At 37.8% G+C, this 72089-nt stretch overlaps 3 protein-coding genes across 3 annotated transcripts; all 3 read right to left on the bottom strand.

The window, feature by feature from the left end:
* Positions 1–1624: 1624 nt before the first annotated feature.
* LOC127137791 (uncharacterized) lies at positions 1625–3196 on the bottom strand. The gene has a single exon (XM_051064212.1). The coding sequence runs from the start codon at positions 3194–3196 to the stop codon at positions 1625–1627; it is 1572 nt and encodes a 523-aa protein (XP_050920169.1).
* Positions 3197–3691: 495 nt separating this feature from the next.
* Positions 3692–4183, bottom strand: LOC127137790 (secreted RxLR effector protein 161-like). Its single transcript, XM_051064211.1, has one exon. It carries the CDS (start codon positions 4181–4183, stop codon positions 3692–3694), a length of 492 nt encoding a protein of 163 aa, XP_050920168.1.
* A 20846-nt stretch (positions 4184–25029) lies between these two features.
* On the bottom strand, positions 25030–27378 carry LOC127075815 (receptor-like serine/threonine-protein kinase At2g45590). The gene has a single exon (XM_051017303.1). It carries the CDS (start codon positions 27223–27225, stop codon positions 25183–25185), a length of 2043 nt encoding a protein of 680 aa, XP_050873260.1. The 5' UTR covers positions 27226–27378; the 3' UTR covers positions 25030–25182.
* Positions 27379–72089: the final 44711 nt, after the last annotated feature.

Genomic DNA, 72089 nt, shown 5'->3' with positions numbered 1-72089 from the left:
CAACCTCTGGTTTTATAGACTTCTCACATAATCTCTACCAGTGGATGTTTCTATTTTGGACACTCCTATATATGATACCCCTCTCACTTTCCTTCAACCTCACAACAACTTACAACTAAGGAAGTCAATCCACTCTTGCTTAAAAGCTTCGGAGGGATTGTTAGTTACAACTCAATACACCAGGTCCAATTCAAGTATCAAGGAGATACTCGAGTGGCTCACAAAAAGCACACACACAAAACCCTAATTTGAACAACATATTACACTATTTTGATGCCTTCTTAGGTTTAGAACCTCTCTATAAGTAGACATGGGCTTCGGTCTTGATTCGCAGCAGATCCAAGATCTCGGCACAATCTCCTAAAGATATAATCTCAATCAAATCAGATGTTTCCTAAAATGTCTTGACATTGTTACTTCGTAAATAAATCATGACACAAACGTCTTTGCTTTATGGAAAATGCTCAACAATATACGTGAACTAAATCTTTAGAGAATCTTCAGATAAAAAAATTAAATAAACCAAACCTCACAAGATACATAAGCTAGGTCATAATGCAATGTTGAAACAACATGTCAGTACATCTTGCTCCCCATTTGGAAATTTTTGGCTAAAACAATCTTTGCAAAGACCAACAGGCATGATGGTTATAAACATAAGCACCCAAAATCCTTTTCACAAGAATAGTATAGACAAGCACAGCGAAAAACAAGCCTCATACTTTCTTACACGAAGACCATACCTAAGAGGAAAAAATAAATTCCCTTTTAGAAAGGATGTCAGGACATTGTTCCTGACATCATTAACATTAGTAACCCCTTCGTAACAACACAAGAAAAACAAACGCTCTCCCCTTGAGTAGCAGATCCAGAGACAGAGTTACCCCAAGGGTTACTCCCCTTCCATACATGCACATGCTCCCCCACAACAGCACCACATAACTACAAAACTACCACATACTCCCCCTTTTTAGCCATGAAGTTGACAAAAGCTTACCAAAGTAGAAAAGTTAGCATAACACAACCAAGAGAGTTTACAATACAAACATAACAAAGAGCATTTTTAAAGTGCACAAATAAATATTCAGGGCTTAGCCAACAAAAAAACATAAGCTTATCCATCACACAAATGAACTAGAGACCTTCAATCCTCATCACTGCTGGTAGCATCTTCATCATCACTCGTATCAGACCCATCTTCATTTTCCTCTTATTTATCTGTTTCATCACCTTTCAAACCTCCTTTTTCTTCAGACAAATCCTTTATCAACAGTTAAATCTTGCATTTGCTTTCATTATAACTTTTGAGAGTTTCATTCAAAATCTTGCATGTATCTTTTAGCTTAGCAAGGAAGCATGTTCTATTTGTAGGCTTGAAAGGTGTCTATCCAGATGTCATGACAATATCTGGGACATGTTTCCCAGTTAATAGCCTATAATGTAATGAGAGAGGAGGGTCCCTTTTGCAAGTACTGTCAGAGCTGATTAAGATACTTGGGTGTTAACTCAAGATAACACCACAAATCAAGGATGGAAAAGTTATTGGCATCTTTAGCGCATAAGAAGAAACATGCATCATAGTTTAATCAAAGACATGGGATCCAAAGTTAAAACTTGACTTGGTTCAAACAATGTAAATAAACTTACCTAGACCTGTAGCAATGTTGGAAGTGTGATTGGTTGGAACCCAATTAATAGCTCCAATTCTGTGGAGAACAACATACTTGACACTCAAGGCACTAGAAGACAATCTCCCTTTCCTTGGCCATTCCTTCACTTGCTTAGCAGTAATCTCTCTACAGATGACATTGTTTGAGACTTCTATTTTAACTTGTTCTTCTCCATTTCTGCCCAAAAACCTATTGATAATTTCAGGAGAAAAATCCACACATCTTCCTCTAACATACACTTTTCTAAACTCTTTGCTCCTCTTGTTGTCACATTCCTTGGAGATGTTCACAATAAATTCTTTGACAAGCATTTCATAGCACTTGCCGAAACCAGTTACATTTTTCATTAATCCATCCTCTTGAATCAGACTCATCACCTCTTTACATTCAAAATAATCTTTCTCTAGTTCCCTTTCCAGAGCTAACCTTGTTTGATAAACAAATTTCCACTTTTCAACATTCTCCACAAAGTGAAAAGAAATGTTGTCAATTAGAACTTCAGGGATATTAGCTGGAATCTTCTTCCTAGAGGCTTGCTTTCTGGAAGTAGAGATGATATCATGAACATTGTGTTTGACATCATGGTTAGATTCACTAGACTCATAAGGAGATTCCTTTCTCTTCAAGGATTTATTCTTAGACACAGGAGTAACCATCTTACTCCATCTTTTTGTAGGACCAACACTAGCTCTTTTCCTGATAGATTTTGAGGGTGTGCTGGATGATTCAATAGCTTGACCTTTTTTATTCTTCAATCTTTTAGCTATACCAGGATCTAGTCTTTGACCGATGGGAACATCATCAGAGCCCAGTTCCTCAATATTTACTATGTCAGTGGGTTGATCATTTTTCTCAATAGGGTTTTTATCTTTGTCACCCAGATCACCAGTCATTTCTTCAGACCTTTCTTTGTCTTTTGATTGCTCAGGAGACGGAGTAGGTACATTCACATCAAATTTCTCCATGGGGTTCTCAGTATTGTTATCTAGTTGGGCCAAGGATGTGGAAACACTCGGCACGACATTTGTCTTGGGGTCAATACCCAACACTTGAGAGATCAACACACGAATATTCTTATCTACGTCGTCTATGTTCGCAACAATCATGCTGGATTTACTCAAGGTAGTTACTGACCTAGGTCTTTTACTGGTTTCAAAGGCTTCAACATCTTCCATAACATTTGTCGCAACAGTACAATCTTTAGACATGTCAACATTAGGTTCAATGTTGATGGAATCGAGATACAGACTAGTCATAGACTGGGGTTTCTTTACTACAATAGGGGGTTCAGGTGCATTCACATTTCTAGCAGTCATGGAAGGAGAGGAAAATGTACTTACTTTAGAGGGCTTGCCTTTCCTTGAAGAAGTTCTAACCTTTCTCATAGGATTTGCATGGACAGGTATGATCGAGAGGGGAACAACATCAGTAATGACATCAGAGAGATCCTTCTCAGCACCAATACTTTTAAGGTTTGATTGCTCTTTGGAGTGTTTGCTCATAGTGGAGACGTAAGGTTGAGACATTTTGGAGGTTTTCAGTATGAACTGTAGAGAGAAAATGGAGAGATGGGAGTGTATGAGAGCAAGGTTGAGAGAGAGAATGCAGGAGGTGGCGTAAGAGTGGCTAGGGTGCAGCATTGGAAAAATAAGGAAAAATTGTAATGATAGTCCTTGAGTTTTGTGCATCATTAAGTGGAGGGAAGAGAAAATTTGATTTCTATATCTCCACTTCAGTAATTTCTATAAATCTTCAAGCATGCAAATGCCCAATTCTCCCCTTAATTTTTCAAACTGATTTGCATCTAAAGCTTTAGTAAAAATATCTGCTAGTTTCTTTTTAGTAGTTGCATGCTCAAGAGTAATAATTTTGTCTTCCACCAGATCCCTAATGAAGTGATGATGGATATTAATATGCTTAGTTATGCTGTGTTGAATGGGGTTCTTGGAAATGTTAATAGCACTTAGGTTGTCACAGTACAATGTCATGACATCTTGTTGGACAATGTATTCTTCTAACATTTATTTCATCCAAATTAATTGAGAGCAACTACTTCCTGCTGCAATATATTCATCCTCAGTTGTAGATAAGGACACACTATTTTGCTTCTTACTGAACCAAGATATAAGATCATTTCCCAAGAAGAAACATCCTCCAAATTTTCTTTTTCTATCATCAGCACTGTCTTCCCAATCTGCATCACAGTATCCTGTAAGCAAGGAGTTTCCATTATGAGAATACAACATTCCATAGTCATTAGTTCCATTGATGTACTTCATAATCCTTTTCACTTGAGTAATATGACTCATTTTGGGTTCAGACGGATATCTAGCACAAACTCCTACAACAAATGTAATGTCAGGTCTGTTAGCTGTAAGATACAGCAGACTACCAATCATACTCATGTATAGAATTTGATCCACATTTACACTTTTTTCATCTTTAGTCAATTTCAAGTGAGTTGGCGCAGTTGTCCTTTTATGACTAGCATTTTCCATGCCAAACTTCTCCATTATATTCTTGGCATTTTGTTAGATGCCCAAAAGTGCTTATTTGAGCTATCAAATGTGGGCATCTTTCACTCCTTTTTGTTGCTAAAATGTTCGAAACCGCCTTTGCTTTAGATGAATGGCAATATAATGATAAACAATCTTGGTACCTTTAATTTGTGCGTTATTGTGCAGGAATTAGGCATGAAATAATAGAAAATGAAGGCACAAGAAAGTTGGCAAAGGGGCCAAGAAAAGGAAGCATTCATCAGCATGCTCGCTAGGCGAGTGCTATGGCGAAGTGCTCGCTAGGCGAGCACCCAGCGAGCTTCCAGCGAACATCCCCAAAATTTTACAGTAGCAAAGTCAGCCAACTCGCTAGGCGAGCAGCCAGCGAAGGTAGTAGCGAACACGCCCAGACTTGGTCAAAAGCACAGCCAGCACTTGCTCGTTAGGCGAGCCATTAGCGAGCTCCCAGCGAACAATTCCAGTAGCAAAACCACCTAAACTCGCTGGAGCGAAGGTGGAAGCGTGGGCTTCGCCTAGCGAAGGTTTCTTTTCCTAGCGAACAGGTGAAATCTGGCCAAGATATTTTCTCTGGGCGCATGTGCCTCTGGTGCCTATTTTGGGGCTCGCTAGGTGAACCATTATGCTCGCCTAGCGAGCATGACAGCTCAGACAGTAGTACTATAAGTAGCAGGGGCTACTTTTTGGAAGCCATACTTTGTACTTAGCATTTTTTTAGATATTTTCAGATTGTCTGGGGATCATATTTTGTAACCTAGAAACACTTTTTCTTCATTTTTCTTCATCTCTTAACAATATGCTACAAAAAGAAGGTGGATTCCCATCCAATCTCGATTCTTCGACTTGGATGTTGATCAACCTTCAACCGAGACTTGTTGTACAAGCCACCATGAAAATGAGTGGCTAAGTCCTTCATTTTGTCAAGGTTAGATGTAGATGATCATAAGCTTTGTGTGTATATGAGATGATCTTCATTTGTAAACTCTTTAATGATGAATATATGGTGAAAACTTTGTTTTATCGATAACTCTTTGTGTTGGTTTATGATCGAGAGATGTTTACCAACTCTTTACCTAGGTTTTCATCCAATCTTGTTTGTTAGCTAGAGACAGTAATGAATGATTTTGTTCACCATAAAGTTGAACCAAAAAGTTGTCATTTTGATAGATTGTGTTAGAGATAAACAATGGATCAAAATGGGAAAACCCATAATGTGTGTTAGAGATAAACACATTGGGAGGACTTTGTGAAATAGTTTATCATCTAAAGGAGTTTATGAGTTTTGTTGATCGAACATATACATGCAAAGTGATTGTCGAACCCTAAATTTGACAATATTTCTCAAATAGAAAAACCAAAACTTTTACCGCATTTTCTTACACTTTTATGCAAACTACCGTGACTAAAAGCAAAACCCCCTTGTTACTTTGAGTTAAGAATTAAAACAACTGTCGAAAGGCGGCGATATCTCACAATCCCTGTGGAGACGATAACAAAAACCCCACACTCAAAACCAATACCAACAAAATGGCGCCGTTGCCGGGGATTGTGAATTGATATTGCGAGCATCACAATAGTTGCTTAATTTTTAACTTTTGAATTTTTGACTTGTGCTTGTAATTTGTTTGGTTTTGTGTGCAGCTTTCGTTTTATGCGAGGGCAGGTTCCTGAGGACGAACTTCTTTTTGATCCTGAGATCGAAAGAACCGCCAGGAGACTGAATAGCAGAACGAGACGAAGGAGGCAACAAGCTAGACAACGACAAGAACAAGGAGAAAGTTCTTCTACAACACATCCACCACCTTTCATACCTATCATGGATCAACCACCACAACCACCGCCCATGTCGACACCTTGTGTCAACAGTCCAAGGAATACTGCTTAGTTTACCAACCACACGGGAAGGCAAGCCGAGATGAAAACGAGAACTCTTAACCTACTATATGGAAGTCCATTCACCGGAATGGACCATGAAGACCCATTTGCTTTTCTCACCAAATTTTATGAGATAGCATTGGCGGCCGGAGTTGATCAAGCTCAAGAGCTACCGTTGTTCAAAAGATTATTTCCCCACGCTTTGCTCGGTAAAGCAAAAGATTGGTACTTTGATCAAACACCTGCAGTCATGACGGATTGGAACGTGTTGGAAGAGAAGTTCATTGAAAGATTTTTCTCCCACAACCGTTTCATGGAATCCAAAACGGAAATCTCCGTGTTTTCACAAGGGACCAACGAATCATTGAATGAGGCGTGGGAAAGATTCAAATCCATGCTTCGGAAGTGCAAAGGGCACGGTTTTGATGAGTTGACTCAAATCCACATTTTCAAGAATGGCCTCCAACCGAATTGCAAGACTTTGTTGGATGCTACCTCAGGTGGTTCTTTGTTGTCTAAAAGCGCCGAAGAAGCTACAGATATCATTAACCGAATAGATCTAAATGACCTTCAAAGTCAAAGTAGAGACAACTCTTTGAAGAAACCGGGAGTGCTTGAACTTGGGACGAACAATGTTATTCTTGCCCAAAACAAACTCATTTCACAACAAGTGGAACTCTTAACTCAACAAATAAAAGAGTTGAGAGAACCTTCAAAATCTAAACAAATAGCTTGTTGTGAGCTTTGCAAAGGTGAGAATGACACCGGATTTTGTCCACCTCCCAGGTTCGAAGAAGTGAATTACATGGCAAACCAACGAGACTACCAACCGAGGCAACAACCACAACAACCGTATCAACAACAACACTTTCAAGGGAATCAAGGGTTCCAACCAAGGGGTAACTATTACCATAACCAAGGTTATAGGGGTGGTTCTTCTAGCCGTCAAAACCCTCCCCAAAATCCTTACCAACCTCAACAACCGTCGGTCGTGACTTCAAAGTTGGAAGAGACATTGACACAATTTATGCAAATGTCAATGGCTAATCAAAAAAGTAACGATGCGGCAATCAAAAATCTCGAGACTCAAGTCGGATAACTTGCTAAACAACTAGCGGAACAACAACCCGGTCCATCTTTTTTGGCGAACACGCAAACGAATCCTAAAGAGCATTGTAAAGCGATAACGACGAGAAGTGGAAGGGAGTTGGTTAGTGAGAATAAAAAAGAGATGAGAGTGAAAAAAGAGAGGAAGAAAAAAATGATAAGGAGAAAATAATAGAGGATAGTATTGATGGTGAAGTTGGGGAGTGGAGCGAGGAAGAAGTTGAAAAGGAAGAAAAAATGGTGAAATTGAAAATAAAGAAAGTGTGGAAGTCGAAAAGAATAAGAGTGATGAAGTGATGGTGGAGGGAGTGAAAAAGAAAAGAGCGAGGAGTTCTAGAGTTGCTAAAGGAAAGGAGGTAGTGAGCGCTACTCCAATCCAAAACCTGCTTTATCCACATGCTCCATCTAAAAGGGAGAATGAATGGCATTACGCCCAGTTCATGGATATTTTCAAACAACTTCAAGTGAAGATTCCGTTTGCCGAAGCATTGGAGCAAATGCCTAAGTATGCCAAATTCATGAAAGACATACTTACTAAAAAGCGGAGGTACACGGAACCGGAGACCATTGTCCTAGATGCGAGCTGTAGTGCAATCATTCAAAGGACGCTTCCTAAAAAAGAGGTTGACCCAGGCCGAGTCACTTTTCCGGTTAAAATTGGTGATGTCTATGTCGGAAAAGGAATAATTGATTTGGGGTCAAGCATTAATCTTATACCATTGTCTATTGTGAAGAGGCTTGGCAACATTGAAATTAAGGCCATCCGAATGACTTTGCAATTGGCCGATAAGTCGACTACCTATCCTCATGGCGTAGCCCAAGATGTTTTGGTTAAAGTCGACAAATTATTTTTCCCGGTCGATTTCATTGTGATTGATATGGAAGAGGATGACGATGCTCCGCTCATTCTTGGCCGACCGTTCATGAAAACCGCACGCATGATGATTGATGTTGACGACGGTTTGATGAAGGTAAGGGTCCAAAATGAAGAAGTTACATTTGATTTATTCGAAGCCATGAAGCATTCAAATGATAGACGTGATAGTTTTCGCATTGATGCGATTGAAGAGGCAACCGTTGAAGTTTCTAAGCATATTCATGAGATATCTCCTATGGAGTTAGCTCTTGATGACTCCTATGAAGTTTTCACAGTTGAAGAAGAGCATGCTCTTGATGAATGCTTAAGGGAACTTGATAGCTTAAACGAACTACAACCGTGGGAAGTTGAGGAGGAAGACTTGAAGAAGGAGGTTAATGAAGAAAAATCGCCAATTGAATTGAAAATGTTACCTTCTACTTTGAAGTATGCATTCCTCGACGATACCGAAGCCAAGCCGGTTATCATAAGCAATCTTTTGACAAAGAATGAAGAAGCCCGTTTGATCAATGTGTTGAAAAAGAATCAAGAAGCCATGGGTTGGACTCTTTCCGATCTCAAAGGAATTAGTCCTTCCTATTGCATGCACAAGATCTTAATGGAAGAGGATTTTAAGCCGGTAGCTCAACCACAACGCCGCTTAAATCCTATGAAGGAAGTTCTTAGGAAGGAAGTTGTTAAGTTGTTGGATGCGGGAATGATCTACCCGATTTCGGATAGCCCATGGGTTAGTCTTGTGCATGTGGTTCCGAAGAAAGGTGGCATTACCGTGATTCGAAATGAAAAGGATGAATTGATCTCGACCAAAGTTGCAACGGGGTGGCGTATGTGCATTGATTATAGGCGGTTGAATACCGCAACTCGAAAAGATCATTTTCCACTCCCGTTCATGGATCAAATGCTAGAAAGACTCTCGGGGCAACAATACTATTGTTTCTTAGATGGCTATTCCGGGTATAACCAAATTGCGGTTGACCCGGACGATCATGAAAAGACGACTTTCACATGTCCCTTTGGAATTTTCGCATATCGTAAAATGCCCTTTGGGTTGTGCAATGCACCGGCGACTTTCCAAAGATGTGTGCAAGCTATTTTTGCCGACCTTATCGAGAAGACAATGGAAGTCTTAATGGATGACTCCTCAGTATTTGGCGGTTCCTTTAGTCTATGCTTGGCAAACTTGGAAACGGTTCTTGAAAGATGTGTGAAGACCAATCTTGTACTTAATTGGGAGAAGTGCCACTTCATGGTGACCGAGGGGATTGTGCTTGGCCATAAAGTCTCTTCAAGAGGGCTTGAAGTTGATCGTGCTAAAGTTGAAGTGATTGAAAAGTTACCTCCTCCGGTGAATGTGAAGGGAATCCAAAGCTTTTTGGGGTATGCCGGTTTCTATCGGCGCTTTATCAAAGACTTCTCAAAGGTGGCTAAGCCTTTGAGTAATTTGCTAGCTAAGGACCAGGTATTTCTTTTAATTGATGAGTGTTTACAAGCTTTCGAAATTTTAAAGGAAAAATTGGTTACCGCTCCAATTATAGTCGCTCCAAATTGGAATTTAAATTTTGAACTCATGTGTGATGCGAGCGACTATGCAATCGGAGCGGTATTAGGCCAAAGAAAAGAGAAAAAATTCCATGCGATACATTACGCAAGTAAATTCTTAATGAGGCTCAAATTAACTATGCCACCACTGAAAAAGAATTACTTGCGATAGTGTATGCGCTTGAAAATTTTAGGTCTTATCTTATAGGGTCCAAAGTCGTAGTGTATACCGACCACTCGGCGATTAAATATTTGCTCACCAAACCGGATTCGAAGCAAAGGCTCATCCGTTGGATCCCCTTGTTGCAAGAATTTGATGTTGAAATCAAAGACAAGAAAGGATCAGAAAATTTGGTGGCGGATCATTTATCTCGCTTAGTTAATGTGGAGGTTACTGCTTCAGAGAAGGAAATCCGGGAAGAGTTTCCTGATGAAAAACTTTTCAAAATTCAAGTTAGGCCGTGGTTTGCAGACTTTGCGAACCACAAGGCTAGTGGTTTGGTGCCTCCCGACCTAACTTCAAACCAAAAGAGGAAATTTCTCTCGGATGCCAAGTACTACGTATGGGATGACCCATATTTGTTTAAGTTGGGTGGTGACAACCTTTTGAGAAGGTGTGTTACCGGTGATGAGGCGCAGGGCATCCTTTGGCATTGTCACAACTCGCCTTACGGCGGAAACTATAATGGGGTAAGAACGGCCACTAAAGTCCTTCAGTCAGGATTTTATTGGCCCACTATTTTCAAAGACGCACATGCCCATGCGCAAAGTTGTGATAGTTTCCAGAGAAGCGGTGGGATTGGTAAGAGAGACGAGATGCCTCTCCAAAACACCCAAGAGGTTGAAGTATTTGATTGTTGGGGTGTCGATTTTGTAGGACCATTCCCACCCTCTTATGGTAACGAGTATATGCTTGTGGCGGTTGACTACGTTTCTAAGTGGGTTGAGGCGATTGCCTCACCTCGGGCGGATGCGAAAACGGTAATAAATTTTTTGAAGAAAAACATATTTTCCCGTTTCGGAACCCCCCAAGTGTTGATTAGTGACGGAGGGTCACACTTTTGTAATGCACCGTTAGAAAACGTTTTAAAATATTACGGTGTATCACATAGAGTGACGACTCCGTATCACCCACAAGCTAATGGTCAAGCCGAAGTCTCTAATCGTGAGATTAAGAGAATTCTTGAGAAAACTGTGTCAAATTCAAAAAAAGAGTGGTCACAAAATTTGGATGAAGCGTTATGGGCATACCGTGCCGCTTTTAAAGCTCCAATTGGGCTCACTCCTTTTCAATTGGTGTTTGGTAAAACTTGTCATTTGTCGGTCGAATTGGAGCACAAAGCCTTGTGGGCTCTGAAATTTTTAAACTTTGATAAGGATTTGGCCGGTGAGAAAAGGAAAGTGCAACTGCTTGAATTGGAAGAGATGCGCAATGCCGCATATCACTCAAGTTGGTTGTATAAAGAAAAGGTAAAAAAATATCATGACAAAAAGCTTCGAAAGAAGGAATTTGTGCCCGGACAGTTGGTCCTATTGTTCAATTCCAGGTTGAAGCTATTCCCCGAAAAATTGAAATCAAAATGGTCCGGGCCATTTCGGGTCAAAGAAGTCAAGGAATATGGAGCTATTGTCATTGAGGACATGGAAAAGAAAGAGAGTTGGACGGTAAATGGCCAACGTTTGAAGGTTTATCTCGGAGGTCATGTGGATCGCGGGAGCTGTGTATTTCCTTGGATGCTCCTCTGTGAGCATCGAACCGTCGAGCTTATCCGACGTTAAACAAGCGCTTGTTGGGAGGCACCCCAACATTGTAAGTATTTAAAAGCTTTCTGTTGTGTGGTATTGGGGTTCCAATTGATAACCTTGCTGATATGTGCATCGCATGCTGTTTTGAAAAAGCAAAATATTGTCATGCTCGCTAGCTGCTCGCTAGGCGAAGGTAGTAGCGAGCTGATTCGCTAGCTGCTCTCTAGGCGAAGCAGTAGCGAGCGCTGGGTGGCAGAACCCATTTAATTTTCAGCAGGCCACTCTTTTGGGCCCAAAAACCATTTTTAAAGTGTTGCACTCACGAACTCTGAACTCCACAACTCACACACACGCTTTCACATTCATTCTCACACAAACCCTAACTGTGCTTTGCAAACCCAACCGTGCATTTCAATTTCAATCGATCTCTCCACTAAGGTTTGTCCTATCTCATTACTTTATGCTTTCACGTTGTAAATTTCTGAAGTATGAGACATTTAGGGTGAATTTGGTAGTGTGGGTATCATTAGGTTTTGCATGTGGGTTTAGAATTGGATGTATCTTAGAACGATTCTTTGCATGATGAATTATTTTGTTTCTGAAAGGGATACCATGAGACTTAGGTTTTTCTGGAATGTGGTTGTTAAACATTGCAGAACCCTAAACCCGTAAGATTCACTAGCATCTCGCTAGGCGAATCAGTGGCGAGCATTCGCTGCCACTTCGCTAGGCGAACCTGTAGCGAGCATTTGCTAGGTCCTCGCTAGGCGAAGCAGCAACGACCATGACAGTAGTTGGAATTCTGTTTTGCTTTCTAATCTGTTTTGTGTTTGTGTTGTTTCTTCTCTATGTCTTTGCAGATGGCATCCAAGTCCAGCATTTCGAAAAAAAGAAAGGTCGGGAGCACTTCCCGTACCGTGCCCATACAGTTCGACACCGACAAATTTGTCGGGGCAAAGCAAGCGGCTAGATATGTGGCTTTGGAGAAGAGAAAGATTTTGCCGGAGAAAAGATTTATAATCAACCCCGAAGGCACCTACCGTACATTTGCCGGGTTGATTCATAGTAAGAGGTGGGACCAGTTGATTTCTCCCCTTGAGCATTATGACATCGAAACAGTGCGCGAGTTCTACGCGAACGCACTGCCTAACGATGATGAGCCATTCACATGGACGACTAGAGTCTTCGGCCGTATTGTTGCTTTCGATCGGGACATAATTAATCGTGTCTTGGGTGAACCGCTCCATCTAGGAGTGAATGAGAGAGACACATACCATAAGGATTTGAGGCTTCACCGGGATACCGAATCAATTTTTGCTGCCCTGCTTTTTGAAGGGAAATCAGTTGAGCTGAACCCATCTGGGGTTCCGATGAGATACCATAGGGAAGACATGATTCCCTTGGCTCAACTGATCCTTATGTTGGTTCTGACAAATATAAAACCCAAGTCTCACACCTCAACCGTGCCGATCCCAGTGGCACACTTGGTTCATTGCATTCTCACGGATATCCAGATTGATGTGGCGAGGATAATTGCTTTAGAGTTGAAGTCCGTGATTGAGAGCGGGCTAAAGTCGGGGGCACGAGTTAACAGTCCCCTTGCTTTCCCGTGTCTCATCATGGCTTTATGCCAACATGCGAGGGTGAAGCTACCCTCCCAGAGTCAAGTGAGGATCCCGCCAGCCATCGATGACAAATATGTGGCCAACTATTGCAAACCGAAGAACTTAAGGAGTAGTTCAGCTGCTGAGGTTACCGGGGCTTCTGATGGCCCTGGTACTTTTGCTCAGGGATCCGATCCTTTCCAGCAGGCTGTCTGCAACTATAATTGGGATTGGATGGCGGCAACTCAGCGTGCCATGCTAGATATTCATGATTCTATGCAGCTGTTACAGTTGCAGGTGGGTGACTCCTCCGGTGAGCACTCGATGATGACGCGTGAGCAGTTTCTGCAGCACGCTAGCTGGCCTGTGGACAGGCCTATTTTTGGAGAAGGGGCGGGTGCCGGTGCATCTGGTGCTGGTGCTTCTGGTGGTGCTGAGGATGATGGTGATGACGATGATGATGATAGGGATGATGCTACCGGTTCTGAAGTCGGTAGTGATGAGGGTTCTGAGTCCTTTGAGGGCTAAGTTTGTTTTATTTTCATGATTTGTTTTATTTCATTGTATTTTCAGATATGTAATATTTTGGTATTGGTTATGTACTTTTGGGGTGTTTTGTCCCCCATGCACATTTTTTAAAATTTTAAGTAATAGTTATTGTTTATGTTTTTAATTTGTGTGTTTGGTTTAAATTTCTTTTGTTTTAATAAATTTTTGGTTGATTGAGTGTCAAACCTTCTAGATTGGTTGCTCCTCAAAAGAAGTATCCAATGAAGATGCATCCGAGCTTGGATGGCAATGATAAAAATAAACAAGTGAATAATGCTAAGGTACATGGTTACCTCCGGTTAGAATTTTAGAATGCATTGAGAACTTTACTCTTTTTTGTAATTGAATATTGTTCTTTTTGCAACATAATTGAATGAATGTTTCATCTAGGACTTAAAACCACAAATTGTGAGGAAACCTCCATTGTTCACTTAAATGTTGGATTCTAACAAACTTTGTTGATTCATTTGATTCATGCTTGGTCTTTTATTATTGTGAATTTGTGGAAGCAATTAGAAATGATCAAGGCATTTGTTTTCTTATGAGTACAACCAGTTCCAAATACAACTTACCCGTGAGCTGAGAGAGTATTCGTTAACCCCTTTGAGCTTAAACAGTTGAATCTCAGCTTGAAATAAAGCGAGATGTCAAAAATCTTTTTTCTTAAAACCCGGAAATTTTTTATAATTGTTCTTTTGCCGTAAAAAGTCAAGAGCATTCACTTAGGGTGAGTAAGAAATAAGTTGGGGAGAACGAAAAAGAGAATCGGTAAGTGCCACAACTCTTGAAAAACCGAGCAAGCATTGAAAAAAATAAAAAAATTAGAAAAGAGAAACATCTGTTTTGTGAATACGATGTGAAAAGAAAAGAAAAAAATAGAGAAAATGAAAATGAATGCTTGCTTGGAAGAAAAATAGTGAAAAACAAAAATTGAGTTGTGAAATAAGAGTTGTGAAGGTTTCAAATGAGAAACAAAGGGAACGAAGTTGAGATGTGTGAATAGTGTATAGTGAATGTCTCTTTTGCATCGGCAATTTCGTTTTCAATGGTCTTAGAAATGACCCTTGTTTGTTAACCTAACCAAGCTACAACCGGAAAAGTCCTTAGTGATCTTCGTGCTTCCGCATTTTTATTTATAATTGTTACACATTGTATGAATTGAATTGATTTCTTCATTGTTTGTTGGAGAGAGAGATTGTCCCCGCGGTTGCAAACGCATAATTTCTTCAATCCTTATTCGAAGAGGAGAGATAGGGTGATTCATTCAAGATAATATTGTTGTGGATAGATACATATTTCGCATTGCTATTAAGTTTTAGTTCTTGTGCATTATGTTATTCTAACCATTGGGAATTTGTATCTGGTTGATTCGCTTGTGTTTGAGCCGTTTTATCCGACTTCGGAGAAACCTTTTTCTTTAAGTAAATCCTCTTGTCCTTCAAGAGGCATACTTTGCTTGAGGACAAGCAAGAATCTAGTTGGGGAGAGTTGTTAGATGCCCAAAAGTGCTTATTTGAGCTATCAAATATGGGCATCTTTCACTCCTTTTTGTTGCTAAAGTGTTCGAAACCGCCTTTGCTTTAGATGAATTGCAATATAATGATAAACGATCTTGGTACCTTTAATTTGTGCATTATTATGCATGAATTAGGCATGAAATAATAGAAAATGAAGGCACAAGAAAGTTGGCAAAGGGACCAAGAAAAGGAAGCATTCATCAGCATGCTCGCTAGGCGAGTGTTGTGGCGAAGTGCTCGCTAGGCGAGCACCCAGCGAGCTTCCAGCGAACATCCCCAGAATTTTACAGTAGCAAAGTCAGCCAACTCGCTAGGCGAGCAGCCAACGAAGGTAGTAGCGAACACGCCCAGACTTGGTCAAAAGCACAGCCAGCACTTGCTCGCTAGGCGAGCCACTAGCGAGCTCCCAGCGAACAATTCCAGTAGCAAAACCACCTAAACTCGCTGGAGCGAAGGTGGAAGTGTGGGCTTCGCCTAGAGAAGGTTTCTTCGCCTAGCGAACAGGTGAAATCTGGCCAAGATATTTTCTCTGGGCGCAGGTGCCTCTGGTGCCTATTTTGGGGCTCGCTAGGCGAACCATTCTGCTCGCCTAGCGAGCATGACAGCTCAGACAGCAGTACTATAAGTAGCAAGGGCTACTTTTTGGAAGCCATACTTTGTACTTAGCATTTTTTTAGATATTTTCAGATTGTCTGGGGATCATATTTTGTAACCTAGAAACACTTTTTCTTCATTTTTCTTCATCTCTTAACAATATTCTACAAAAAGAAGGTGGATTCCCATCTGATCTCGATTCTTCGACTTGGATGTTGATCAACCTTCAACCGAGACTTGTTGTACAAGCCACCATGAAAATGAGTGGCTAAGTCCTTCATTTTGTCAAGGTTAGATGTAGATGATCATCAGCTTTGTGTGTATATGAGATGATCTTCATTTGTAAACTCTTTAATGATGAATATATGGTGAAAACTTTATTTTATCAATAACTCTTTGTGTTGGTTTATGATCGAGAGATGTTTACCAACTCTTTACCTAGGTTTTCATCCAATCTTGTTTGTTAGCTAGAGATAGTAATGAATGATTTTGTTCACCATAAAGTTGAACCAAAAAGTTGTCATTTTGATAGATTGTGTTAGAGATAAACAATGGATCAAAATGGGAAAACCCACAATGTGTGTTAGAGATAAACACATTGGGAGGACTTTGTGAAATAGTTTATCATCTAAAGAAGTTTATGAGTTTTGTTGATCGAACATATACATGCAAAGTGATCGTCGAACCCTAACTTTGACAATATTTCTCAAATAGAAAAACCAAAACTTTTACCGCATTTTCTTACACTTTTATGCAAGCTACCGTGACTAAAACCAAAACCCCCTTGTTACTTTGAGTTAAGAATTAAAACAACTGTCGAAAGGCGGCGATATCTCACAATCCCTGTGGAGACGATAACAAAAACCCGACACTCAAAACCAATACCAACACATACTTGCTTTGAAAGATGAAGATAGTGGCATCCATTTGTTTGACTTGGAGCCCAAGAAAGTATGTCAGTTCTCCAACAAGACTCATTTCAATTTCAAATTACATCTGTCTGACAAAATGTTGTACCATCTGGTTCGACATCCCTCCAAACACAATGTCATCAACATATATTTGAGTTATCATGAATTTACCATACTCTTCTTTAACAAATAGTTTCTTGTCTATTCCTCATTTCCTATATCCATTGTTAACAAGGTACTCGGTGAGCCTTTCATACCAAGCCCTAGGTGCTTGCTTTAATCCGTAGAGAGCTTTCCTTAGTTTGTAAACATGATTTGGAAAGTTGGGATCTATGAACCCTTTGAGTTGTTCAACATATACTTCTTTGTTCAAGTATCCGTTTAAGAAGTCCTAGGAACTAAGTCCCATACTTTATTTCTTACAAAGTGACCTAGTTCTTCTTGCATAACATTGATCCAAAATTCATCAGTCAAGGCTTCCTTCACATTTTTTGGTTTAAACTTTGAAACAAAGCAAGCATTTGAGATCACATATCAAGATCTAGTGGTGACCCCTTCTTAAGGTTTCCAATAATGAGATCTATTGGATGATCTTTCTGAATTCATATGGAGGGACCTTTGTTAACTTGATGGTTGTATGGTTCAATGCCTCCTGATTCACTGCCTAACTCAATAACTTCCTCATTTTCAGATGTGTTAATCTGCTGAGATGATGTTCCAACATCTTCCTCAACATCAGTCCCTTTTTCTGATATATTGTCATCCACTACCACATTAATGGATTCCATCATGACTTTGGTTCTGGAATTAAAAACTCTATAGGCTCTACTGTTTGTAGAGTATCCCAAAAATATTCCTTCATCACTCTTGGGATCCATCTTTCTTGTTTCTTCACGGTCATCCAGGATGTATCATTTGCTTCCGAAAACATGAAAGTATTTTACAGTGGGCTTCCTTACTTTCCATAGTTCATAAAGATTATTTGAGGTATCAATTCTTAAAGTGACTCTATTATGAATATAGCAAGTCGTATTCATTGCTTCATCCCAAAAGTGGTAGGGTAGATGCTTGGCATGAAGCATAACTCTAGATGATTCTTGTAGAGTTATGTTCTTGCATTCAACAATGCCGTTTTGCTGAGGGGTGATAGGAGAGGAGAACTCATGACCAATACCTTCATAGGAGTAAAATTCAGAAAATCTGCTATTTTCAAATTCCTTCCCATAGTCACTTCGAATCCTGACAATTCCATTTTCCTTATCTATTTGAATCCTTTGACATAGATCTTTGAACACCTCAAAGAAATCTATTTTTTCTTTGATGAAGTTCACCCAAGTGAATCTTGAAAAATAGTCAACAACTACATAGGCGTATATTTTCCCTTCAAGACTCTCAACCTGCATATGCCCCATTAAGTCCATATGAAGAAGTTCCATAACTTTTGAAGTAGTCTGATGGTGTAACTTTGGATGTGACGTCTTAGTTTGCTTCCCAATTTGACACTCACCGCATATTTTACCTTCTTCAATCTTGAGTCTTGGAATATCTTTGATGGCTTCTTTTGACATAATCTTTTTCATTTCTTTCAGATGTAGATGTCCAAGTTTCTGGTGCCACGGGTTAACTTCATCTTCTTTGGATATCAGACATGTGGAAGTGTAGTTAGTTTCTTTAGATGACCATAAGTAACATGTGTCCTTAGACCTAACTCCCCTCATTAGAACTTCATTTTTCTCATTAGTGACTAGACATTCTGGTTTTGTGAAGTTAACATTAAGACCCTCATCACATAGTTGACTGGTACTAATCAAATTAGCAGTAAGACCTTTTACCAATAGGACATTGTCAAGACTTGGGAGTCATGTACAGGCTAGTCTTTCAATCCCTTTAATTTCACCTTTATCCCTATCTCCAAATGTCACATAGCCAGTTGAGTATGACTTGATGTTTTCTAGGAATTTGTTGACACTTGTCATGTGTCTGGAACATCCACTATCAAAATACCAGTCTTCTCAAGCTAATGCTCTAAGAGAGGTGTGAGATATAAGACTAGTGTTGACAGATTTAGGTATCCACTCTTTCTTCTTATTAGCCCTGGACTATGTTGGATACCTGGGATAGCCATACAATTTGAAGCAGAAAGGCTTTATATGACCATGTTTTCCACAGTAATGACATTTCTAGCGTAATAACTTACCTTTAATTTAAGAGTTATGATGATTGGCATGATATTGAGCCAGAGGTTTCGACATTACATGCTTAGATTCCCTCTTTGGAAGAACAAAGTCGTTCATAGAACTTTCTCCTTGTTTGTCCAGAGATTGATGTTTAAAAATAATCCCCCTCGGATCTCTAGCTGCTTTTCCAATTTGCAAAACTTCATCTAACACATTAGATCCCTTGTTCAACATTCTCACATTCTTTTTCATTTTGTCAAGTTTGGAAGTTAGCAGTGGTGCCTCCTTTGGAGATCAAAGATGGTGAATTGAAATCCTTCCTTTTCAGCCTGCAGTTGAGATATAATTTTCTTCTGTTTTCTCCCAGCTGACACACTTTTTCACTTCTGATGCAAAGTTCTTTGTAGGATGCAGTCAGTTCCTCATAGGATAATTCTTCATCACATGAGTCTTCATCAGATTCATATCTTCCAGTTAAAGCAGTAACATGTTTAGCAGCTTCATCCTCAGGTTCACTTCCAGAGTTGTCATCATCAGACCAAGAGATAGAAAACCCTTTTTTTTGTTTCTTGAGATAGATAGGACACTCTGTTGTAATGTGTCCAAATCCTTCACACCCATGACACTGAATCCCTTTACCTTGATTGAATCTTTCTTTAGTTCTTGCTCTTTTATGGAAATAATTATTATTCCTGGTGTCAAAAGGGATGTTCTTGACATTTGATCTTGACTTCCTGACAATTCTCTTTAGTACCTTGATGAATTGTTTTCCTATGAGAATAATAGCATTATTCATTCCCTCATCAGTATCCAAGTCACATTGGTTTTATTCATCTTCAATGTTGGATACAAATGTTATGCTTTTGGTTTTCTTTTCAGATATGTCACTAATACCCAATTTAAAGATTTTGAGGGACCCAATAAGTTCATCTACTCTCATGGGGCTGATGTCTTGAGCTTCTTCAATGGTTGTGACCTTCATGTCAAATTTCTTAGGTAAAGACCTGAGAATTTTTCTCACCAGCTTTTCTTCTAACATCTTTTCTCCCAAAGCACTAGATGAATTAGCTATTTCAAGAATACTCATGTGAAAATCATGAATATTCTCATCATCTTTCATCTTTAGATTCTCAAATCTGGTAGTGAGAAGCTGAAGTCTAAACATCTTACTTTGGATGTGCCTTCATGAGTAGTTTTGAGGATCTCCCAAGCTTATTTAGCTATAAGGTATTTATCAACCTGAATATATTTTTGCCAACCCCATTGAATAGGGCATTCAAAACTTTGGAGTTTCCAAGAGCCAAATCATCTTCTTCTTTTGACTAGTCGTCTTCGGGCTTCAGATCAGTAGTAGCCTTCATTTTATCGAAAACATGTTATCTATTTAATGTTTGTAATAAGAATTTTGTGAGGCATGTGAGAATTGTGATCATTTTGCTTTTTTCTCTCTCAACTCTTATATGAACTTTGGTTAAATTGTTATTCAATACATATTTCCCTTATTTATTTTCATTGTTATACTTCATTGTTTCAGATCCATAAATTTTATTGGTGGATAATTTCATCGAGGAAGAGTTCTTTAGAAATAGATTGGGCTTACCTAATTATCGATTTGCTTCATCTTATAATTGTGGTCTGGGGATGGACTTTCACGCGGTTAGGTAATTGATCACAATTCACAAGTATAGATTGCTTGTATGTTTGTCTCTTAGTTTTATTTTTAGTTTGTTGGTTCTCTTTAGATCAGGTATAGCCCGTGATAGGATGTACATATTTTGTTTATATATTTTAGTATTTATTTATTTAAAAAAATTATAAAGTGAAACTCATTAAAAGGCAGGAGTGAGAGAGAGAGGAACCTGTACACTAGTACTTCTTACCTACCCATACTTTTTCTTTTCCAATATAGTACGATCTAATAATTTGTAGTAGTCTTTAATAGGTAATGAAACTCACATTATATCCTCTTAATATTAAGAAGTGTTAAACTTGCCCATCATAGACAAATACTTTATAGCCACAAATTTAATAATTAAAGTATGGTATGCTATGGTCATTTAAACGTTATCAGCAGCAATTAATATATTCAGTAGCACATGTCCATGTTAAAGCTATTACTTTATTATTGGTATAATTTGGTGGCCCAATTACTAATCTAGTGTTTATAGTAATATTTACTCTTGACCTTTTTAGGATAAAAACCATTCAATTAAACAATCAAACAAGTAAAAAAACACAGAACCCCAAATTTAATCCACTTTGGCTGTGTAGCCAAATCAAACATGGAAGTAACTTCAATGTGAACACTTTGTAGGTTCATACTAATGCCTAAGCATATCAAACGCTTCATTCTGTACCCACACAGTATTGAAAAGTGACCATTTTGGACTTTTGGTTTTGAAAAGTGACCATTTTGGACTTAGGGTTTTTAATTCAAATGACTTTTTAATGGATTATATGAACTTCTTAACCATCATATAAAAATTCAAAAATATTCTTTGTTTTCGGAGATACATCTTCAGACGCACTCGTTACACACTTAGCACATACTATTCTGAATAACGCCCTATAAGTTGCATTATTTTTATTTCGGAGATGTATTTTCGAAATATTTCCTAAAATATATTTATAATTTATCAGTTCAGTAGAAATTCCGGAGATAAATAGTTGGATGTTTTGGCAGAATTTTGAAATATTATATTACCTTTGCATGTCAGATACTTCCGAAAATGCATATCCTAAATAATTTGATACTATCATCAACTGCATGATCACACAGCCATTGTTGTCATTGTTGTTTTTCAACTCAAACCCTCATCAAAAACTCTTTCATTCTCAATCCATTTTTCACCCCAAATCTCCAATCTTTTGGTTCATCACATCAAAGGAAACAACAGAAGATAGAATTTCAAGTAAAAATCATTTATTTTCCACTGTATTGTTCACATTAATCGTGTTTTTTCTAAAAAAAATAAACGACGTGTTCGGAAATGTATCTCCGGAACAAGTATGGACTTTTCCAAAGATGCATTTCTAGAACTAGTCTTTTTTTAATTTATAGCTATGTTTTCAGCAGTGTCGCTTATATGCTGTTATGTTGAAATTATTTTCATTAGATATGGTGCACCCCAATGTTTTCTCAAAATAAATTGTTTCTCTGGATGTCCAAGGTGTTGTCGTTAAGACGGTAGATGTTGGGAACCAGTTTAAAAACGAGCAAGAGTTTGATCTCGTAATCAAATGCTTCAATGGATTCGTATGGAGACCGCTAAACTTGGATTTGGTGTGGTTATCGGAAGGTCCGATAATGGTTCAGATAGAAGATGCGTTTTTATGACAATGACGTGCGAAAGAAGCAGGAAATATAGAACTCCTCTCCAGAATTTTAAAAGAGATGACATTGGTTCAAAAAAAATGTGAGTGTCCGTTTAAGGTACGTGATTACGTGTTGGCAAACAAAAATAGGAGATTTATTGTGATAAACGGTTTACATAACCATGATTTGTGTGCAAAATTAGTCTGACAACCTAGTGTGTGTCGGCTCATGCCGGAAGTGAAGGAATGTGTTGCTAACATGACATTGAATCTGATCAACCAAAAAATATACTTGCAACATTGAAACGGAAAAGACCCGAAAATATATCAAATATCAAACAAGTGTATAATATTCAGTACCTAACTAACAATGTGCTTATGGGGATACAACTGAAATGCAACAACTCTTGAAATTATTGGATGATAACAATTACGTGTGTAGATACCTAACGTGCGAGGATGAAGTTACTGTTAGAGATATATTTTGAACTAATTCTGATTCCATAAAGTTGTTCAACACGTTTTCTAATGTGTCCATACTTGATTCAACCTACAAGACCAACAAGTATAGAGTTCCATTATTGGAGATGGTTGGTGTTACCTTAAGTGAGAAGACATATTCGGTTAGATTTGCATTTCTTGAGTGTGAAAAAGATGACAATTTCACTTGGACCTTAGAGGTGTGTCATACACTATTGAAGGACCAACGTGAGATGCCTAAAGGGATTGTTAGCAATCGTGCTATCACCTTGATGAAATAGGTTGTAAAGGTATTTCCTTCTTCTAATGTATTATTTTGTAGGTATCACATAACAAAGAATGAAAGAAGTCGGGTTAAACCCGTGAGGGACGAAATAAATAAAGTCAGAAGATGGAAGATTGGTGAAAGCGGGTGTGGTTGTTGAAAAAATAATGGATGTATGGATGCGTATAATAAATTCTTCCACAAAAGAACTATATGATGATTTCGTAACACACAATTGTACAGAAAGAAAGAAAACTTCGACAACGTTTATGAGTCTCTTGTTCATTTCCTTAGCGGACCGGCTCCGGAGACAAAATGAATGTGCTTCCCTAAAATAGGTCATCTAATAACATGTGTGTATGATCGAGTGTGTGTTGATCTGACACGATACGATTTTTCTAAAATCTTTTTTCCACTGCATACCGCCCCACCTTAAAATCCAAATGATCGTATTATGTGTATTGGGTGGCTCTCAAAATCAATTAATTTTGTTCAAGTTTACTTGAAATTGGGATGCTCTATACCACTTACATCACTGAAGTAGACGACTCATTCAACAACAAAATGCGAGACTTGGTCGGATCATTTTATAGAAAGGATGCAAGAGTTCGAGAAATTGAGCAACATTAAAAGAGAATCAAATGCACAAAAATCCAAGAAGGTGTCACCCATAGATTTAGCCGACGACCTATGTTTCGGTTCTTTTTAATTTCTTGTGTAGCCGGACAAATAAGTGTATGTAATTGTGTCTAAATATAAATGAAGTGTAATATATTCAACAATTGTTCATATTGTGTCTTAATGCATTTTTAATATTCCCCATAACAACAATTATTCTTTTTTTTTAAAACAGGTTCTCTTTTAAAGGTTCTATCTTTAAACTGAAGGAGAGGCTCCAGAGATGCATCTCCGGAACAAGATAAAAGTGTGTGGTTCCAGAGATATATGTCTAAAATCAGTATGTCAGTTATTGAGTGGTCCATATTGATATATGGCTTCTATAAATTAAGGTGCTCTTATGTTATATTTCACACAAACTGAAAATATCTCAAATGTCACAAATAAACATTGACTGGTATGTCACAAATGTCTCCTTCTCCAGCTCTACACCCAAACGCACGTTTAAGTTCACCGATTTCACCTCCCTCGAAGATATCAAAGACGAAATTCACCATCTCCCACCTTACAGATACAATCGAAAGATTATGAAACTCGAATACTATCCACCGACGATTGACAACGGAGAGAAGATTGAGTTCAACAAATTAGAGCTCAAGACACAAGCGGGGATGTATGGGTTATGTGGACTACGTATTTCCGTTTCGAAACAAAAGTTTCACTCGATTTGAAAGTGACAATTTCAAGATCAATTAAAGATATTCTAAAGATGTTGAAGCGTCTACCTTGATATTGAATTATAATGTTGTATTTTATGTTAAACTTATCTAATCCTAATTTCATTTTATGAATCTTAATTTTAATTTGAAAAACTACATGTCTTTGGATCAGGTACTGATGTGTCTAACTTACGGATATATAACTATAGAAAACTTCCGAAGATGCATCTTTAGAATAAAATAAACCAAATAATAGGACATCACTCAGAATGGTATGTGTTGAATGTGTGTTAAGATGCGGTCGGACATACATCCCCGAAAACATGGAGCATTTTTGAATTTTATCGTGATGCCTGTGATGCCTAAGAAGCGTATAGCAGGCATGCATTAAGAATTCCTCTTAATTTATCATTTACTTGGTGGTTCATGGATTATTGGTACTAGCTTTGCAACAAAAGTGGAAGTTCATGAATGAAAGAAAAAACTAAAGACTTGATGTAGGTCCAAAGCACTGATGATAAAATGATGGTATGCTTCTCACAATTTCCAGGACAGTGGAGTCTCCACTATAAGCTCACACAAACATCATAATTACATGTAAAAGACAAGAATGGGGCCTGAATATGTTCCCTTCAACTGAAACTCATACTACAAAAGATATAGCACAATCCAAATATAACTTTAAAAGGTTATAACAACAACAACAAAAAACATAATTAAATCTTGCCTGATTCTTATTCTTACAATTACAAAAAGAAAGCACTATAAGCAAATTATATATTCACTAAAAAGGGCCGAATTAAAAGTAAAAGAAATGTTCTCTTAACTTTAAAAAGATCCTGAAATTCAACAATTCATGAACTCAAAAAGTTCTTTCAGATTAGAAAGCAATAAGTAGGTCAATATGAATAGTCATAAGATAAATGGCAAGAAATGGATTTATGCAAGGCTTGTAATTCACAACTAGTCACTATTTTTTTCTCACATTTTACTCTGCATTAGTTTCTACAAATGGTGAATAAAATTAGAGTTGACCTAAAATAAATAAACACTTAAGAAGTTAATGATAATTATCACAATAAAACTCACTCACTAAGCAAAACTCACCTAGCCTTTTTTCTTGATTTGAAAGGGAAATTAGAGGGTGGTGAAGGTGAGAATTCAAAGGGCAGGTGAGGTGGGTCGGCCTCACCGGAAAGCATCCCAACAATCTCTTTCATGGAAGGCCTTTTCCCAGGAGATCTCTGCAAACACAACAATGCAATGGTGATGCAAAGCAATGCTTGTTCCTTATCCAAAGAATGAATAGAACTATCAACAAGATCTAAGAGTTTCCCATTGTGAGCAAGTTGTCTAGCCCATGAAATGAGATTTGCTCGCTCAAATTCTGAAATTGGTGATGCTGTTACTTGAAGTGGTCTTCTTCCTGCAACCAAAACCAAAAGCAGAACACCAAAACTATACACATCACATTTCTCGGATAATTGTCCACCGCCACCGTATTCAGGAGCAATGTAACAAACCGTTCCTCTCATACTTGGTGTGCTACTGATTCCGCCGCTCTTTGGTATATCACCATTACCCCAATCTTGACTATTTCTCCTTCCATTATTCCTAAGGTCGCCGCTTAAACCGTCCAACCACCAATCAATACTCCCTCTACTACTCTTACTTTTCCTCTTTTTCTTCTTCACCCCCGCCGTACTACCTACATCCTCGTCTCTCTGCCACCACGATTCTCCGCGACAATCGAGGCTTCTCTTTTTCTTCCTACTCTTCTTTGAAAGTTCCTCACAAAACTCCTCCTTCCACCATTCCCTTGGTTTTCTATTCTTCTTCCCCTTAACCTTCTCCTCATCAAGTGAAGCCCACCATTCCAATTTCTTCCTCTGTTTCTTCTTACCTTCCACCTTCGGCGGCGCAGCCACATCGCCAACACCTGAACAAATCGAAGAACCAGAACCAACCCACTCACTACTCTTAGGTCTCTCTTTCTTTATCTCACTCCCAATCCACTCCATAACATAATCCTTCACCCTCCCTGATTCAGATCCTCCCCCATTATTCTCTTGCTTCCACCACCAATCTCTCCCAGAACCACCACGAACACAACCCCCACCTCTCTTCCTCTGATTCCCACTATCAATACTAAACTTATCAAAACAACCATCAGACACAACACTTAATTTCTCAACACCGCTCATCTCCGGCGAAACAACCCCCACCTCCGGCGAAGCATCTGAATCCAAAACCCTCACATTAAAACTCTCTGGCGACCGATCAAATCCAACCGTAGTATTAGTAATAACACTCTCTGATTCCTCAACAACAGAAACAGAACTACAATCCTCAACACCAACACTAACAACAACATCATCTCTCTTCTTCTTCTCATGAATCTCCTCCACCATCATCTCCATTCCAGAATCCTCCAAACTCTTAACCCTAGCAAGTCCAAAATCCCCAATCTTAGCCCTAAATTCACGATCCAAAAGAACATTGCTAGGTTTTATATCACCATGAATCACAGGAGGATGACAGTTATGATGAAGATACTCAAGTCCTTTAGCAACGGAAACCGCCACATCGAATCGGTTCAACCAGCACATCAATTCAGGACACCGCCGGTCTAAAAGCGCGTCCTGAAGACTCCGGTTCTCCATGAGTTCGTAAACCAAAACAAGCTTTCTCCCAGACCGGTCCGAAGAATAACCGAGAAGTGAAAGAATGAAAGGAGAACGAAGATTCGAACACAGAGAGAGCTCGTTATGAAACTCTCTCTCACCTTGAATCGAACCCGGCGAATCCATTACTTTCAAAGCCACGGTTTCGCCGGTTGGTAGCGTGGCTTTATGAACCGAGCCGAAGCCGCCGTGTCCGAGCCGAGTCGAAGCCGAGAACGAGTTCGAAGCGCGACGGAGTACTGAGAATGAGAATCTTCTTTGGCTTTGTTCAAACGGCGTCGTTCGGTTGTGTGATAGTTTCCGGTAGATGAAGATTGCTACGGAGATTATCACCGCTGTTAAGAAAACTGCTCCAGCGATGCAGCTGCCGATTATCATTTCACGGTGGTGGTTGTGGTGGTGGGGAGATGTGATGGCTGCCGCGGATGGAAGCGGTGGTTGAGGGGGCGGACGCGATGGCATGATTGTAATAATAATGAGAAGGAAATGTTGTTAACCATTCATCATGTGAGTGATGATGAGAATGAATGTGAAAGAGAGAGAAGAGTGTTGAGAGTAGTATTGACTTGTGAGTAGTGAATTGTAAGTAACAAGAGAGTAGTAATAGTATTATTTTATTTTATTTTACTTGTTTTTTTGTTATGGCCAACCAATATTAGTAATAGATAAATGTAGAAAGAAAATTAAATGAATAATTTAATTCGTGTTTTTTGAATAATTAAATAAATTTATAAAGATTCCCTCTCTCTTTTTTCTTTTTCCGTTTTTGGCTTTTTAAAGTACATGTATATGATTCTGTAAAAAGAAAAATAGAATGGACCTTGGGAAGAAGAAATTTTAATTATTTTTTTCCAATGAAATTTTGTAAAATTCACGAGTCAAACTAAAATTAAAACTTTTTTATGTACATATAAGTACTCCAAAGGAGTTATTACTCGTAAATTTCTTTTTACGGTAAATTAATTTGGGGATTTGTTAATCCACATAAAATTAGTCAAAAATTGAGAGTTAAGGCGATGAAAGAAGGTGTCAAAGAATTTCAAATAGTTTATCTCGAGGTAAGGTGTCAATGAAGCCTTGTACAACATGTGAAAGAAAAAATCACATCTCCTCCCTCTCATACTTCTTAGTGTTCTAAAGAATGGTTGTAACAATGACAATTTTATTCAAGTTAAAAAGACACTTTTAAAATATTAACATTAGTTATAAATTAACTGTTAGTTATAAATTGATCATTATAATAGTTCAGAGTTAATTTAATTATATTATGATATAATTTAAGTTAGTTAATTATGTTGTTAACAAGTTAGTTATTTTGTTATGATTAATTGTTTGAATCATAAGTAACCTCTCTCTCTCTCTATATATATATATATATATATATATATATATATATATATATATATATATATATATATATATATATATATATATTAATTCATTTTCAATATAGTTACTATTCATTCTCTTTCTTCTCTCTAATTCCTCCCTCATCCAAGTGCATTGACACTAACAAATTGGTATTAGAGTATGGTTCGTTTTTTGTTAGTCGTAAATTCAAGAATTGTACGTCGGTGTTCGTGTTTCTGGGGATCGTGCATCGTGTTTGCTGCAAAATGAATGGTAGCAATGGTATCCCCAATTCTTGATGACAAAAATTGGATCTGATGGAGAAAACAGATGCATATATTGTTTGGTTTTCATGAAGCCCTAGAAGTGATTACTAATGGCATTCCTGAGCTTTCCTAAAACGCAAACGACACTCAAAGAGTTACTCACAAGGATGCGAAGAAGAAAGATTGCAAGGTTGCGTTATGTATTCAATTTGTAGTAGATACGGCGAATTTTGATCGGATGTTTCATGCTGAATTAGTGAATGAGGCGTGGGATATTCTTGTCAAGTATTATGAAGGTGGTGAAAAGGTTAAAGTTGTCAAATTGTAGACACTACAAAGGCAATATGAGTTACTGCACATGGGAGAAGATGAAAAGATTGCAGGTTATGTTACTATGGTGCATAATCCTATTCATCTCGTGAAAGGTTGTGGTGAAGTCCTAACTGATTAGATGATGGCTGAGAAGATAATGCATATATTGACCTCTCACTTTAATCATGTTATCGTAGACATATAAGAATCCAACAATCTTGAAACCTTGAAACTGGAAGATTTGGTTGATTCGTTGGAGGCATGTTAGTTAAAGATTATCGAGAGGAAAGGGGTTCAAGATTCGATACAAGCACTACAGGCCCGGACATGGAAAAAGAATTGTGGTTCCAACAAGTTCAAGGGCAAATGAGACAAGACTCAAAGCAAGAATTCTTGGGTGAATCCTCAAAAGCATAAGGTTGTTGATAGGGATTATGAGTCTTAAAAAAGAGAATAAGGAACCTCATATCAGAAAGACAAACAGGAGAAGAAAAGTGTGCAATACTATAACTGTGAAAAGTGGAGTCACTTGGCCAAGAATTGTAGGTACAAGAAAGACAAAGGAGCGGCAAAAGGCAAGGATGACGAAGGAGCAAACCTTGCACGTCAAGATTTAGATGATTATGATGGTATGGTGCTTATGGTTGTAGTTGAAGATCAGCATGTCTACTCGAAGACCTGGTTCCTCGACACAGGCTGCTCGAATCACATAATTGGTTAAAGAGTGTGGTTAGCAAGTTTCGACGACTCGAAAAAGAGAAAAGCCAGGCTTGCAGATAATAACTCGTTACAATAAGAAGGCAACGTCAACATAGTTATTCAAAGGAGTAACGGAGAAAAAGCTATGACCAAAGATGTACTCTATGTACCTGGCATGAAGTGCAATCCGCTAAGTGTTAGACAACTAGTCAAAAAAGGTTTCTTAGTAGTTATGAAAGATGGAGCCTTAAAATTGTTCGACACCTAAAATAACTTGATCTTATAATCTCTTTTGTCGAATAATAGAATATTTAAGATCATGAGTAGCTCGACTGAGGTAGAATGCCTAAAATAGTTGTCGACCACAAGCGTAGTTGGTTGTTGCATTTAAGGTTTAGCCATTTGAATTTTAGGTCACCCAATCAATGAATTACTCAAGATATGGTGATTGGGATACCAAGTCTTATGATGTCCGACAAACTCTGTGAAGGTTTCTTAGTAGGGAAGCAATCCAGAAAGTCTTTCATTTCGACTATGCCAATGAAATCCTCCTGTATACTAGAAGTAGTACATTCACTTGTATGTGGCCCATTTGAGGATCATACCATTGGTGAAAACGAATATTTTATCTCATTTGCCGATGAGTACAGTCAAAAGCTTTGGATCTATGTGATCTGACACAAACACAAAGTATTTTCAATCTTTAAGAGATTCAAAATGCTTGTCGAAAACCAGAGTGAAAGGAAGATCAAGGTTCTACAAACAAATGAAGGTGGAGAATACAAATCCAATATATTTGAAGAGTTTTATGATAAACATGGCATTGATCATGAGGTAACTGCTCCTTACACGCCTCAACATAATGGAAAAGCATAAAGAAGAAACTAGGCCATATTCGATATGGAAAGATGCATGTTAAAGCAAAAGAACTTGCCAAAATCCTTATGGGTGAAACAATTATTACTACTGTTTATATTCTGAATAGTTGCTCTAGCAATAAACTGAAGAACAAGGTTTTTGAAGAAGTATGGAGTGGAAAACGAATATTAGTGAGTCATCTTAAGGTGTTTGGCTCTATTTTCTACAAGCATGTTCTTGATGCTAGGAGAAGGAAGCTTGACGATAAGAGTGAACCTATGATTCTGGTAGGATATCATAATACTTGAGCATATATGTTATTCACTCCAATGAATGATAAGATCGTGATGAGTCAAGACATTGTGATTGATGAGAATTCTGCTTGGGATTGGAATTTAGGTGATGCAACTAACAAGTCATTGATGAGTTATGGCTTTGATGAAGAAAGTAGTGAGCATGAAGAAATTCTAGTTAATAACATTTCAGTCACAGTCGAAGTAGAAAATAGAAAGACTATGGATAACACAAGCTAAAGACCTCAAAGAATCAGAGTTCTCCCAGTAAGACTTCAAGATTGTGAAGTGGTTGGTGTCGCACCTCGAAAAATGTGATGCCTCGCGATGGACGCGGAAAAATGTTAGTTTGAATAGAGTTTTTACCGAACTTTATTTATTCCAATCAAGGAATAGGAAAATATCGATAAAACCTTTGAAGAATTGAATAATGGTCGTCGCAACCATATTCGGCTTCGGGAGTCGGTTACGCAAGGGGAAGGTATTAGCACCCCTTATGTCCGTTGTACTCAACGGGAACCTTTTAGTCTGATTTTCTATTTGAATGTTAGTTGAATATTATTCGCTTTATTCGAGTAATTAAAATAGATAATAGATATGGATGAAGACCTCAGAAGGGAGAAAAGGGAGGTTTTTTATTAGTGTGCTCGCGAAGATACAACAATCTCCTGCCTACGTATCCTTATGGTGCAATAAGGAAATTAGAGCATTCGTAGTTCGGACACTACGATTAGTTGGTGTGTTTTCAATGAACGACTATGTAGATCGCGTTCTAAAGGCTAAACATTGGCTTGTCTACTCTCGGCGGAGGCTTAAGCACTAGTTTGTTGTGCGCATTAGAAAGGATTAACAGTGTTCTTTTTGAAAAGGGTTTTGGTCACGCGGGGGTGACAAGTTGAATTGATGTGTTTGATGTTTTTGATTGGTTTGTTTTGATTGAACGGGGGCGAGAAATTGGGTTTGATGTGTTAAGATATTTTGAGGAACGACGAAAGATTGAGCAATATGGTGCACACCAATCATTCGATTCTTTCGAGGAATAATAAGGCGGACACCTTCTACTCCTTTTTTCGTTCGAATTATTATCGAAAGTTGTTTGCGGATGTCGAATATGCACGGTAGTGAGACGTGCGCCTCCCACTTGCTTATTCAAGTAACAATGAGGCATGCGCCACTCATTCCTTTATCCAATGTTTACTTGTGTTTTAATCGGAAGTCGATAATTTGAGCAATACGGCGAGCGCCAATTATTCAAATATTCGATAAATAGTGAGGCGGAAGCCTCCCATTCTTTTATCATCCGGAATTTAATTTAAAAAATATGTTCTTAGTAGTTGTATTGATTTGGATATGCACGATTAATGTTTTAATTAAATGACGAGAAACTGAGCAATGTGGCGGGCGCCAATCGTTCAATCATTCACGAGATGGTGAGGCGAACGCCTCTCATCTTTTATTATCCGAGGTTTAAAATTAAAAGGGTTTAGAATTTGTATTAATTTAAAAGAAATTATTTGAATATTATGGTTAAATTTTTTAATCGGGTGACAAGAGTTCGAGTAATATGGCGTACGCCAATCATTCGAGTACTTGAGAAATAGTGAAGCGAACGCTTCCTATATCCTTTTCATCCCAAGTTTACGTTAAAAGAGAAAATTCTTTAAAAGTCAAATTGTTTAGAAAAATGGTTTAAATTTGTACGGAATGTTTAGTGAAGTTATTTATATGTGAGGTTGATGGCTATGCTAAAGCAATTGACTTACAAAGGGTTTGTTTTGAAAGTGGGCTCGATGTTAAATAAAAAATCGTGTGATTTGTGTTTTTGAAATTGGTTTGGATTGATGATGAAATCGAATTAGTTTGAAAGGATTATGAATTGATGATGAGATAAGTCGGTCCATTTTTTAATTAACAAAGTTAATTGATTACCATCTAATTAAATCATCTAATTAAGGTAATTACAATTAATTATCGAAATTATTTGATTTAAAAATTAATACAATCAAATAATTAAGTTAATTAAAATTAATTAACAAAATCATCTTAATTTAATCAAACTTTAATTAATTAACTTTTAAAAGGGGAATAAGTGATACTATAAAAATATGAAATAGTCGAATTGAGTCGGTGACAATGTGCTCATAAGCCGGTTTGTACATAGCGACAACGGAATTGGAATGTTGTACGTGGATCAAAACGCGGTGAAATGTTTTATTAATTTATTGAAACTTTGGTGGAATAACGACATACAAAAGTCGAATCCGTGGATTAAAATTTTGATTAAAAAAATGTAATGAATTTGAACAATAACCAACCAATATTTTATTTACAAGGCCATGTATGAAATGTAGGAAGCATCAAATGACATATGGGCCTTAAATAGATAACAACTCCAATAGTAATGGCTAAAACAACATAAAATATATAAATAGAAAACGAGATGAGAGTGAGTAAAGGATTTAGCACAGTTAAGAGTAATTTGTGAAGGTTCCGTCTTCATTGGCCCTTCTTTTTAAAGATCAAATCCCATCCATGTCAATATTTATAAGAACTTGTAATACGATGTTTCAAAGGAGTGGTGACACAAACGATTTACAAATATTATGCCATTTATAAATTGTTGCAACCAAACCAAGAATCAAAGAAAAGTATCGACCAAGCAAACATAAGCTAATCTAAAAACTTACAACAAACCAAATATCAAAACAAAAAAAACTATAAGTTATGGGTTCTAATCAATAACCTCATTAATTAATAAAAACACCAACTGCAACGAATGCATAAATGCCATCTAGGCCCAAAATGAATCGGAAAAAAAATATGCACGAACACACCCATTATCCAAATATTATCCAACACTGTCATGAAAGCGAAAAAAATTCAAAGTTCTAAAACAAGCTTAAATCGACTTGTTACCGTAAAAATGGATAGTCGTCGGGAATTTGTCTTAGAAGCATATCATCATAAAGTTCTTCAAACCCACTCATCTACGGTGCATCATAAAAAATAAGCTTGAACGACACTCGGCTTATCGAAGCGACTCGAAACCAAAACCTTTAATTTTGGAGAGAGTTGAAGAACTAAGTTTTACTATTGTTCGAAGTTATTGCTACAACGGAAGAAAGCGTATTCTCTAGCGAAGGTAAAAACAAGTTGTTATTGTCATTGAATGCGGTTGACGTCACGGTCGGATGAGTTTGAAGGTGATTTAGTGAGATTCGTTTGTCTTGGTTGTGGTAGCGGATGGCGATTTTTACGGCGGTGCAAGATTTAGGAGGGTGTTCCGTTCTGTGATGGAGTGGTGATGTTGTTTTTTAGCTCGTGAAAGGGGAGTGTTGAAAGGTGGGTGAAGGAACAAATCGCGGTAAGGTGAGTTCGTCAGCGGAAGACGGTGATGTGAGCATGCGATTATGGTGGATCGAAGTTGGTGAAGGTTATGAGAGGGTAGTGAATCGCGACGGCGGAAGTGGTGGAGGTGAGAGGTTTGTCCCGGGTGGAAAGGGTGAAGCGAAGAAGAAGAGCTTTTCCCTTTTGCTTTTCGTTTTCTCTTTTTCGTTTTCTCCCCGAAAGAGAGAGAGTTAATGGCAGTGGTTTTAGTGCTAGTAGAGAAAATTCTCCCTGCTTTTCTTTTTTCTTTTTGCAACTTTTTTAGAGAGAGAGTATTTTGTAGCTCTTTTCTTTTTCTTTATTTTCTAGCAACCTTTTGATAGCAAAAAAAAATATGTGTTGGTGTGTGGCCTATTTCTTTTTTGTTTTTGAGAGAGAGAGCCGTTGAGTGGTTTTTGTGAGTGGGTAGGTGAGAATCAATGAGTGAGAGAGACGTGAGTGGGGATCTATTTTTTGGATTCTCCCATTTCAATGCTTGACGCGTGTCCACTTAGAGAGAGGGAATTCTGATTTTTTTGTCCCCAATATCCCATTAAACATGCGCCAGCCGTCCAAAGATAGGTGGGAGTGAGATATCACCTATTTTGTATCTTTATTAATATAGTTGATTATTTGAACTTTAATTTGAACTTACATCAACCAAATCAAAAATAAAATTAATATCTTTCCAAAGACACATGATAACAATAGGATAAGAACATGCGACAATTCCACTTATTTCTTTTGAATACTCTGGCGAAAAAAATAAAAATTCAAATGACTAAAAATGAATAAAAGCCGAGCAAAAATTTGCTCGAAAAGTTAAATCGGATGCACCAAAATGATCAACACAAAATATACTTATTGAAAAAATATAGCGTTTCTTCAAATTCTGAAATAAATTTTCACCGGTTAATAGGCTCAGGCGGGTAAAAACGCAGCCGAAACAGTCGCTGGAAAATATAACGAGCACATCAGATTAAACTATGCGAACCGTAGATTAATAATACTGGCGTCTGCAATTTTAATTGTGAAACTTTTTACCCGCTGATTTTGCACGTTCTTGAGAAATGATTTAACCAATTTGTTTGTATTTTCCAAGAATTTATTCCGACTGATATTTTAGGTATTATTCATGATGAAATGCATGTCATGCTGTGCATATGATGAAAATTAGAAATGAAATCAGATTTACGGAAATTTAAAAATGTCTGGACAAAATTGGGGTATGACAGTTGGTGATGATGGAATCATACTATATGGTGATTTGGTTCATTTCACTTTACTTGTAGGTGCTTAACCAATAAACTATAGTGATACCTTATAGAGTAAACACGGGAAGGAAGCTATGGTCGAAGAGTTACAAGTGATCGAAAGAAATAATACATGGGAGCTAGTCAAGTTGCTAACACACGCAAGAGCTATTAAAGTGAAACGTGTATTCAAGTGGAACACAATCCTGATGGGTCAATTGTAAGATGTAAGGCAATATTAGTAGCTCAAAGATTTCTTCAGAGAGAAGGACCTGACTACTCTGATATATATGCACTAGTAGCAAGATTGGAGACTATCAGATTGGTAGTAGCCTTGGCATGCAAGCAAGGCTAGTCGATATTTGACTTAGATGTGAAATCAAGATTTTTGAATGGTCCCCTAGATGAAGTCGTGTATGACATACAACTTCCCGGGTTTGTAATACAGGAGGAAGCAAGGAAAGTGTACATATTGCACAAATCCCTTTATGGTCTCAATCAGGCACATAGGGCATGGAACAAGAAAATCGAATCATAATTAGTCAAACTGGGATTCATCAAATATAGGTCTGAGTATGGTGTCTATGTACAGGTCATGGCATAAGATATAACCATCATCTTCTTATATGTCGATGACTTTCTAGTAACTGGAAATAACATGGAGAACTTGTTGAAGTTTAATGAGCTAATGAAGAGGGAATTTGAAATGTCGAATCTGGGAAACTTGTCGTATTTTCTAGACACGGAATTTTAAATTACCATGCAATATATGGTGTTGCATCAAAGGAAGTATGTCAAAGAAATACTCAAGAGATTCAAGATGGATGATTTTAACCCTGCATCCTCACTTGCCAAACCTAATATGAAACTAGAGAAGCATCGCGAGAAGGACAAGGTCAATGTCAATTTGTTCAAACAAATTATGCAATCTCTTAGGTATGTGTGCAATAGCATACCTGATATAGGTTTCTCAGTCGAAATTGTAAGCAAATACATGGATGAACCAAAGGTGTCACACATGAAGGCTGCAAGAAGAATCCTGAGATACCTAAAAGGATCAATAAATTATGGAATCCCGTTTCCATGAAATTCTGGATGCAAAGAAGTTGTGATTAACTTATACTCAGATGATGATTGGTATGGAGATAGGCAAGAACGTAAAGCACAATTGGTTATTTCTTTAAAGTATTTGGTGCCCCAATCTCATGGTGCTCGAGAAATTAACTTAGGGTGGTATTGCCATCATGTGAGGATGAGTATATATCAGGATCTTATGATGCTTGTCAAGTAATCTAGATCATATCTGTGCTGGATGAGATGGAGGTCGAAGTCAAGAAACCTCTGGTGTTACAGATCAACAACAAGCCAACCATCAATCTTGCAAATAATTCAGATATGCATGGAAAGAGTAAGCATAATCAAGCTATATTTGACTTCCTTAGAGAGAAGGTAAATCAATATGACCTTGAAGTGAGGCATTTCTCGAGTGAAGCACAGTTGGTCGATATTTTCACCAAAGGATTTAAGATCAACAAATTCTTAACTTTGAGAAAGAAATTAGGAATAGTTCATATCAATTAGCCTATGTTTAGAACTTAGATTATAAGGGGGTATATTGTGATATAATCCAAGTTAGTTACTTACTTGGTTAGCAAGTTAGTTAGTTTGTTATGACTAGTTACTTGAGTTACAAGTAACCTACTTGTATATTTACATGTATCAGTTTCAACATTTTTCAATACAATTAAAGTTCATTGTCTATCTTCTCTCTCATTCCTCCCTGACTTAAGTGCATTGACACTAACAAATTATTACTTGCAAGTTAGTTTTAAATTATTTACTCTAAATAAGAGTTGATTATATATATATATATATATATATATATATATATATATATATATATATATATATATATATTCTTGCTAAATACTATTTGGATAAACTTCCCTGAAGTTAGCCAAGTGAAGTCACAATCGTCCTATTTTGTTAGGAGGTATTAGTTGTTCTCTTCCTCTTGGGAAGTCTCCTTTTTACACTTGTCCCCTCACCAATGGTCCTTAAAGGGATGCCTCTTCATATCCCATGTTAGAATGATCTATGCTAACGTTCGTCATCTTCCCTGAGTAACATCTCTTCCTTAATTTCTGTAACTCTCATGAAATCATGAAGATGTTTTGTAACCGTCTTTTTTGACTGTTCATGTTGCCTCTTGTCTTCCTTCTAGAGATCGGATCCGACTTATTTACCTACCATAGTCACTACATGATCGTATACGACTTGCTTACATCTCATAATAGTATCTCCCTAATCGGGATTCGACCTGCTTAGGGTTTATGTCGTCCGACATGTTTGCCCTTTTGTACTCGGCCTACATAAGCTCGGTCTTTGGAAATTCGAAAATTTACATAACCCCCCAATCACGAGGCCTAATAGGATTGAAGTGTTCAGACAAGAAAATCTTGGAATTCCTCTGCTTTGATTCGATCATTTATTTCGGTGAGTAAATGTGTGTCGGTAATTTTAATGATGACAAATTTTCTCTTTCCTTGTCTGATGGTTTTTTTAAGGGAACCCCAACTTGCCATCATTGTTTTTGTTGATACAACTTCTTGGCCGTTGCAAACTTATTCAAATAAAAAAAATACTCTTTCTTCATTTGTTTATTCACCCAAGCAATTGACCTTTATTTCAAGCGTTGTTGACGAGTTTCATTTTGGCTTCCTCAATCAATCGTTCTCTCTAAAAGATCAAGCCTCAGGTATTGTTTTCCCTTTCTTTCTCTCTGTCTGTCTCTCTCTCTCTCTCTCTCTCTCTCTCTCTCTCTTTATTCTTTGTTATGGTTATAATATGGGATTGTGATGGTTTAAGAGAGTTCTTGATTTCCCTTACTGCTAATGAGAGAAATAAAATCTGGAATGAATGCATGACATAGTGTGAGGGTCATCTGAGTCGAGCGGAGTTTGACTAGATTATTTGGGAAGTTTATGGTGACATCCTTTCACCCAGTAGTAAAGTTGACTTAGAGTCTTCATCGTCAGGTTTCGTGGATACTCTGATGGAGACAATAGGATCTTTGGATGATAATGAAGTTTTAATCTACGACCACAACGTCATTGGCGGCAACTATATTTCAAAGCTTTTCTCTAATAATCAAATCTCCTCCACTGGGAATGAGTAAGATGTTGTGTTAGAACCCTGTGTGGTTGGCGAGAGAGTCTACGTTACTCGGCCAAACAGAGTGCTTGTCGAGTGCTTTTATACTTACTCATGGGTAATAGAGGACTTTAAAGTTAGTATCCCCTTTTATTATTTTGAATCAGACCTTCTTAAAACTCTAAATATTGCCCTTTCCCAGTTACGTCTGAATGGTTGGGGCTTTATCAAAGCTTTTAAGCTCGTTTGTGAGGCGGTGAATATAACTCCTACCTTAGGTTTGTTTTTCTTATTATTTTAATTGAAGGGAGCGGAAAAAGGAGGTTGGGTATCCCTCAGTAGAGTTCCAGGGAAGAGCTTTCTTCAGGATTATACTACCAACTATAAGGGTTTCAAGGATAAGTTCCTCCAAGTGAGGAGTGGGGAAAGGTGCCCTCGGGTTATGTATGCTCTGGACGGGAACTATCGTATTCTGATTTATTCGTCGGATAGCCCATTGTTGGTTTTCGGATTTCATTATGATAAGTTGAATGTTTTCTGGGTAATGAAAGTTAAGGACTTGCTACATATGGCTGACGATCCGAAATAAATTTCTAAATTCCTGGGTAATGCATATATATGCTCTTTATTTCTTGAGATTTAGTTTGTTTTTTTCATTCTAGCTAACATGAGAAACCTAAAACTTTCTGAGCAAAAGAAGTTGATGGCTGAAGCAAGAGTGAGGCATGTAGAGAAGCCTGCCTCTAAGAGTGACCTGTCGGGTATTCGGACCCGAACTGTCAAAAGGAAAAAGATGGAAGTTATCAAATCAACCCCTGCTATATTAGAGCCACAGTTTGCGTATGTTCCTCCTTTTGGGGAGTCAAAGACGAGCTCTCCAAAGAGTATGAAGACCTTGATGAGCGATAATGTCAATCATGTCGACTTGACGATTACTACCATGATGCAGGATTCAGAGAGTAGTCACCAATCTAAACCATCCACTGAATTTAAGTTCTGGTCCAACAATTTTGATGGCTTGAGATATCTCTATGATAATCTGAATGCGACTAAGGATATCGAAATGGTGAAGTCTAGATGTGGTCAACAGTTGACCCAAAATCTCGGGGCCTAATTGATGAGATGTGCAGTCATGACTTGGGATCTGTTTAAAGTCGGTGATGCTTATGAGCAAAATGAGGCCAATATTACTAAAGATATGACCCAGTTGAAGGATAATTTAAAAGTACAGACTGGAAAGGTGGAGGAGTTGAACAAATAGTTGTTAGAAATGAAAAAGCAGAAAGATACCTCAGAGTCCTAGTTGTCGAAAATGACGAAGCAAAAGGAGACTGCTGAGTCCAAGTGCTCGGAGTTGGGAGCAACCAATGTCGGTTTCATCTAAGAAGCGGAGCAAGCTCGGGCTCTTAATGAGACATTGAAGAATTATTCACAAGATACTCAGGTAGACTTGCTCTCAGCTGGTGATGAAGCTTTTGAGAGAGCAATAACCCAAACTTTATGCATCATGTTTAACCTGGATGTGTCAAAGATGGACTTTTTTAAGACTATGGTAGATGGACAACTAGTGGACATGGAGGAAGCTTCACCTAAAGCATAGGTTTTGAAGGACGTGGTGACGAACAACTCGACCCCCGAGGCTCAGGAAGACGAGCATCATGATGTTTAAGTTTGTTTATGTTTGTTGTTGGCCATCAATAGTGATGTGCCTTTTGTAATTTTTGAAAATTGTCTTTCTTTATGACACAAGTTTAAGCCCCTCCACCGGCACATGTCTAAGCCCCTCTCATCTCTCTGAAATATTTTCTATCATTTATTGATTTACCCTTTGTAACAAACATCTTTTAAACTTTTGCTTAAAATCATAGTAACTGTTTAACGAAATTGATATCACACCAGTCCTTGTGATACGACAAAATAAATACTTACCCTTGATAGCAATACTGCAGTAAACAACATACACCGCTTAAGACTCACGACGTTCGCCATGAGGCCATGGTGTCCGGTATGGGCTTCTTGTCCATAAAAATAGCAACTGACTTGCTCAGTCTTTTTCCACTTCAGAATGACTTTCTCAACCATTCCTACACGAATTCAACCCATTTTCAGAGCTAGAAAACACCAGATAGTCTTATTTTTAGGTTTTTGGGATCTAAGTTTCTTAGTATGAAGTAGGCAGAAAAATCAACTTTTTGTAAAAGTGCTTAATTGTTCACATTGAATAATAAGCACACCATAGTTTTAAGTTGCTGCAAGTTTCATGTTTGTACTTGGATCATTCAGCGTTTAAGCTTGCCGACATATTAATTCTACATTTTTATTTTCAAGTTTTTCGGTTTCCAATTCCCGCACTGTGTTACTTTCAGTATGTATTTTCTCCTTTTTTTTTCTGCACTTTATTGTTTTAAGTCTTAATTTTAAAATTGCCATTTTTTATTGTTCTATTAGTTTTAATTGCCAATGTTTTGATTGCAAGTTCTACATACTATTATCACTTACTATTACCATTTATGCATATAATTGAAACTAAAATTCTACACGTACTGTGCTGAAATTATATATATATATATATATATATATATATATATATATATATATATATATATATATATATATATATATATATATATATATATATATATATATATATTTGCATGCTAGTTGTTGTTGCTACTTGCTATCATCATTATTGTTATGTTTGAGTTTTTATTTTGCATGCATATTAAATATAGTTTGAATATTGTGTCAAATATGTCCGGCTAAACCGTTTAGGGTCCAGAATATGAAGATTGTCGTTCCGACGGGACTCGGTAAACTTTATCGGCGCTAATTTTAATATTAATTTATTTCTCCTGTTCTGAAGTTTTAATTTTTAAATTAAAGAGTTTTATGCGAAAGCGAAAACACTCAGATACTGGTCAACAACATGACAGTGTGAGACCAGTATCCGATCAACAAAAGGTGGATTTTTAATTTCTAAAAACAGCGACAGTGCTTTAGAAATTGATAAGGACTTATCAGTTTTCAAAAATTGCTTCGAAATTATATTCTATGGAGCGACATCACGACTTGTACGGTTTCTAAGCATAACACGGGATGCGCGAGAGTGAGCAGTGTTTTTAAATAAAATTTTCCTCATAAAAAATATTTTAAAGCAAAACGAGGTACCGACATTTTTCTGAGTCCTGAATGTACACCGGAAATCACATTCCGGACTCCGTTTATTAAATTTTAAAACCACTAGTATTTTACATTCATTTTCAAACCAACCAAAATTTGATTAGCCTTAGGTTTTCATAGCAACAGTAGATGGAGATAAGATTGACTATTGTTCTATGTGGAATAAACAACCTTTTATATTACCCCGATACATTCTATGCACTTGCAAAAAGCATCAAAGAGAAGGAAAACTTCACATCACCCATGTCTTATGTTTTTCGTTGGTATGTTTCGGATGTTGGATTTTAATGCATACCATCTTACTCCATTTTTAACGACTTGATCACTTGTCTTTAATAATTTAGACTTTGTGATAAAATAATTTAATCAATTTAGGCGCTCATTAGAGGCTCCTCGGACCTTTGATTTAATCCTTATGTTTAATAACCCAACAAGGGAATTTTACGACCTGTAAGACCCCAATTTTGACCCTAAGATCCCTTATGCGATTTCATCATATGTATTGGCATTGGATCATACCTTGGCATCCTCCTTACCCCTCTTTCATTGGGTTTGTTTTAGGAGAGATCACCAAGCACTATGTGATTGTATCATACTTCTATATCATCATTTTACTAACCAAAATACCAAAAGTATGTATTTGCATTTGCCTAACTCTTTTGTAGGTAGGACATGATCATCATTGGTCTATCAAGTTCATATCTAGGGTTTAAGACCCTCAAAGCTAAGAGCACAACCAAGGATTGATTCAAAATGTCTCAAAGCATCATATATGAGTCCCAATGATCTCTACATGTTATATTGATCAAGCATTCCTCAAGAATTTGGAGGTGATTTGCCTTGGAAACCCTAGTTTGACTAGGTATCTTAAGTAACTTCTCCAACAAGCTATCTCACCAATTGATCAAATTTCTCAAGGTACATTTCAAAATTTATAATCTTATGCATATATGATCTACCATAATCCAAAAAAGTCAAGAGAATTGGAAGTTATCAAGTTGGTTGATGGTGGTTGGCCAGATGAATTCATCAATCAAAACTGGGTCTCCCTAGACCCTATCTCCTACAATTTTCACCATATGAAAATGATTACAAGAGACAAGTTACTCTAAATGACATTACAAACAACTTTAATGTTTAAGTCTAGATCTAATTTTGCTGGGAAAGTCATTTTACATGTTGAAACATTATAGGTCATTTTGTCTAAACCCTAATTTGAAAGTCAATTTACCAAGGCCATAACTTGCTCAATTTTTATGATATGAAAGATTTCCATGTTGAAAAATCAAATTCAAGATGTCTAATTCAACTTTGATGTTTGGAGTGAGAGCTAAATCAACTTTTATGAGCATGTGATATGAGGATACATTATAGGTCATTTTGGACCAATACCATTGAACAAGTGATTTTCCTCAACTTCAAAAATGCATAACTCTATCATTATAAATCCAAATAACATGAAATTGGTTACCATTTTGAAGGTATTTGAAATAGATACAACTTTGAGTAAGACACGTTTCTCTGATCGGAAAAATATCAAGTGTACTATTTTTACCGATTTAGTAATAAGGAGTTTTATTTCCAAGTATCGATCTCAGGGATTGCGTAGGAAATACTTATTTTAATTTGATTCTATCAGAACAATAAGATAATGGTTTGGTTGTTTTGGAGTTTATAATAGTAAACACAAAAATAGTAGAAATAATTGATTAAGATAAAATATGCTAGGGTGAGTGGTTGATTTAACCAGTTATGAAATCAGTCAAGATTTCCTTCATACATATGAAACATTCAATCACCTAACCTCAGAATGTTCTTCCCTAAGTCCTTAAGGAAGAAACTATTAAACTACCAATTCTTATTCAAATGTCCGTTCAATTAATCATTGGTTTTAATCATAAACAATATCAAGGTTTACGGTGATTTACAAAAGTTACTAGTCCTAGATGATGCATTCATAAACCCAATTGTGTGAAAACCCTCACAATCACAACCCTGTTATTGAAAGTCATAGATCAATTTGTATTTGTCCGATACAAAAGCATAATAACATCACACAATTGAATTGAAATAAGTAACAAGGTAATCAAGAAATCTTTTGTTCAAATTCATAACATACGATTAAATCAGGACCACCCCCTAGCATAAGGGGGTTTAGCCTCTCATAGTACTCAAAGAATTCATAATATAAAGATTAGACATTACAAAGAATTAAGAGATTTTGATCTTCAATGGTTGATGCCCTTGAATCTCGCCGCCTTCTAATCCTTCGTAGTAGCTATCTTCTCCAATGCAATGTTTTCTTTCGTCCGTCAAAAAGTGCCTTCTCCTTTCTCTTCCAAGCCTTCTTATAGCTTCAGATCAATCTCTTCCAAGCAAAAGGTCCAAACTACCCTTAATGAGCAGAATCGCTTCACAAAGCAAAAGTTAGGGTTTCCAAGCTGCGCCCAACAACACGACTGTGTGTCACCACACGGGTGCCCGTGTTGCTCTCCATGATAATTATCTTCAACACAAGCTACAGAGGCAACGACACGGGCCGTGTTCCTCCACACGGGTGCCCGTGTTAATGCACTGTTTTAAACAACACGGCCGTGTGTCACCACACGGGTGCCCGTGTCGATCTCTGTTTTTCTTCTCCCATTTTGCTCTGCCTGATCAACAACACGGGCAATGTTGTGGCACACGGGTGCCCGTGTTGACCTGCTGTTTCTTCATATTTTTTCCTTTCTGAGTATCCATAACTTCACCATTATTGCTTTCAAACCTGTGCAATGGCCTGTAACAATGACACTACCAAACGAAGCATAAACGAGATCTTTTTGACATAAACTTGTAATCGAATGCAATGTGATACCAAACCAACAAAACATGATAAATGACTCCGAAGCAACTAAAAACAAACATAAATCTTACCAAAGTGATGAAAATATGTCGGATTAACGGTGGGGATTCAATGGAAATGGTGACCGATTACAACCCCAAACTTGTCTCATTGCTTGTCCTCAAGTGATGTATTGAGTCCAAACAAAGGTCACCCCCGAATTCATTTTCCACAACGCAACCTAGTCTTTCACCATTTGTGTTCTTCCTTTCCAATCGAGTTTCAGGTCTCTCCGATTCAGGCAGTTTACCACATTTCCACATCAGAAACCTCTTCACCTGCAAGCTTTTCACACACTCACAACATCTCTCAGGGTTAGGTGTGTACACTCACAGCAAAGTATGCAATACCAAACTCTTAAATTTGAATACATTCTAATGTTACTACCACAGCAGATTCCACACACTTTTCGAGGTCTTTTTGGGTTGTAACGGGGCTTGGGTACGGTGGGATAAACAAAAAAAATGGATAACAAAGGGTTTTGAACTCGGTAGTCATGTTGTGTGATTTTTCTTTCTCTTTTCTCGTGCATCACGTATACTCTGGGGGTTAATTTCACTCTTTTGACTCTTTTTCTACTCAAATTTTTCGAGCATTTTATATGTGTTAGAGTCTTAAGTCTCGGCAAGTGCATTTTTCTCTTTTGTTTTTCTTTTCTCTTTTTTTTTCTTTTAAAGAACATACATACTATTTTTCTTTTTGTATGATCTCTTATTATGCACTTGCCTTTTCTTTCAAGATTTCCACCCCAAACTTAGTTTTATTGCACATCTTGCAATTCACACAATCATACCGAGTTATGGAAAAAAATGAATGATTAAAAGTTAACAGGGGGTTTATGATGAATAAAATGGCTAAGGCTCAACGGGGTTCACGAAGGGAAACATACAGATAGGGATGGTTAAAAAGGCCCTGGCTAAACAAACAACTTGCCTCAGTGTATGTTGTCATGCTGTGACGTGTCAACAGGACATACGCAAAATCAGAGTGATAAAGTCATACCTGGCTGAACTCTCATGCTGATATTTAGTGTTTGGCTTTTTGTGATCTCACCATGTTGGTTAGCTTGCAAGCTCTGAAGCCTTCTCGTGTTATGTGGTTCTTTTCTAACTTGGTTTTTCCCTATCGCTCTCTTGGTCCGGTGTCCCCAAATTGTGTCCGACTTATTTTCTCAAGGTTGCATCAACTTCCGGGGTGTCTTATCAGCCTAAGTTTGAGGGGTGTCATTCATCCACTACCATTGATCCCGGGCTCGTCCAACCGTTTCTCATCACTCTGTACACACAGTAGGTCCAAAAGGAAAGAAAACAAACAAACATACTAATATAATGATAACATAACAAAAACAAAACAAATTGAAAGAGAATAAAAACATGAAAGGAGAACCCCCCCCCCCCCCACACACTTGAACTAAACATTGACCTCAATGTTTAAATTCAAACACAAAGGGGACTTACAGTGATCACTGTTGTGGAGGAGGCGGAGGATCGTGCGGGAAATGCAACATCAGACGTTGCATCATGGCTTGCATGTCATCCATGACTGTCCCTTGCCGGAACAGTTCCACACTCTGTCTATCTAATTCCGCACCTTGTCTGGTTTGCTCGGTGCGGAGAGTTCCCATCTCAGTCTGGATCCAACCCCACTGGTCCTGAGACATAAAAGAGGATCCTTCACCATGTAGGCTCAAATCATGTGGGGGTGGCATACCGTGGGTTGCTGGCCTCTCATCTTCTTCCATGTCCTCACCTGAAAGGTCAAGGTCAAACTGAGCATCTTCCCCTACAGCTTGGGCTGAACCTGTGTACAACCAGTTAGCAACATTGGCAATGCTAATGGACCCAGGTGTTGGTAGTGCGAGCACTTCCACATTGTGAATCACCAGAGCGTAATGAGTCGGCCTGATGGCAATCATTTGCTGATTGACTAGAGTGTGCATGTCGATCTTAGTCTTGCCCATCACTGCAGTCTCTTCTAGCAAGAGTTGATCATACCCAAAGTGGCCCGCAATCTGCGTGATCATACCATCCACAAAAATATCACCGGTAGTTGCGTGGCCAACCTGCTTCAAATGATTGGCGGCGAAAGCCGCTACATTGATTCGCTCATTGTGGGCCATGCAATGAAGAAAAAATAACTCTCTCTTAGCAGTGACCCCGGTACTATCACCCCGTCCGAACAAGGTGTAGGCTAACCCTTTTTGTGCATATCTGAAACACGGGTTATGAATTCCAGAAGCTTTTCCCGAGCTAGGGTTATAGCCAGTTTTACCTGTAATAGCCCTCCAGAAATCAATTGCAGAAAAAGTGTCCGGAGGGGTTCCGGGTCCAGATACCGGGAGTCTCAGAATACTCCCAAGTTCCTCAACGGATAACTCGTGATCTTCATCAAACAAGCGGAAAGTAATTTGACCATAAAATTCCATCTCCGAACCTGTCCACCTTCTCCTCATCTTGAACTCAACCGTACTTAAGAATTCAAGTGTGATACGAGCGAAGGTCGGTGCTTCGAATTGCATGAATTCTAACATACCGATGTTGTGAAACATGCGGTGCACCTCTTCCTTTAAACCTAACTCATCCAGTGTAGCATCACACATATATTGGGTCGGAATGAGCTTACGTTTAGCGAGAATCACATACCTCTCTTGATGATTCGGTTGGTCAAACAAAATGCCATGAGGATTCGTAGAGCGTCTAACCCGTTGCTTCGGTCGAGAAGACGTGGCTACATCCTTCTCCTTGCTTATACGCTTTGGGGGCATAATGGTACCTGCAAAAATTTCTCAAAATCCAAAGAACAGGTTAGTGAAAACTGCCACCGTCACTGTGTAGAGGACAACGAGAGGAACGATTTTTGTGAAGGTGAGATAAGGTTAAAGTGACTAGAGCTATGAGAAAAGTGAAGCTTAATTTGATGGAGGCTAGGTTAACAATGGAGGAAGAGGGAGAGAGAGGTTTTCAAAAATCAGAAAAAGTGAGAATAAATGGTGGGGAAGAGATGTAATAGCAAGTGGGGCCCAACATTAAAAGTACCCAAAATCACAAAATTTCAAAAATTTACCCGTTACAAACAACACGGCCGTGTTCCTGCACACGGGCGCCTGTGTTAATCCACTGTTTTAATTAACACGGCAGTGTGTCACCACACGAGCGCCCGTGTTAATCCACTGTTTTAATTAACACGGCCGTGTGTCACCACACGGGTGGCCGTGTGGATGCCCTGTTTTCCTCAAAATCACATTATATTTCTTCAATAAGTTCTCCATGAGCTTATTTAAGAAATGTGTTCCTTAATCACTGATAAGTGCTCTAGGCACACCAAACCTTGAGAAGATGTTTTGTTTGAGAAAGTTTACCACTACTCTCGCATCATTAGAAGGGAGGGCTACGGCTTCCACCCATTTGGAGACATAGTCCACAGCCACCAGAATATAATTTTTTCCAAATGAAGGTGGAAATGGCCCCATAAAGTCTATCCCCCAAATATCAAATAATTCCACTTCAAGCATGCCCTTTTGAGGCATCTGATTCCTCCTAGAAATATTTCCTGTCCGTTGGCATCTGCCACACTCCTTCACAACGACTTGGGCATCCTTAAACAACGTGGGCCAGTACAACCCTGATTGGAGGACTTTTGCGGCCGTCCTGTCTCCACTAAAGTGTCCCCCATAGTTTGAGTCATGACATGCCTTTAAGACTTCATTTTGTTCTTCCTCAGGGACACATCGACGAATTAGTCCGTCTACCCCTTTCTTATACAAGAATGGTTCGTCCCACAAATAAAACCTGCAATCATGAAGAAACTTTTTCTTTTTGTTATAATCAAAGTCGTCAGGAATTATACCACCCACCAGGTAGTTTGCGTAGTCAGCAAACCAAGGAACACCCACCACCGCGAGGATTCTTTCATCTATAAACTCGTCCTTTATGGGATGTTCCTCTTCCGTCTCTTCAATCAGAGACATTCGAGATAGGTGGTCAGCAACGGTGTTTTCACACCCCTTTTTGTCTCGAATTTCAAGGTCAAATTCTTGCAACAGCAAGATCCATCTGAGCAGCCTTGGCTTTGAGTCCTGTTTAGAAAAAAGATATTTCAACGCAGCATGGTCAGTATAAACAATTACCTTTGTTCCCAACAAGTATTGCCGAAATTTGTCAAAGGCATAAACCACAACCAGTAACTCCTTCTCTGTGGTTGCATAATTCATCTGGGCTGGATTCAACACATGGCTAGCATAGTAGATGACGTGGAGGCGTTTGTCTTTTCTTTGCCCCAAGACTGCCCCTACTGCTATATCGCTCGCATCGCACATTATCTTAAAGGGTAGAGACCAGTCAGGCGAAATCACTATAGGAGCAGACACCAATTTATTTTTTAGAGTCTGGAAGGCTTCGTTGCATTTTTTGTCAAACAGAAACGGAGTATCCTTCACAAGAAGGCTAGTCAAAGGTTTTGCGATCTTGGAGAAATCTTTGATGAACCTACGATAGAATCCTGCATGTCCTAAGAAACTCCGTATACCTTTCTCATTCACAGGATGAGGGAGATTGGCGATCACTTCCACTTTTGCCTTGTCAACTTCTATCCCTTGATGGGAAATTTTATGACCTAGTACTATCCCTTCTCTCACCATGAAGTGACACTTTTCCCAATTCAGAATTAGATTGGTTTGTTGACATCTTTCCAGCACAAGTGGCAGATTATACAAACAATTTTCGAAAGAAGATCCAAAAACCGAAAAATCATCCATAAACACCTCCATATGCTTCTCAAGCATATCAGAAAATATGGATGTCATGCACCTCTGAAATGTCGCAGGTGCGTTGCATAAACCAAATGACATTCTTCTATAAGCAAAGATTCCATACGGGCATGTGAATGCTGTTTTTTCTTGATCCTCAGGTGCCACAGCAATTTGGTTGTACCTTGAGTACCCATCCAGAAAACAGTAGAAATCATGACCTGCCAATCTTTCCAACATTTGATCGATAAAAGGTAAAGGAAAATGATCCTTCCTTGTAGCAGTGTTCAGTCTTCTATAGTCTATGCAAACTCTCCAACCTGTAACAGTATGGGTGGGGATCAACTCATTTTTCTCATTTTTTATCACAGTTGTCCCTCCCTTCTTTGGTACCACATGAACTGGGCTCACCCAAGAACTGTCAGATATTGGGTAAATTAACCTCGCATCTAAAAGTTTCACAACCTCCTTGCGAACAACTTCTTTCATAGCTGGATTCAGTCTTCTTTGAGGTTGGGCGACCGGTTTCTGATTATCCTCCATCAAAATCTTGTGCATACACATTGTCGGGCTGATTCCTTTCAAATCGTCCATCACTCACCCAATAACACCCTTGTATTTCTTTAGGACTTTGATTAGCTCTCCTTCTTGGGTCTCTCTCAAACCTGAATTGATGATTGCTGGACATTTTTCCTCATTGTCAAGAAAGACATATTTGAGATGTTCTGGTAATTGTTTCAACTCTATCCCCTTTTTTATATCCTGTTTCGATTCTGAAGATGTTTTAGGTCGAAGCTCCTCCCACCGTAGCGGTCGGGAACGAACCCAAGGCGGTTGTTCCTTTAACATTGCTACCACTTCAGATTCTTTCTCATCAATTCCTTCAGTATCCTCAACGATAGATAAACTCAAAACTCTCTCCAAAGGAAGCTTGGGTGTTGTGATCTACATAGATTGAGCAAAAACTGTATCTAACACTTCAATATTTTTACTCGCCCCTTCGTCATCCTTGAATTTCATAGTATCCCTCACATCAATTTTGAGATTTTCATCATAAACTTTGAGGGTCATGGTTCCTTCCTCAATATCTATCATGCATCTTCCAGTTTCCAGGAAAGGTCTTCCAAATATGAGAGGAATCTCCTCATCTTCCGGCATCTCGAGTATCACAAAATCCACCAGGAATACAAATTTATCAATCTTCACCAGAACATCTGTTGCTATACCATAGGGTCTCTTCATAGAATGATCCGCAAACTGGAGTGTCATGCGAGTATCCTGCACCTCCCCTAACTCAAGTTTTTTGTAAATCGAGAGGGGCATTAGACTAACACTTGCTCCCAAATTGATCAGTGCCTTTTTGAATGATATGTCTCCAATGGTACAAGGAATAGTGACTGCACCTCTATCTTTTTTCTTAATGGGAATTTTTAGGCCCTGCAAAATAGCACTACAAGTTTCAGTTAGCATGACTGGCTCGCTGTCGATCGACCTTTTCTTTGATATGATATCTTTCATGAATTTGGCGTAGATCGGCATCTGTTCCAGAGCTTCAGCAAAAGGTATGTTGATCTCGAGTTTCTTGAATAATTCTAAGAATTTCTCAAAAAAAAATTCATGGAGATCTTTCTTCTTTGTTCTTGTCGGAAAAGGAAGAATGATCTTTGGTTTTTGTTTCTCTTGCTGGGTTGTCGGCTTGACCACCACTTCTTCAGTTTGTTTTGGCTCTTCTCTAATCACTAAGTCAACTTCCAACAATCCATCTTCTTCAACCTGTTCGTCAACTTGTGGTTCCTTAGCTTTTCCTTTTCTATGACCACAACTTTAATGTGACTTTGATCACGGGGATTAACAACTGTCCCACTAGGAAGCGTGCCAGGTGCATGGGAGTTTGAGGCTAACTGTTGGGCGATTTGACCCATCTGAATTTCAAGATTTTTTATGGATGCTGTAGTGTTCTTCTGATTATTTCGAGTCTCCTCTTGGAATTGGATGTTGTGAGCTGCCATCTTTTCAATTGCGATCTCCCAATCTGCCTTCTTAGGTACCTGTTGTTGCTGCTGCTGATATTGATTTTGATATTGACCCTGTGCCTGCTGTTGCACGTTCCCTCTTTGATCTTTCCATGCAAAGTTGGGATGATTTTTCCACCCCGGATTGTATGTGTTGGAGTAGGGATTGTTCTTCTTTAAAAATTTTATATCTTCGATCTGTTGCGGTGTTGCAAAGCAATGAACAATATTGTGTGGTCCATTGTAAATGCTACACACTTCACTCGGTGCCTGTTGCACTTGGGCCACTTTCTGAGCACCTATGTTTAGTGATTTCAACCTTTTCTCTACCTCCGCAGCAACAACTTCTTCAATTTTCACCTGTTTGTTAGTTTCAAGCTTCAAGTCAATAACTGCAGTTTTGCTTGATACCCTGTCATATAACTCTAAATGCTCGTTCGAGGCAATAACTTCAATTATCTTCTTCATACCGGTGGCTGTTGAAAAGTTGGCTGAGCCACCAGCTGCTGAATCAAGGATTTGTCTCGTTTGAATTCGAAGACCATTGACAAACATTTGCATTTGTTCAGTTTCATCCATGTTGTGAGTAGGACAAGCCACTAGGATTCTCTTGAATCGTTTGTAGGCATCTCCTAGTGACTCACCCTCCTTCTGTTTGAAGTTTAGGATCTCATATCTTTTCCGCAATGACACAGATGCGGGAAAATACTCCTGCAAGAATGTTGTTTCCATCTGCTCCCATGTAGTGATACTACCAGCAGGTAAGGAATAGAATCACTCTTCGGCCTCATCTGCTAAGGTGAATGGGAACATACGAAGTCGGATTGCTTCTTCGCTATGTCCAGGCATTTTCAGTGTTGTCCTCATGGTTAAAAATCTTTACAGATGCTTGTTGGCATCTTCATTCACTCTTCCAGAGAAGGACCGTCTTTCGAGCTGATTAATGGTGCTGGGATGCAACTGAAATTGTTCCACATTAACCGGTTGGTTGACAATTGTCATACGACCACCCGGGGTGTTGGTTCCACCATAGTCACCGAGGAGTCTCTCTGGTGGTAGTGGTGGTGGATTAGCAGCCATGATTTCAGGAACTGTTTCCGCGTCTGAATCTGAATTCTCTGAGTGCACTGAAACAACTTCCCCCTCTGCTTTCTCTGCTAATTCCAGTTTTTCTCTCTTAGCTTGTCTTAGTCTAGCGCGAAGAGTTCTTTCTGGATCTGCGTTAAAAGGAAAATCCGCTGAGGCCTTACCTCGCATAAACAAGTTAGACAAAGATTATAATTGAATAACAAAATTGTCACAGATAAAATTTTGGTTGGCGAGCAACAAAATTTCGATAGAATAGAAATTAAAATATGTATTTTGGCAATCCCCGGCAACGGCGCCAAAAACTTGATCGGAAAAATAGCAAGTGTACTATTTTTACCGATGTAGTAATAAGGAGTTTTATTTCCAAGTATCGATCTCAGGGATTGCGTAGGAAATACTTATTTTAATTTGATTCTATCAGAACAAAAAGATAATGGTTTGGTTGTTTTGGAATTTATAATAGTAAACACAAAAATAATAGAAATAATTGATTAAGATAAAATATGCTAGGGTGAGTGGTTGATTTAACCAGTTATGAATTCAGTCAAGATTTCCTTCATACATATGAAACATTCAATCACCTAACCTCAGAATGTTCTTCCTTAAGTCCTTAAGGAAGAAACTATTAAACTACCAATTCTTACTCAAATGTCCATTCAATTAATCATTGGTTTTAATCATAAACAATATCAAGGTTTACGGTGATTTACAAAAGTTACTAGTCCTAGATGATGCATTCATAAACCCAATTGTGTGAAAACCCTCACAATCACAATCCTGTTATTGAAAGTCATAGATCAATTTGTATTTGTCCGATACAAAAGCATAATAACATCACACAATTGAATTGAAATAAGTAACATGGTAATCAAGAAATCTTTTGTTCAAATTCATAACATACGATTAAATCAGGACCACCCCCCTAGCATAAGGGGGTTTAGCCTCTCATAGTACTCAAAGAATTCATAATGTAAAGATTAGACATTACAAAGAATTAGGAGATTTTGATCTTCAATGGTTGATGCCCTTGAATCTCGCCGCCTTCAAATCCTTCATAGTAGCTATCTTCTCCAATGCAATGTTTTCTTTCGCCCGTCAAAAAGTGCCTTCTCCTTTCTCTTCCAAGCCTTCTTATAGCTTCAGATCAATCTCTTCCAAACAAAAGGTCCAAACTACCCTTAATGAGCAGAATCGTTTCACAAAGCAAAAGTTAGGGTTTCCAAGCTGCGCCCAACAACACGACTGTGTGTCACCACACGGGTGCCCGTGTTGCTCTCCATGATAATTATCTTCAACACAAGCTACAGAGGCAACAACACGGACCGTGTTCCTCCACACGGGCGCCCGTGTTAATGCACTGTTTTAAACAACACGGCCGTGTGTCACCACACGGGTGCCCGTGTTGATCTCTGTTTTTCTTCTCCCATTCTGCTCTGCCTGATCAACAACACGGGCAGTATTGTGGCACACGGGTGCCCGTGTTGACCTGCTGTTTCTTCATATTTTTGCCTTTCTGAGTATCCATAACTTCACCATTATTGCTTTCAAACCTGTGCAATGGCCTGTAACAATGACACTACCAAACGAAGCATAAACGAGATCTTTTTGACATAAACTTGTAATCGAATGCAATGCGATACCAAACCAACAAAACATGATAAATGACTCTGAAGCAACTAAAAACAAACATAAATCTTACCAAAGTGATGAAAATATGTCGGATTAACGGTGGGAATTCAATGGAAATGGTGACCGATCATTCTCATTTGGAGCTCACATAAAAAGTTAAGCAAGATGGAATATTGAGGTATATGACTTGACACTTAGAAAAATTTTCAACATGTTGAAATTTCCAAAATTCCACCTCAAAATTGACCATGATACAAGTCCCAAATGAAAAAGTGTTCAACATCAAACTTGTTCCCCTTGATCTAAGCTTTCCAAAGAGTCCTATTTCATGCACTTTGGATGAGGTTTGCTAGGGCTGTGCATGGTCTTAATAGGTCTGCATCAAGTGGAAAAATAAAATGTCAAAAACTCCATTTTACATTGCCTTGCCATTCAAGCATCATTTGAACTTCCTAACAGTTGCAACTGGATCATAATGGATTGCTTCATGGGCTTGTACATGCCCATGTAAGCTTGTGCATCATATTGCCAAATTTAGCAAATTTTCAAGTGTGCAACTATCAATCCCAAATGCTATAAATACAAGGCCTATGAGCTCATTTCAAACACACCTTGCGCGCCAGCTTTGCTCCCCAATTGAAACCCTCACCATCCAAAGGAAAACCTGAGAATTTTCAACTTGAAAATTGAGTTTGAATCTCACTATTTGGAGATTCAGAAACTCCAGGATTCAAAGCTTTGTTCCATTGTCAAACCACTTCTGCAAGCTCCTCGAGTGTGATCAAATCAAGTTTGAAGCAAGCAAGATCCAGTTCTGCACAACATTGAAGGTAATTTGCAGAAATCTTCTTCTCTTCGATTCTCACTCAATTCTCATCAATTCTCTTAGATCTTTGGTTGTCTGAAGTCCTACCAATGTAGGCAAGAATATTGAGTTAATTTGAGGTCAAATCGAAGCAACTCAACTGACACACCTCAAAATTTAACTCCTCATATCTTTCTATATACTTGGAGTTAGTTGAAGTTGAGGTCAGATTCGTGCTATACACCATTTTTTTCTTTCAGATCATGTCCTTTTTTTTCATTTTGGTGATGGTGTTGTGTGAGCTAGTCTGGTGGACCTCGCCTGAGAAGGTGACCGGAGGTCCAGCGCCGGTGGTCTGATGGACAGGTTCTGAGCCATTCATCTAATTCCCCTTCTTTATGCATCCATTTCATTTGGCATATGATATCTCAAGGTTCTAAGGCTAGTTGATTGAAAAATCAACATAAGTATGGATGAGATTAGGCCACCTCTTTTGCATATTCTTTTTGAGTGTGGTATGTTCGATGAGCATAGTCCATTATACTATGTCTCTAATATGCATTAACACCAAAATTCTATTGCCCGACCTCAAATAGTTGTGACTTCTACATAAGTCCAATTACGATTGCTTAACATAGCGTTAAATTTTTGATACAAAAAGGCATAGCATTCTAGTTAATGACATTGTAAGTCTCCCCTCTTTCATGGTATTGTATGGAAACTTGTCCTTTTTTCCTTCCTTTGGAAGATGTCTTGGTTCAAGGATCCATGCTTGTGATAAGTGGGTTGAGTGTTCTCCAAAGAATGACTTAAAATAAAAAGCAAAAGCAAAAACAATACTAACTTCTAATTCATTAACAACTAACATTTAATTTCAAGCCATTTACTTTTAATGCACTTTAATTTTTAAGCTTTATTCATTTTCCATTATTCATTCCATCCTAATTGTTTATGTTAATGTCATTTTCACTTTGTCCACTTGGACCATATTGTGTGATATATCTTGTTTGTGTATATTTTGTTTGTTTGTGTGGTCTTTGACCATTAATGTATATAATAAGAACAAAAAACCCTAAAAAACTATTGTGTGGACTGTTGGTTTGATCTTGGGCAATTGGACTTAGAATCTAGGGAACATCCCTATGCAAAAGAACTTGGCCAATACCAACTTTCATGTAATCAAGTGTGTGCAATTTGAAACTTCATCTGATACATGATTGAAGATCCATCTGAGTTCATCTGCAACATGATCATTGTGAAGCTGTTATTTTGAACCCGTGACTTGTGGAATTCATCTGCTACATAAGCCAATTTGAAGAAGATTATGGAGTGGCTAAAGCTTGGATGTGACTATCTTTATTTCATGCCTTTCTCTTCAAGTTAATATGTTATGCATTGTTTGTTACTTGATTCTAATGTCCAAGGGAATATGGGTTTATATATGGCATTCTTGCCTATTGGATTGCAGCCCATTGGTCAGATTTTTTTAACTCTTAACTTTTAAATTTATGCTTAGGATTAGTCTCTTCATCTCCTCCCCATTTCTTTAATTTCAAAATCTCTCCCTCCTTTCAAAAACATTATTTGCTTGTGTTTGTAGATTTTCAAACTTTGACCATTTTTTGCTAACTAGAAACTTTGGTCTTAAGCCATTGCATTTTCAAACTTCTTTTCTTAATTCAAACTTGTAAATAAACTTAACTATACTAGACTTAAAATTTTCAAAATCCAAAAAGAACTAACTCATTCAAACCATTTTCCAGGCCTTTGTGCCTTCCGAACTTAATTTTTGTTAAAAGCAACGCATCCACTTTGAAATTTGTATCACGAACTACGAGGTTTTAATCCCTCATTCTTATGTTGGGACGTAGGCACAAGTCCGAAGGTCTTGTCAAACACAAAAATATAATCAATGAATTCTTTTCTCATCCCCCCATTCTATTTGTTTGTAAACATCACTTTGTACAAAATACATATGCACACAAGAAAGGGCTCCCTAGGAGTATCTAGGACACTTTGGGTGCTAACACATTCCCTGTGTGTAACCAACCCCCTTACCTATAATCTCTGGCATTTTATTAGTTTTGATTTGAAAACTTCTTATTTTTGGGTTTTGTTCGTACTTTTCGCTTTTCCCTTGGAAACAATAAAAGCGCGGTGGAGACTCTTGTTATTTGATGTCTTGCTTATCCATAGCTTGATGATCATGAATTTACTGCTAGATGACCTATTTTGCTAAATAAAATGATTTATTACCACAATCTGGCCATAGATCTTTATAATTTGGACGATTATTTTGGTCATAACTTGCATAAAGATTTTACGACCTGGCCATAGGTTTATCATTTACTCTGCCGATTTCATAGGTTAGAGGTTTTATTAACTTAACCCGGCCAAAGGTTACTCAATTACATAGCCAATTTCTTTAAGGTTCGAGGTTTTATTAACTTAGCCTAGCCAGAGGTTTCTCATTTACATAGTCGGTTTCATAGATTAGATGTTTTATTAACTTAACCCGACCAAAGATTTCTCATTTACATATCCAATTTCTTTCAGGTTAGGGGTTTTATTAACTTAACCCAGACATAGGTTTCTCATTTTCATGGCCGATTTCAAAGGTTAAATATTTTATTAACTTAAACTAGCTAGAGGTTTCTCATTGACATAACCGATTTCTTTAAGGTCAAAGGTTTTATTAACTTAACCCGGCCAGAGGTTTCTCATTTACATAGCCGATTTCATATGTTAGAGATTTTATTAACTTAACCCGGCCAGAGGTTTCTCATTTACATAGCTGATTTCATTAAAGTCATTGTTGATGCTTGTGATGTTCATCGCTACTAGGACGAGCTTAGATTTTATGTCAAAGTGACACACAAACATATGAATTGAGGGTGCCTCCTTAAAAACTCTTGCCCTTGCAAGGGAAAAGAGTTATAACCACAACTTTTATTTAGATAATATTATTACATAATGTTTAATTGTAATAAAACCTAAGGTTAGAAACATTCCAAGCCCTCGACATTTCTAACCCTTCTAAGTTCTCAAGCTTGTAAGCTCCATTTTGAATTTATGCTTGATCAGGTAAGGTCCCTCCAAATCTGGGGAGATCTTTCCCTTCTTTTGCGTTCCTGTAATCCTTTTTAGAACCAAGTCTCCCTCTTGAAAACTTCTAGGTCGAACTCTGGTGTTGAAATTTTTAGCCATCCTCTGATTTGATGTGCATTCTCTCACGCGAGCCATCCTTCCGATTTCTTCTATGAAGTCAGCCGAGTTGTTTAGCCCTTCCTTGTTAAGATCCTCATCAAAGTTCAATCTCCACCTGATCGAAGAATTAACCTCTATAGGTATCATTGTGTCGGCCCCATAAACCATTCGAAAAGGTGTCTCCTTAGTAGTTTAATGAAGAGTAGTATGATAGGACCATAGGATTTCATGCAAGTACTTAGACCAAAGCCCATTGGCTTCATCCATATTCTTCTTCATTCTTGATAGGATGATCCTATTTGCTTCTTCTGCCTGGCCATTATCCTGGGGATGCTCGATCGATACAAACCTGTTATGAATGCTAAGGTGCCTACACAATTCTATAACAGTCGAGCTCGCAAATTGCGTGCCATTATCGGATACAATGATTCCCAGTAAGCCAAAAAGACATGATATTTCTCCTATAAAAAGTCTTACTCTTTCTGTTGTGATTCGGGATACGACATCGACTTCCACCCATTTGGTAAAATAGTCAATTGTCACTATGAGAAACTTTAATTTCTCGACAGCTAAAGGAAAAGGATTGATGATATCTGCCCCCCATTAATAGAAATGCCAGGGGGATATTACCGAATGTAACAACTCTTCCAGAGAATGTATGAAGGGAGCATAAATCTGACTTTTCTCACAATGATTTACAAACTATGCACAATCTTGTAGCATAGTCGCCAATAGTACCCGATCATGAGTATTTTTCCAGATAAATCTCTTCCTCCAATATGGCTTCTGTATACTCATTCATGTACTTCCTTCATTATGAATCCTACTACTTCTTCAGTGACACGTCTCAGTGAAGCTAGCGGAAATATACCCGAACGCATCGCACACTCGAACGTACAATAGAGTCGCCATTGAACTTTATTTATTCCCGAAGGAAAGGGAAAACATCAATAAAACCCGAGGAAAGAGAATCTGGGTAAGGAAGTCGGTTATACAAGGGGAAGGTATTAGCACCCCTAACATCCGTTGTCCTCAATGGGAACCGTTTTGATTGTTCTTGCTCGAATGGGTGTCATATAAAGATTACTTGCGAAAGAAAGAAGAGAAAAAGAAAGAAATAGATAGAGTGCTCGGTGAGGATTGGGTCCCTCGTGCCAACGTATCCTTATAGTGAAATAAGGAATTCAGAGCTCCGTAGTTCATGGAACTAGCGATGGGAGGTGAAAAGAAGTTGTGATAAAGGTATGGTCTGAACCAAAGGATTATAATTGTTTTGAACTCCAACAAGGGCGAAATCTGAATCTAAGAGTAAAACTGGTATGAACCAACAAGTGAGGGGCCTAAGCAATGGTATCATTGTATTAGAATAACCGAAAACAAAGGGAATTAGGTGTTTGGTTTCACAACACAAACAACTCTTGGTTCATAAGATGACACAAGATGGAGCTAAAAAAGATAGAGTATTTGGCTCAAAGATAGTAGTATATCATATGAGGTGAATGAAGATGGAATATGAATGCATCATGGAGATGAATTGGGAGAAATAAATAAATATGCTCGTGGAGGATTCGATCCCTCGTGCCTACGTATTCTCATCGTGCAATGAGAAAATAAGAGCATTTGTAGTTTGTGGAACCACGAGAACAAAGAAAAGATAGATTTATTGGATTGCCCAGAGGCAAAGAAGATTGCTTGAAAGTCAAGGATGTGGCACTAACCAATGATGGTAATCAACCACATGGTATTTATGAAGGTATGGTCTGAACCAAAGATGCTACCAGAGTTTATGACTCTATAAGGTAGGAAAGGATATTGCCAAGGTCTGTACCCCACAAGGAAGAATGAGATATAGCCAAAGTCTGAACTCCACCGGGCAAGATAGATGAATGCCATAGTCTAAATAAATACAAGGGAAAGGAACAAATTTCCAGAGTCTAAAACTTAATAAGGGCAAAGGAATATGATGCCAAAGTCGGAACTTCAATGCAATGTCAAGGGTTTCCAAATTCTGCACTCCAAGGGCAAGATGTATAAGTGTGCCATAGTCTGAACTATACAGGGAAAAGGAAGAGGTAGCCAGAGTATGCATTCCATGGACTAACTGCATGAATTCCAAAGTCTGAAGTATAAGGCAGAATGATATGTCAAAGTCTGTGATTGTATAGACAAAATCAGGATGGCCAGATTCTGAACTTAATGGGGCAAGGATGCCAAGGTATGCACCTTATAGGCAAAGAACAAAGCCAAAATCTATACTCCATGGGCTGAATGCCAAGGTCTTCACCTTATAGGCAAGAAACAAAGTATGCCAGCCTGAATTGTATGGGTAAGATGCCAAGGTCTGTACCTTATAGCCAAAGAACAAAGCCAAAGTCTGTACTTCATAGGCTAAATGAAGATACCAAAGTCTGAACTTTATGGGAAAGCAACAAAATATGCTATAGTCTGAACTGATAGGAAATGCATGAAGCAATTGATTGAGAACTGGGTATGTAACCCTAAGATGATCCCAAAATATGTATGGACATCAAGGAGGAGAGTCTAGTACTGAATCCAAGAGAAGAGTAATGGTACTTCATTGTTGAAGAAAGATTGATGTGCGATGATGCTTCACTGTTGAAATGTTGAATGATTGGTGCTTGCTTGAAGAAGACTTGTCAATTGTATGATTCAAATTGCACTAAAGTCTATGAACAAGGACAAATGCTTTGAACCAAAGGACCTACGCCCCGTATGCAAAGTCATTCTAGACAAGGGTAGGAGAAACATCCTCTCATCATTCCTCATTACTTAAGGCCCATAGCGTGTAACCCTTATCATGATTGACAAGTGTTGTTAGGGGATTCTGATTATTGATCTTGAAATTATTTGATTTGAATTGTGCTAAATTCTATGAACAAGGACGAATGCTTTGAATATCTAGGGCCTACGCCCCTTATGCAAAGTCACTCTAGACAAGGGAAGGAGAAACTCCATCTTATCATTCCTCATTACTTAAGGATCATAGCGTGTAACGATTATCATGATTGACAAGTGTTATAAGGGGATTCTGATTATTGATCTTGATGACGCCATGTTGTTTGTTGTGTTGAGAAAACTTGACAATTATTTGATTCGAATTTTGCTAAAGTCTATGAATAAGGACGAATGCTTTGAATAGCTAGGGCCTATGCCCCGTACGCAAAGTCACTCTAGACAAGGGTAGGAGAAACTCCATCTCATCATTCCTCATTACTTAAAGCTCATGGCTTACAATATGAGTCACACTTGCCAAGTGTTGATACCTTTGTTGTGCTTGAGAAATAGTCCACTTTGTTGGCTACGCTTGATTGATGTTGACTTTGAAGTCTTAATCTTGCATTTGAACCTTGAGGTGTTGAGCTCCTGAGATTCAACATATTTGATATAACTTGAGCACAATGGACTTGCCATTTCAAGGAACCAAGGGTCTTTTGATCACTTGAATAGGCTTGGGGAATTACAGCACAATACAAAGGATTTGGTTGACCAAAGCGATCTTTGGTCAACATTAATCAGTGGGATTAAAAATAATATTCGAATTAGGTACAAGATAACCTATTTAATTAATCAACTAAATAAAATCAAACAATTCTAATTAAGGCCCTAAACTAAGGGAACATGTATTAAAAATCAAGATTTTTAGACCTAGTGGTAAAATGGTCATCATGCATAAATTAGTTAATTAGGAAAATATAATCTAAAATCAATATTAATCGAAACTAATTAACCCTAATTATATTTAATTATGCAAATAAACTAATTAGTCTAATTATTATAATATGGTCTAATTAAGATTTAAAACTAATTAAATTCTAAAAACTAATTGAGACCTAAATTGTTAATTATCCTAAACATGAATATCCTAATTAAATTAAGGCTCACACTCTGTTTTTTCTCGAACATCTTTTATACCAAACACATATGCACACATAAAAAAGGACTCCACTACGCCAAACAAGACCTTAGACAGCGCTTTTTTTAGCCTTAGACAGCGCTTTAAAGCGCTGTCTAAACCTCCGCTGCTAAAGGTTTAGACAGCGCTTTTTGAAATCTTAAAAGCGCTGTCTAAGCCCCCCCCTTAGACAGCGCTTTGGCCTAAAGCGCTTTCTAAGACCCTCCTATTTTAATTTTTTTAGGTATACCTTAGACAGCGCTTTTGGCAAAAGCGCTGTCTAAGGTATACCTAAAAAAATTAAAATAGGGGGGCTTAGACAGCGCTTTTTGAAAAGCGCTGTCTAAGCCCCCCTATTTTAATTTTTTTAGGTATACCTTAGACAGCGCTTTAGGCAAAAGCGCTGTCTAAGGGGGGGGGGCTTAGACAGCGCTTTTCATAAAGCGCTGTCTAAGCCCCCCCCTTAGACAGCGCTTTTGCCTAAAGCGCTTTCTAAGCCCCCCCTTAGACAGCGCTTTTTCCAAAAGCGCTGTCTAATGTATACGAAATTTTTTGTAGCTTTTGTTTTAAACCACATTTTTTCCAGGTTTATAAACCAGAATTTCTACCTGTTTTCAACCAGATTTTGACAGACAGAATCACATTTTATACATGCCATTTTGGCCTTTTTTCTACCAATTTTTGGCTAACAAATATATATATACCAATTCAAACCAATTTTGCCTTAAATGTATCAAAATATATACAAATTTATGTACACATTTACAAGTCATTACCTATACTACAAATTTATGTACACATTTACAAGTCATTACATATATTACAAATATACTACAAAATTACACAAATTTATGAAAAAACTTTGAGCTCTATCATGAATTGACACCACTCCTCTTTGATTTCGTCCACTTGATCCTTTGTATAAAATGCACACTTGAATTCCTCAAAGTACTACATATGAAGCAAAAAATATTTTGAATTAATTCCAACTATTTAATTATATGAGATATGTGTAAATATAAAATTAACTCATAAGTTAGTAATACATACATCGGTGGGAATCACTAATCGGCCCAAAGCAAGAGTATCCCGCATAAACCTCAACATGAAATACCCGCAATCTATTTGATTACGTTGTTGAGGACACTACATGAAAAAAAATATGGATTATAAATCCTAAGTTTTATCAAGTGTCATCACTAATATAATAAAAAATGTGGTAATTAAAAATATACCGCCACTTTAATCCATGTAATGCGGTTGGCGCCCCTCCTTGAGGTTTGGATATCTCGTTGGGCCCGAAAAGCTTGTAGGATGCTAATAAAATAAAAATGAAGCAATTAGAACAATTAACATAAACTAAGAAAAATTTTGAACATTCTCACTTACGTGTCAATTATGCGCTTCATATCCGGGTATGTTGTCCAATCATTTCCTAACGAGTCAAGATAATACACAATTTCTCGGATAGGATTGATTGCGAGCAACAACCAATGTCCACTGTAATGATTAGGCAAATGTTAGATGGTAACTTGGAAAATAATTATAATATATGAATTTAGAATGAAATGCTAACCCGGTATTAAACGGTATAAAAAACAACTTCTCCGCATCTTTATTGTCATTGAGGATCCGAAGAACGTACTCCGTCACGGAATCCGGGTTATTTAAGATTGCACCTAAGTTGATGCTCGCTGGTGCTAAGAATCCGAATGACTCGTCCAAATCATTGGGGCGCATCATTTTGTCATACAAAAACCTAATATAAAAACATCATTAACACCTCTTTTGAAACATAAAGTAAACCGGATTAACATAAAGTAAACCGAATTAATAAAACAAAGTAGACCGGATTTACCTAATATATGTATTGACAACGTTGACGCCGATTTCTTCATGACCAAAAACTTGCATGAAGTCTTCATTACCAATCATTTGGTCGTGAGCAAAGCCGAAAATCCCTTCCTCCATATGTATAGTCCGAACACCTCCGGTCGGTATATCGGTCATCTCTATAAATGTCCTGAGGCACGACCTATACTTGGTGGTAGGTTTTTTCCTAGCTACGGTCTTCTTAGCACCAGAACTTTTTACCCGTGCGGAGGCGTTCTTAACCTCCTTTATTTGTTGTGCGGAGGCATTGCTAACCTCATTTTCTTGAACCTACATGTCATATAAATAGTTAGATCAAATTAAGAATGTAACAACTTCCATGAATATATGTCATATAATTGTATATTACCTCTTTTCTTGATTTGGATTTTGTGGGAGTCTATTTAACATAATCAAGGAAAATATGTAAGTAAAATTTTAAGCATAAATTTTAAACTTTGAATATACACATTAAAGTTAACATAAGTTTTAAGCATACCTCATATCCTACGCATATGAGGTTTGTCGGCCATGCAACAAACGAACCTACTGCTTCGTGCACCGTTGTTGCATCCGAATCATCGCTAGGATATGGTAATAATGCATTCGGGTCAACTGCAATATCAACTGATACCTTCAAACATCCAGCAGGGAGCTCTCTAGTGTGGAGTAATACTCCGCTAACGTTATGCACTTTTCCCTTGCCAACCATCCGATAGTGTGGTGACGACAAATACAGCTGACAATGGGAAATGCCCTAAAACCAATAATAACAAGAAATCGTTAATGTGTATATATGTCAAATACATAATTTAAGCAAACAGTTCAATTTAAGACAATTATATGTAATTACCTCTGGAATGTTCGGCTGAAAGGTACAGTTGATACTGTTTTTGTCCGAAGCATCTCTGTATACCGTTGAGGCGCTAGCCTCTCTTTCTCTCCTCAATGCATCAAGCTCAGCTTGCATGGCTTCTAATCTTGCATGAAGCTCCCGATTACTAGGAGCCTTTCCTTTTCTAACACTGAGGGAGGTCGGAGTGACTCCAAATCCCTTACCCCTCACCCGACCAGAATACTCAGGGACATCTAATGCCCGACTAAGTATGCTCTTAGTATCATCGGGAGATAGAGACTGAGATAGCTCCTCCTGAAAAATCAGATGAATACCGTATACTTGTCAAATATGTGTATAAAAATGTTATTCAATTAATGAAAAAATATTATACTTACACATTTCTGGTATACGTTTAAAACTTCTTCTTGTGGAACTCCAGATTTGCCCACACGGGCTTCCTTCCACAAAACATGTGCAGGAAGAGATGTTTCTGAACTTTCCTCCTTCTGCAGCTACACATTAAGTCATACAATTTGATCAGATAAAACTAATATATGATGAACAAATTTGTTTTCGCAATTTATAAATACTTACCATGGATTGTTCTAAGCGTCCATATCCGACACGTCCTTTTCGGTACGGATATGCGGGACTCGATGCTCTTTCCCGATTCGTAGCACTTATTCTTTGAAAAGTCGGGTCTTGTCTTTTGGATTTGAAAGCTTCCCATTCTTCAGCCGATATCAAACTTTCATATTTTCTAGGAAGCTCCGCATCCACAAAATTACCATCCGCATCCTTAAGGAACTTGGATGATAAAAATGTCCGAAACCCTCTAAGAAGCTTTCCGGCCAATTTCATGCAAAACCCTCTTCTTTCTTCTTCGATGTTAAAACATCGCTAAGAAAAACATACAGATTGATAGTTAGTATCGGTAATTGAAAAAAACATAATTGATACGGTATAATTAAGGGCCAAATGATTGTACCTTTATCTCACTCCAAATTTTTTCTTTGGACTCTTTCAACTCTTTATTTCTCCAATCATCACACGTAATGGGAATTTCATTCCTTACTAGTGCACCGATGAAACTAGTTAAGGTATGCCCATTAGGTTCTATAAGTTGTCCCTGGTTGTTCCAAGAGACATCTAGTATGATGCCTCGAGATCTTCCTTGGACCACCCTTCGCATTACTGTGATGCCTCTTCGGATTTCTTCTTCCGCGGATACTTTACTAACTTCCTCATGTTGGTCATCAGCCATGTCTAACCTGTAATAAACCAAGGAAACCATCAAATATCAAATATAACTTATAATCAAAACAATTGAAATATCCAACACTGATAACTTTGATCAATTCCATGCCTCAGCAAATGCGATTTCAATCCATGTGCGTCAACCTTACCAATATAACAACAACGCAAGCAAGGACAATGCATTCGTCTGGGGTTTTCAGCGTGTTGAACAGCATACTTAACGAATTCCAAAACCCCACTCTCGTACTCTTTGGTCATTCGATCGGCACAGATCCATGTTTTATCCATGGTTTTCCTTTCAAATTGCATGTACATATACATACACAATTCAATATACATACATACACAAACTAACAACTCCCAAATCACCAACTTTCATTAAACATTGCATTTGTGATCATATAAATTTAAAAAACTACTACAAACTTAAAAATTCATTTCGCTAAAAGAGTCTAACTAATTTCTTTTTCTTAAAATGGTCTAATCAACTTGTAGTTATCCATGTGAATGCAATCAGCTACTATCAGTATTCTTAAATATATGTCCCTCTTGAATATCTTCTCCTTTTTTACAAAATTCTTTTTAAATTTCTTTGTACATATACTATTAATTGTGTTGTATTTGTTCCTGCAATCTACACTAAATACTCTCGTATAAACATTAAATAATTTTGTAATATATTTTTACAATTATACAAATAGTCAATAAACTAAATATTTAAATAACATTTTTATTGGTCAAGATTTCAACAGGGCAATAGCAAAACCATTAACAATGACAGTTGTGGTGGATAGTAAAAATTTGATCAAGATTGCAACAGGGCAATGGACAAACCACAAGCATTGAGTGTAGATTCAAACAGGGAAGCCATATGCTAACACCAACCCATACACATACATTCAGCCATGGATCTAATTACATCCCTCAACATGATTCAAGCAGAGCAATTAACATAGGCAAAACATACAACTGCAACAAGTATAAAAAAAGAAACTATTGCAGTAACAATCCAAGTTATTTGAACTCATGGCATTACAATCAAACAAGCACATTTTTAACACCAACATTCCAGTTCAAGCCAAAGTCAAACAAGCAGGCGTTGTGGCATTGCATAACTAGTAAGCTAGCTAACTAACACATTAGAGCAGAACGTACCGTGAGAGGCGAGTGCGGCGGTCGAATGTTTCGGTGACGGCGGAGGGACCCTCGACGGCGGATAAAAGGGTTTTCGGAAGTTGAAGGAAAATAGGGTTTTCGTGTTTTGGAGTGGAAGGCGTGATGTTGTGTGATGTCGTCTTTTAGAGTGGAAGGTTGTTGGAGATTGAGGGGAAGACGAGTGCGGCGGAAGCGCTGTGAGGTGAGTGAAGAAGAGGCAAAACAAAAGAACAGAGAACGAAAGCGCTAAAGTCTGAAATTTTATTTTTATTAGACCTTAGACAGCGCTTTTGTGGAAAGCGCTTTCTAAGGGGGGCCTTAGACAGCGCTTTCCAAAAGCGCTTTCTAACCCCCCCTTAGACAGCGCTTTTGGTTTTAATTTTTTTTTAAAATTTAAAGACTTTAGACAGCGCTTTTTCAAAAGCGCTGTCTAAGGTCTATGTTTAAAAGCGCTTTCTAAAAGCGCTGTCTAAGGGGGGGTCTTAGACAGCGCTTTTCAAAAGCGCTGTCTAAGACCCCCCCTTAGACAGCGCTTTCATTATTTTCTTGGAACATTTTCAGCGCTTAATTTTTATTTTAACCTTAGACAGCGCTTTCTTTTAAAAGCGCTGTCTAAGATGCGCTGTTAATAGTCCTTTTTGGCGTAGTGCTCCCTAGGAGTACCTAGGACACTTTTGATGTTAACACCTTCCCTCTGTGTAACCAACCCCCTTACCTGTAATCTCTGGCATTTTATTAGTTTTGATTTGAAAACTTCTTATCTTTGAGTTGTGTTCATACTTTTCCCTTTTCCTTTGAAAACAATAAAAGCGCAGTGGCGACTCTGGTTTTATTGACGTTAAGCTTATCCATAGCTTGATGGTCATGAATTTACCGCTACAAGTTGAATCAAAATTCTGATATTTGCAGAGGATTTTATGAGATTTGGATGAGGTTGAGAGATGAAACTGAGAGTGAATTGGATTTCTATAATTGAAATGTGATTTTGGCCAAAACCCCCCAATGGTTAATGATGATGAACGCTCATATATAGATTTTTCACCCTGGAGTTTGTTAGAAATTTACCGTAAATGCATATGAAATTCCCCTTAAACTATCTTGAAATGAGAAAAATCGTTAGAGGTTGGTAGTGTTAGTTGGTTAGTTATGAAAGTTGTTAGTCTGAGTTGTTAGTTGGTTCCTGATTCGGTTAACATATGACTTCATCCATTCTGTTTCTGTTATTTGTCATGGAGCTGCAGATTTCTGGGTGAACTGAGTTTTTGCAGGTTAAACGTATTTGGACTATCTGTTATGACTTGCAGGGCTTTGTTAGTTTTGTTGTTAGTAACTTAGGAGCCTTATTAACCTGATGCTGAAATAGATTACGTTTAGTGTTTGATAGTATGAAGTTACTCCTTGGGCCCACCTGAAGTCGATCAAGGTGCACAACTTCACAAGGGTGCACACTTATGCAACTGATGTACACCCAATCGCAAGGTGCAACAATAGAAAGCAGGGTAAAAAAGCTTGATTCAACAAAGGTAATTTGACATAGAAACCTTACTTTCAAAATGAAATCCTTGAATCTTAGTTTTGGTGCATTTGTCCCGTTTTGGACTGGCTTAATTTATGTATGTGCATTCGAATGGAACTTTCATCCAAGCTGGAACGGTTAACAACTCAGTTAGTGTTGATTTAATTAATCAAACATGAGTTAGAAAGAAACTTAATGAGGAAGAGGTTAATCTCAATTGGTTATATGGAATTAGTTGAGTATGCTAATTGATGGCTTAGAAATTGAATTGTTAGTTAGACTTGTTTGAATGTTAGGTTTTGAAGTTGGTTTATGTTAAATTTGAATGGTTTTAATGGTTAAGTTTCAAAGGACTTAAATGTTCTGAAATGGAAAATTAAATGTTTAGCTTGAATGATTTTGAAAAGTTATGTTAAAAATGTGTTTGAATAGTTAATTAAAATGGTTTCAAAGTGTAGCTTGAATAGTTTTGTAGGTCACTTGAGGGAGCCCGCATTTTCTTGGAATCCTTGAAGGTTGGATAGGATAGGCTTGCTTATGGAGCTTGTTTACATTCTAGAAAACCAATGGATTAACATTGTATAGGAATTGTAGTATTGCAATAATTTATGCATTGTAACTTATGAATTGAAAAACATGCATTGTGTAAGACCCCAATTTTGACCCTAAGATCCTTCATGCTATCTCATCATATGCATTGGCCTTGGGATCACACTTTGGCATCCTCCTTACCCCTAATGCATTAGGTTTGCATTGGGAGAGATCACCAAGCATCATGTGATTGTATCATACTTTGAATTTTATCATCTTTACTAACCAAAATACCAAAAATATATCTTTGCATTTTGTCTAACTCTTTTGTAGGTAGTGCACATGCTCACCTTTAATCTATCAAGCTCACATCTAGGGTTTAAGACCCTCAATGCAAGGAGTTCAATAAAGTTTGGTCTACTATGGCTCTAGACATCATATATGAATCCCCATGATCTTCACGTGATAGTTTTGATCAAGAAATCCTTAAGAGTTTGGAATTGGTTTGCCTTGGAACCCTAATTCATCTGGGTATCTTGTGTAACTTCTCCAACAAGCCTCTTCAACAATTGATAAAATAATTCAAGGGATACTTCAAATTTCATTATCTTATGCATATATGATCCTCCATGAGTCCCAAAGGTCAAGATAATTGTAAGTTAGCAAGTTGGTTGATGGTGGTTGACCAGAGGAATTCATCTGATAAAAAATGGGTTCCCTAGACCTTATCTCCTACAATGTTTGTCATATGAAAGTGATTCCAAGAGAAAAGTTACTCTAAATGACATTCCAAACAACTTTCAGGTTTAGGTATAGAGCTAGTTTTGCTTGGAAAGTAATTTTTTATGGTGAAAGATTATAGGTCACTTTGTTTAAACCCTAATTTGGAGGTCAACTTCCTAGGACCATAACTTGCTCAATTTTTATGATATGAAAAATTTACAAGTTTCACAATAAAATTCAAGATTACTAATTCAACTTTGATGTTTGTAGAAAGAGCTAATTCAACTTTTATATGCATGTGATATGAGGATACATTATAGGTCATTTTGGACCAATGCCATTGAACAAGTGATTTTCCTCAACTTCAAATATGCATAACTCCTTCATATTAAATCCAAATGAGATAAAATTTGTGACCATTTTGAAGTACTTTTAGAGAGATACAACTTTGATGAAGGAATGTTTTTCATTTGAGACTCACATAAAAAGTTATCCAAGGTGGAATAAGTGAACATAGGGCTTGACACTTAGATTTTTTTTTGACATGTTTGATTTTCCCAACTTCCACCTCAAAATTCATCACGATCCAAGCTTCAAATGAAAAAGTGTCCAACATGAAAGTTGTTACTCTTGATCTAACCTTTCCAAAAAGTCCAATTTCATCCATTTTGGACAAGATTTGAATGGGTTGCACATGGCCTGAACATTGGATCATCATTTGGCAAGATTGAACTTGAAACTTCCATACATCATTGCCTAGAATTCCAACATGATCTCAGCATTGCTTGTACTCAATTATGGATCAGAAGAAATGATTTCATGGGCCTGTACACGCTCATGCACCCATGCAATATACATTGCTATTTTTGGAATTCCATTTCAAGTGTGCAAATATCAATCTATTTGGATATAAATAAAGCCCTCTATGCTCAGAATGGAGGACCCTGCGCGCCAACTTTGAATCCATACCTTCAAACCCTCTCATTTCAAAGGATAACCTTGATAATTTCCATTAAAAATTGAGTTTGAATCTCACTGTTTTGAGATTCGAAACTCCAAGAGTCCTGAGCTTTTCATCCATTCAATTCTACTCCTTCAAGTGTCCTGAACAAGATCAAGAGCAAGTAAGAGCAAGATCAATCAAGCATAGACCTGCATTGAAGGTATTTTCCAGAAATTTTCATTTCTTCGATTCTCACTTAATTCTCCATAGTTCCCTTGTATCCTTGTTGTCTAAAGTCCTACCAATGTAGGCAACAAGATTGAGTTGCTTTGAGGTCAAATCGAAGCAACTCAGATCGTGCACCTCAATTTTCAACTTCTTGTATCTCTTAATATACTTGGAGAGGCCAGATTCGAGCTCAGAGGCATTTTTACTTTAAATCCATGTCCTTATTTTTAATTTTGGTGATGGTTGTGAGTGAACCAGTCCGGTGAAGCTCACCGGAGAAGTAGACTGGAGCTTTCGCTCCGGTGATGTGTTGACACTCATCATAACCACTTGATCCATTTGAAATGTTTCAATCACGCGCGTTGAAACTGATTACCACTTGTGTTGCGCGCTGACTCAGGACCATGATGGAATGCGCGCTAGCAGCCACTTGATCTGCCACCTCAATTAATGAGGGAGATCAAGTGGTCCACATATTTTCTCATTTTCTGATTTTCATTTTATTTGGTGTATTTTCATTAATTCATATTAATTTTAATATTGATCCAAAAAATATGAGAGTTTCACCAAAAAAATTTAAATAAATTCCTCTTTCATTTTCTGAATTAAAATTATTTTTTGGATAATTATTAATATTTTTCATGATTTAATTGATTTTGTGAATACTTTTAATTGTTTAAAAATACTTTTAAGTTTCCAAAAATTATGAAATTTTTTCTCCAAGGTCCTTTGACCTTGTTTGACTTATGATAAATCTCATGGCCATTTCTTTGGTGTTTTGATGAGGTTTTAGGAATTTGACAAACCATAATTTAATTTAATGCATTATTTAATTGATTTTAATTGTTTAATTGCAAAATAAATTGTGTAGAGCATTTGATATTTACTTATTGAGCTTGACTTGTATTGTTGGGCCTTGGTCAAGGTTGATTTAACTTTGTTGAGTTAAAATCATTGGATTCAGGGGATTGATGAAATATACATTTCATCTCCCAAAATGAATGCATGATTTTAATTTGATAAAAGTCCTCCTTTGACAAATTTGTGTTGATTCCATTTCCCCTCCCCCTTCATCTTGATCCCATTCTTTTTTCATTCATGTCATAGGCCTATGATACCTCTACATCCTAAGGCTAGTTGATTGTAAAATCATTATGAGTGTGGATGAGATTAGGTCCACTCTTTTTCATATTCTTTTTAAGTGTGGTATGTTTTAGGAGCACGGTTCATAATACCATGTCTCTAACATG

Source organism: Lathyrus oleraceus, chromosome 4, assembly GCF_024323335.1.
Source record: "Lathyrus oleraceus cultivar Zhongwan6 chromosome 4, CAAS_Psat_ZW6_1.0, whole genome shotgun sequence".
NCBI lineage: Eukaryota > Viridiplantae > Streptophyta > Magnoliopsida > Fabales > Fabaceae > Lathyrus > Lathyrus oleraceus.
Note: the sequence above shows the minus strand (reverse complement) of the source record. Positions and strands in the feature narration are given on the sequence as shown.

Bases quoted from the DNA above. Each gene is read 5' to 3' on its own strand.
- LOC127137791 (XM_051064212.1), bottom strand. From the start codon at position 3,196: ATGTCTCAACCTTACGTCTCCACTATGAGCAAACACTCCAAAGAGCAA.
- LOC127137790 (XM_051064211.1), bottom strand. From the start codon at position 4,183: ATGGAGAAGTTTGGCATGGAAAATGCTAGTCATAAAAGGACAACTGCG.
- LOC127075815 (XM_051017303.1), bottom strand. From the start codon at position 27,225: ATGCCATCGCGTCCGCCCCCTCAACCACCGCTTCCATCCGCGGCAGCC.